General features: G+C 43.4%; 1 protein-coding gene across 1 annotated transcript; it reads left to right on the top strand.

Moving 5' to 3' along the window:
- Positions 1-5,901: 5,901 nt before the first annotated feature.
- HAO1 (hydroxyacid oxidase 1) lies at positions 5,902-34,349 on the top strand (the record flags this gene model as incomplete). Its single annotated transcript, XM_082481036.1, has 8 exons — positions 5,902-6,038; positions 14,417-14,568; positions 23,389-23,644; positions 27,151-27,326; positions 28,992-29,083; positions 31,824-31,982; positions 32,252-32,321; positions 32,713-34,349. 8 exons carry the CDS (start codon positions 5,902-5,904, stop codon positions 32,781-32,783), a joined length of 1,113 nt encoding a protein of 370 aa, XP_082337162.1. The 3' UTR covers positions 32,784-34,349.
- Positions 34,350-61,355: the final 27,006 nt, after the last annotated feature.

Genomic DNA, 61,355 nt, shown 5'->3' with positions numbered 1-61,355 from the left:
TTAAGGATAGGGCTGTAAGGCTCATAAACAAGAGCTGTATGTCAAAAATGATTTAAGATTTTTGAGAACCAATTTAAATTTCAAGCAGGATGTGTGCCGCTCCGAAAACCAGTCCCTTATGGATCTGAATGTGAATGCTTAAAAGCAAGTAATTAAAAAATAAAAAAATCCAGTGGGTTACTTTTTAAAGAGGCTAGAAATACATACAGCCTTTCAAAGCTCCTGGCCTGGAGATTTGCGTGACCCTTGTATGAGAGTCTTGGAATACTCTGTATATACTGCACTGGTGCTGGGCAATGCTTGTGATGTGGGCTTTCTTTGTGGAAATGTTGTGCAGGATTGTCTTCTATATGAAAGTTTGCAAATTTACACTATGGGTATTTTTACTGAAACTCCATATAAATTTTGTATTTATCATCTTCTTGTAGTTAGTTTTCATTTTCTCAGTGTGTAGATGGCTCATCTGTGTAATTAACAAAAGGCTGGGTTTTTTTTATTACTGGTCTTCCAATTGATAATACAGGTTGTGACTTGTGAAGATTCCTCTTTAAAACAAACCTGTACACTAACGAATTGCTTCTTTGCTACGTGAGTAAAAAAAATGCTTGGAAGCACACCTACACTGAGGTTTTCATTGTAGTAACTGTGGGCTGAGCAGTACACTCTCGAAGGTATAAAACGCAACTGGGACGCAAATGGAGGCTGCTGGGCAAAATGGTGCAACTCTGAGCTTCTGTGTTAGGTCAGTTTTTCCCCCTTTTGAGAAATCCACTGTCCGACTCTGCAAATGGTGTGCTAACTTGCTAGGATTTGGAGGACAGCAGTATGTTTCTCCCTACCGACATGGTTGGGAAGCGTGCAGATGTAAATGGTACATCTTCTGAGTGTAGTTTACAGCATGCAGTCATTGCCAAAGAAACGGGCCTTAAGGCCAGGCGTGCTGGAGGGAGAAGTGACCGCCAGGAACATATTTGGAAGTGAACAACCACTGGATCCAGTACACAGATTCATTCTCTCCAGGTGAGTTTCCTGACCTGCCTTTCTCGGAACAGAGCTGCTGCACGGGTTGGGTGATTTCCCATTCACTTCTGTTTTCTGCTCTTCCACTGCACTGATTTCCTGATGTAAAGTTGAAGGGGGAACGCTATCAAGTGAAGCCCTCGTGAGCACTTTGTTGTTTGACTGTTTAGTCGGCTGCTTCTTTTTCTGTCTCATGATGTGAGAATATGAAATTTTCCCCATGAAAACGGGCAAGCAGAGTACTACAGGCAAAATCCAATCAGGTTTGGGAAGTTAATTTAAGTAATCAGACAAACATAAGCTCTGTTTTTATAGAGGAAATATGAAGAGAACTCTCTGATGGCTGTACTGGAGTGGTTGAAAAGCTTGAGTTTCCACCTTGGAATTTTGAACTGGACCAGTGGTAACTCCCAGCTCTGGCAACAGGGCTGCCGAGTAGTGTGTGCCGCCTCCCCAGGGCTGATCACGCACTGAAAATGTAAAGCCGCATGGCTACTGTGGGCATCTTTGTAGGAGGTCTTTTAGCTGCAGTATGGGGGGAGGGGGGGGAAATGGATCCTGTCTCCCTTTTCTGAGTGTTAGCCCCCCCTCCCCCCCACCATGCGCACACAGAGAAGACACCGAGATGCTTGGCTGTGAAGGGCTGCCTGGGAGGAAACGGTGTGTGTCCCTTGTGATGCTTTTGCGGCTCTTCCTAGGAGCTGGCTGCCTTTTCCCCAATTTTCTGCTTATCTTTCCGCTCCTGGACCGCCACGTACCAGCGGTTCATTTGTAAGCTGGTTTGCCGGTGAGCCCAGTCTGCTCATACCTTGCTTTCATTCCCTTCCCTACAGGGGAACAGAAAGTGTTGTGGTTTACTTTAATGAAGACTGTAGTGACGACTTCTTTTAACCAAACATCTTCGTTTCTTTCCCAGTAGAAAAACACTGTAAAAGCTCCGTGGGCTTTACTTTCACTTCGTCTTTCCTGAGGAGAAAGGAAGGCTCCGTATTTAAGCATACAGGGAACAAACGGGGATTTAGTAATCAAATATTGTTACTTGAATTTCCATTTTATATGGAGAAGCCATTTTTCTTGGCTCGTTAGAATTTCACAGAGCCTTTTAGTACTTTATACTTTTACATGTGTTAATCTGAATTCCAGCAGGATGTGAGAGCTGAACATAGACACTGCTGATTGTCTCGGCACAGGCTGTGCTGGTAGCTCTCAGGCTTGCAGAAGATGCAGAAATGATGGTGGTCATTCAAAGTGTTTGACCTTCAGTCTCACATCAGGCGTGTGAAAGATCATGCTTGATAAGGGCGGGGTTTTTTTGGTCTGGTTATCACTGTGCAGCTGGGGGGCTCTTTGTAGTTCTCCCCTGGATTGTTTTCCTTCTACTCAAAGCCATCCAGATCCTCCCAGGAGAGCTGGTCCTCTGTTCAATGCTCAGGTCTCCCTCCACCCCAGCAGCACCCAGACTTCCCAACTGACTTGACAAAACAGACGCTTGTTAGGGCCACGTGCTCACTGTCCGTGCTGAATGTTCAAGAAACTGTCCCCATCCCTGCAACAGGTCCATCGTTTTTGACTCAATCTCATGCTGAAGATACAGATATTTTCTGCTGATTCCTCTGACTTGGAGGGGCTGAAGTAAATTGGCTCAGCTGTGATTGATGTGAGCTACTCACTGAAAAAAAACTTCACCTTATAGTGTTCGCAGTCTGTAAATAGGTATTTTCTGACTTTATTTGGAGAAATTAACGAATGCTCATGGGGAATTTGGAAGTCAAAACTGCCACTTAGGTAAGGAAACATACTTGATAAAAGAGCTTTGCACAACAGTCTTGAGAAATAGGTAATCGCTGGGGCACTGAAATATTTTAATTATATACTGCAGTTAACTTTTCCAGTTAATCTTTACTGCAGTTAACTGAAGTGAGAAAAACCCCAGCTGACTCATCCTTCACCTGTGGAGGTTTTTGCGTGTTGGCAGGAGACCATCAACATTGTCTCTCTGATCCTGCAGTAGGACACAGCGGTTTGCATTAAAATGCTGTGTAGCGAACTCCCTCTCCATCAAATAACATACGTAAGAACAAGCATGTCGTGATATTTCTTAGACCACGTTTTTGGCTTTTGATTGGAGTGCTTCCTAAGCCAGAAGTTGTATGTCTGCATTTTATAGCACTCTGTGGGGTTTTTCTTCTGGAATTTGCAATACCCCATTTTGAACTAAAGTGCAAAGTTTCCTTTGCAGAGCCTGGTTCAGCCCAGCTCCAGTTATGTGATACCGTTCTCTGTTGGTAATTCCCCAGTGACCTGCCAAAGGAACAAGTGAGAAGCCGTAGATACGGGAGAGGATGTTAATGCTACCCTGATTGCGTTCTGGGTTTCTTGTGTGTTTTTTTTTCCCTCTGCCCTAATCGCATCTGAACATTTCGATTGAATCTTGCACTGACTTTTATCAGCGAGGCTTGCTGCGGCTGCTCGGGCAAACTCTTTGCTGTTGAGTCCGATGCTGTTCTTTTGCTTCAAGGTTAAAGTTCAGACAGCTGATGTTTCATTAAGCAGCTGGAGGAAACCTCTTACCCAGAGAGATTCGTTAAAGTGAGGAGCCAATTACTTGTCAGAGCCGGTCTGTGTGTCGGTGTCAGATGTGCTGGGGAGATGTTTGCTGCGCTCTCCTGGGGCTCACACCTGTAAGAGGTCAAGTAGTCCCAGTTCAGCAGCAGATTAAACTTCTTGTTTTGCTTCCTTTGTGCCGGTATTGGCACCTTCCACCACACCCCAGCTCATAAACTGACCAGCAGCGGTGGGGGGGGATGTACTGCTGCAGCAGAGGAGTCCCCAGCTCCTGGTGGACTCCTGAGGTCTGTGGAGCTTCCATGGACACGTGAGCTGGGTGGCAGCAAGAAGTCAGTGACCCCAGTTGGGCTTTGGTGTGTGGTTGGCACATCGGTGGGGGGGATTCTGCAAAGGGTGGCGTGTGAGCAACTTTGTGATAGGGGAGGGAAGAGGAACTTCAGCCTGAGTGGCACTTCTTTGTAAGCGAATATAGATATAGAAGTGGGGGGGGGGGGAGATCAGTAATGAAACAGAATCATTACCTTCGGCAATTTTTGTGCAACTTTCCAACACTGAAAGCTTTTGAATTCATTAAGGTTGAATTCAGCTGCACAAATTAAAATGTTTAGCTATGGTGCAATGCTTACTGTCTCGTGCTCTAGAATAAATACCTGTTTTTAGCACAGGCAATGCAAACTTTAATTGAATGAAAGCAGATGTGTCCCCAGTTTTGTGCTGGGAGCATAGAGAAATGTCAATGTTAAGCCAGTTTGCGTTTAAATTGTATCTGACTGATGTGTGATAAATGCCTCATGGTGTAATTGTATGTATGTTGATATTCATTGCCAGTAATTCCTCCCATGAATATTCTGACCCCCTACGCACCCCGTACAACTTAATCTGAGATGTCCTCATCTGGGAAAGCAGTTGGAGAAATAGCTGCAAATCTCAGTGCCGCCGTTCTCTTTAAAAGGTGCCTGAGCGTACAGCTGGCACCATCCTCCCTGCCTCAGCTCCTGAGAGATTCATCCAAAGATGTTTGACAATCTCCATTGAATCTTAAGCATTTTTTCTCGCTTTTTGCAGAATATTGTGTTCCTAGTTGTTATTCATAAACCAGCAGCAAGGAAGACGGCCGCGGTTTTCACAGATATATATGTTTTACTTGCTGTTATCCAAATTCTTCACCCTTGCTGAAGAATGAAAAAATCGAGTCACTTAAAGCCCCAAATTACTGGAGGGAGTGAGGCACAGCCATGTTTCTGTTGCGTTGTATTTCTTCCCCTCGGTGCGCTACAAATAACAAAGAGTGAGCAAAACACGGGCTCTCTGGTTTGCTTGCACCGGAGAGGTGTGCGGTGAGCGCGGTGCGTGCCGCTCTGCTGCTGTGCGTGCTACAAAGTCTGCTGCGTCTAGCGCTACGCTTTGGGAGATTTGTTTCCAGTTAAGGTATTGATTTCTCCCTTCTTCCCCAAATCTGGTTTTAATAAAATGTCATTAATGATTGAAATGTGCACAGCCAGAAAATCGAATTATATACACACATGATATACTTGTAAGTTTTCCCTGTCAAACAAATACCGTATACCTGTTGCAAACAATGTATATTGGTTAATTTTTAGATCAAGATTCAAACAAGAAATCTTAACCGAGTCTGTTCTGCTTTGGATGAGCATCGTGTCTTTGGTAAGCTAATTTTATTTCCAACTGGTGATTGCATCTGACTTTGTAACATGTTAAGAACAAGTAGCTCGCAGTGGGTTGTGGAGGTGGTATTATCTTAAAAAAGCAGGAGCGGTTTGCCTTAGGATGTATGAGATGCCCGAGCTGCCTGGCAGCTGGGCCACTGCAACTTGAATCGGTATCTAGGATTTTAACGGAAATAACTGGAAACCCCCTTGTGTTCGGTACAGTCCAAGCTGGGACCTGCTTTTATAAATCATCTAAATCAGGATTTTGGTTTTGGGGTATAAACAGCATCTTTCTTGTTTCAGTCTCCTGGATGGTTTGGATGATAAAGGCATACAGGGGGGAGGGTATGTTCCTGTTATTGCAGATTTAAGCCATGCGTGGTGCACCTATCTCTTTCTTTCCTTGCTGATTCATTTTCTTTCTTTTTGCCATGTTTTATTCCATTATGTTCTAGGTTGGCCTTGACCACACGAAATAGTGTGGTGCTGAAGTCCAGTATGACACAAGAAGCTGGTGTATTTTTTTTGGTACGTAGACTAAGTCGAATCCTGTTGAGGTCCTGTATTAATGATTTACAGACAAAAATACAGAGCTTAAAAGAGAGAGAAGTAGGAATAAACTAACCCTGTGAGATCTGCAAACATGTCTGGAAAACCAGTTTGCATTGCTGATTTTGAAGAGTATGCTAAAAAATTTCTCCCCAAATCAGTGTATGATTATTACCGATCCGGAGCAGATGACCAGGAAACACTAGCAGATAACGTAGCAGCATTTTCAAGGTAGGAGAAGGATTTAAGGCTGGGGCAGGAGGTGGGGGGTGTGAATTCTGCTTTATCAGTAGATGTGGTGCAATATTAGATTTCTCTGTGTGAACAAAATTCTTTTTTTCTGAAACTCTTTTGGTTTGTTTTTTTTTTTTACCAAAATGACTCTCAAGTAATTCGTTTTCAGAACAACTGTCTCTCCCCTTTCACTCCACCTAACGCTGTCAAAAAGCAGTCCCTAAAATCCATTAGCATCTTTCTAGCTTTACCTGCATTTTATTTCTTTTGTTAACATAAATTGTCTAAAGAGTCCTCCAGCTCCAATATTTAGTCAGCTGATGAAACTGTAATTTCTATGTGTTGGGCTATAATGCAGGCAAGGGATTCTTGCGGTGGGGTTGGACCTTTTAGCTCCTGAATCTGTTTTGCCATTTGCCTCTTCCTCCCAAACCGCATTATTTAGGCAGCCTGCCCTGCTGAGTGCTTGTGCAGCATCGCTCGATGAGAGCTGCGTAGCCCAGCAAAAAGGAGTTGTGTACCCTCGCGTCAGCGAGCCGTGAAAGCCAAGCCGCGCTCGAGGGGTCTCCAGCAGAAGTTCAGCACTGCCCTGGGAAATATTGTAAATGATGGGAACTATTATAAGCCAGTTTTGACTTAGGCTGGCTCCCTGAATTGTTGTCAAAACTTGAAATCGGGACACCCTGCCGTACAAGGTCAACACAATGTAAGGCAGCGTTTGCTGTCAGATTCAGTGGAAGAGCGTCAAAACTTATGTCAAATCAGTCGGTTCCTCGTGCCCTGAATCTCCGCTGCCGCTCTGCCCCCGGAGCGTCAGCCCAAGCGCTGCAGAGGAAGAGCGGTAGCCGGAGGCTGATGGCCTCAGCCCGGCTGAGCCCAGTGGAACTGCTCAAACAGCTGTTCGCTTCTCTTCCCTTCGGGTGCTGTGTTGCTGCAGACATTTAACCCCTCTGCACTTGTCTTTGCTAATCTCTGGAGGCTTTGTCTTAAATCCCTCTTAGTCTAACAGCCCAAAACAAGATTTTTTTTTCCTATTTGTCTTTTGCCTTTCTCCCTCCCCGCTTTGCTTTTCTGCTGTAGAGCAGCAACCCTACTTACTGCTCCAGTTGCCTTTCTGGAGGCTAAGAGCAATTCAGCTGGAAATCCCTTGCGGCTTTAGTAAGGCTCTAGGAAACTCAGTAGTAATTTATTTAACGGGATCTCAGTGACCAGATCTCAGAAGTCAAGTCAGAACCCCAATTTTAGGGACAGATATAGGAAAACTTTATAACGTCAGGAGAAGAAGAAAACTAACTTCCCCTGTGACCACTTATTCCAGACCTCTTAGTTCTGTGCAGAATTTGATATCACAGACTGGAAATCCCCTTATGCTTGGTGCTGTTCAAACACAAGCGAAAGGACTGTTCCAGCTCCAAGCAGTAAATCGGAGCAGTAGGGGATGGAGTAGTGCTCACCGGGGTTTGTGTGTTTGGTTTGGTTTTTGGTTTTTTTTTTTGGTAATGCTTCCAGATGCTCCAATGTTATTTGCTCTCATAAAACCAAAATGAGATGTTAAGGAAAGGACACGCAAAGGAAGCGCTCAGAGGCAATGAACTGTAGAAGTAGTGAACTTTTTACTACTAGCTGCTAGAGCTCATCATGATTAAGCAAAGGTTGGATCTAATCTGCCCAGAGACAGGCTAACAGAAAGCTGGGTATCTCCCCCTGCTGTTTTGGTATTAGCGGAGTGAGCTGTGAGTGGTGAGAGAAGAGCAGCTCTGCTCTGGAGTCGTCTCCCACCACAGGGGCAGATTCCTCTGATGATAAGACCTCCTCGCATCGGGCTGGTCATCTGTAGGGTTCGGGCTCACCTCCTCTTTCCTGGCATCTTCTATCATCTCTTCGATAACAGCCTCCAGTTTCAGGCATTTAAACTGCAGAGCTTGCAGGCAGCCTGGAACTGAAGATATTAATTAGTAGTGCATTAAACAGCCTGAGACATTTAAAAAACAAAAAAGAAAAAGTAAATGAAATTTGCCAGGCCCTGGTGTGGTTAAAAGGCCCTCGATGCTGGGTTCCTGCTCCTCAGCAGTGAAGGTATGAAGGGGATGGAAGCTGTGTTTCTGTCTTTGCTCCCTCTCCCTTCGTATATTTGTCTTAAAGAAAACAAGATTTAATTTCCGCAGTAGCTTTAGGCCATTTAAACATCTTCCAAAAGGGCAGTAAATAAAATCTAAAAGACCTGACAAATGGAGTTTATTAAATCATCAAACAAAAAAGAACTTGACAGCCAGAGAGAGAGGTCACGGGGCAGAAATGCTGAAGTCAAAGCTTTGCTTGTTACGTTTCCGTCACTCTGCATCTACATCTCTCTCTGGGTGACCCGCAAAGCACTGAAAAGGGCGGTGATGTGCTGATGGTCACCCGGCAGATCAGCGAGAGAGCTGGAGTTGGAGCCTGAAACCCTCCTTCCCCGCTGAGACATGCGGTCCCCTCTGTTCTGGTCACTGCAGTGCCAGCACAGCTCGTCCTGCAAGGGTGGATGTCACAGCTGATGCTGTCTGCTGGGGCTTACCACCTTCACCTGTATGAAGTGGAAAGGATTCAAGGCTGGAGCATGGACAGAGTGATTTACCGCTTTGTGGACAAATGTGCTCTTTTATCTGTCCATAACAAGAGGCAGATAATAGTAAAGGTGGTCAGAGTTAAAAATAGCCCTTATGTAGCACTGAAAAACCAAAGAGGGCAGGTTTAGATTAAATATTAGGAAGAAATTTTTCACTCTGAGGGTGGTAAGGCACTGGAACAGGTTGCCCAGAGAGGCTGTTGAGGCCCCATCCCTGGAGGTGTTCAAGGCCAGGCTGGAGGTGGCCTTGGGCAACCTGGGCTGGTGGGAGGTGTCCCTGCCTGTGGCGGGGGGGTTGGAACTCCATGACCTTCAAGGTCCTTTCCAACCTCAACCATTCTATGAAAGTTAAATCATTCTTAACGTTTCCAGTGCCTTCCTGTACCTGTCTATTTGTGAACTGAAATATTTCAATTAAGCAGTGTGTGCTTGCTGCCTGCAGCCAGATGGACCTTCCTCTCAGCGAAGGTGACCCCCTTTAATGGGCTGTTGAAGCTTTGTGGGGGCACATTGAGCATGGGGCTCCATCTCAATAGCTACAGTAGGTCCCACTTGTTGCTGCTGAGGGACAACACGTGGTGGCGGATTCCTATTTTCTTAGCACACGGGATGCTGCCATTAACAGTTGGTTAGGCCGCGTTTGCAATGGCTTCCTGGCAACGCATCTAGAAACAGTAGAAACCTGCTACAAAGACTTCACAGTATTTTTGGTTTATAAGAACTGTTTGACACAAGCAACAAAAAAAAAAAAAGAAAATTTTTTTCTTTTTTAAATTTTTCTTTGCCGTTGGGAGAAGGATGGCCTAATTGCAAAAGGCGCAGGACTGCTCCTCGCCCTGACTCTCACGCACTCCTTGTGCGTCTCTGAGCGTGTCACTGGTTTTTATCCCTGTTCCTAAGCACAGCTGGTGGGTAAATGTAAAGTTAGATGGACTTTACACCCCCAAGCCAGAAAGATCACAAAGTCGTGTGATTTTGTGAGAGAAACGAGTACGTTCAGCTTCATTTCCCACAGCCAGAGAATTCCTATTGGGTTCTGCTGTCCAAAGCTTCGCTGTGTGCTGTTTCCGGACACAGGATTCAGCCTGACTAAAAACCTTTATAGTTTATTTAAATATTTATAGGTAGATGTATAAATGTTTATGTTTAAATGGAAAAAGAGAAAGCACGGAACTGAACCAGAAGCATGAATTGTTAGCCCATACCTTTGTGGTGCAAGATTATTGGGGTGAGGGAGACTGCTAGGATGGTTTGTATCTGGAGAAAAATCAGTGTTGGGCTCGTTTGTGAACTCTTTAATTTTTTTGGCAGCTGAATGGTTGCATTTATGGAGAAATAAATAGATTATTATTTAGAACTGACCTAGCAAATGAATGGTATTTTCGATAGAAACTGGAATACCTTCGGAATGACCCGTGCAATTTTTGGAGCAGTGCAATCCGTACCCGTTAGATCATAAACTGAATGTCCTGGCCTTCTGATGGCACAGAAGCTTGAATCAGATACCAGAATATCAAATATCTCCAAAAGGCCAGTGTTTAGGATGAGGTTAACACCGGGTACGTACAGTAAGTTTCTTCCAGTTTCCAGTTCTTCTGGGATTGAGGGAAGAACCGGAGCTCACACATCAACATCAATGTGTTCCTGCTAAGGCCAGATAACTATTTTTTATTCATAGTGTTCAAATGGCATGGAGGCTGGCATCAAGCCAAAGAAGATGATTTGGGATGTCAGAGCATACGTTACTCCCTATGGCGTCTGACTGCGCTCACCTTGCATTTGCTCTGCATCCCGAAATGCTGCGTGTCCTTCCAGCACTGGGCCGTCTCCCGACTAAATTCACTCCGAAGTTGTCAGGGAACCAAGGGGCCTGAATGGAGAAATAGATTTTATGACAAGGTCAGGACGCCTTTAGCGTGATGGCATTTGAGAAATCAATCTGAAATCTCCCTTTTTGGCATTTTAATGAAGGAGGACGTGTGTAGGAACACGTTTCTGCTAAGCTGTGGTGACACATTCTGCCACGGGCTCCCGATGGCCTCCACAGAAGATGCGTTTTGTTTTGTCATGTACGAGGAACAGCAGTCGCTTGTTTATCAGTGACAGCATCGATGCGTATTTTTCTGCAGATGTATCGTTGTCTTGTAGCTAGGTATTAAGGGCGTTAAAATGACCGGGCGCATAAATAATTTAAATATTGGTTAAAAAAAGCAAGGCTGAGAATGTGATTGGGGTCAAACAAGCATGTGAAGTTGTAGGAGGGAGAAAAGGAAAGGAATGCTTGCAATAATAAGTTGGTTATGTTTCTGCGATGTCTTTCACCTCGGACTCGCAGAGTGCTGCGAAAAGAGTCGCTGTGTGGATGGCATGACACCCTGGGAGAGAAAATCAATTTTCCTCAAGCGAAAGCAGCTGTTGCTTAGCCTCGCACAGCACCAGCACCTGCCCCTTGGGATGGGAAGCGGAGCGGTAGGGGAGATTAAAGCAACAAAGTGGGTTGGGGTTGGGATGGAGACTGCCTGGACGGTGTGTCCTTGCCCAAGCGCGCTGCTTGCGATGCAGCACAGGGGGTTTATTTAGCCTGAACTTGGAAGGGAAACAAGAAGAGCTGCTTCAAAATGTGTCGCAGTTTGAAAATTTCAGCGTTTCTCACAGCGAAAAATAAGTGGGGAAAGCAGCGAGTGCTTCCCTTCTACCCAACTGCAAGATAATTGACATTCTGAAATTTTTTAACATAGAGGGAAAAGGGAAAAAAAAAAAATGGCGCTAATCCTCCCCCACCCCCCCTTTCCTTTCATGCTTCTTTCAAAACAGCATTTAGCTGAAGTTGCCTAAATGGGGAGTGCTCGCTGCCTGCCCCGCTGCTGCATCTCCGCATCTCCCTGCTTCCAGCTGGGAAGAAAGGTGCACTCACTTGCAATTGCTGATTGCAGCATGCCAGTGTGGCCTTGCCTGGAAAAAAATGTGGGTGATGAGGAGATGATGAATGAAGAAAAAAAAAAAAAAACCAAACCCAAACAAAAACAAATACAAGGTTTTCATAAAACACTCAGGAAATCTTTTCACTCAAAGTCTTGGAGGAAGCAGGTGGTGTGCGGCAGCTTAATGAACGCACACTCTGGTTAGAGGGAAATCTGCTCTTGGGTTTTGCTTGTTGTTGTTAAGGGTTTGTCCAGAAAAATACCTCACTTCAAGCATCTGGCAAACTCACAGCTGAAATCACCCGTGTTGCCAAAGCAAGATCAGGTTTTACTTAGAGAGTACAATAATAAGGTAGTGATCCCTTCTGGTGGTTTTTGTGGCACCCAGTAAATAGTCAGTTCTAAGTATTGACTTGATGTTAGTCTAGAGGGTGCAACCTGATAAGGTGTGAGGGGAAGAGAAGCCACTGGAAGAGACATTTACATTTCAAGTCTAATGAGCCCCAAAAAGCTCATAGATGGAGTAATTTGGTGGCACATAAAGGTGAGTGGGAAGGAGGCTCTTTGAAACAGCATCTTTGTTCTTGCATACGCTGTTGGGAGGATTTTAGCTGTTTCTGTTTCTCTTCCCAGCTAAAAGCACTACAGAAATGTCGGTACTTCTGGACTGAGCCTCCCGCATGTGCTTTGAGATGGCAGTGGTTTGCACCAGGTAAAAATCTGACAGGTCCGGGACAGCAGAGAAACTGGTAGGCTGGGAAAGAGGGAGATACTTCACATCCTTACGCTTTTGAGTATGACCGTAAAAATGAGCAAGGTTATTAGAGGATTTTTGTTTTCTTTGTATTTGCTGGGAAAAGATGTCTCAGAGCTGGGAGAAAGCCTTTGGAATGAGGATTAGGAAGAAAGGGGGAAAAAAAAGTCATGTTTTCTTTGTTCCACCCTCAGCCCATCCTCCCCTGAAAAATAACAAACCGATACAATAGCCTGAAAACAAGTCTGAGAAGACATACTTGCAGTGTGTGTCTTGGCATCGAACAATACAGCTGACTCCCACAACTACATGTCTCTTTCCAAGCATCATAACCATCCTTCTCCTCCCTGGGGAGTGCTTCCTGGAGAGCTGGCACAGCCCCGTGCTCCCCCATGCTCTCAGGCTTCAGAAATTTGGGTGTTATCCTGGCTCTATCCCAGGCTTCTTATGGAAATGTCTCTTGATCTTTCTACAAAATGAAGAGATCATGTCTTGTCTTTTTGTTTTGTTTTGTTTTCCCTAACTTGTCAGATTAGTTTGCAAGCTCAAGCTGACCACTACTCGCTGTTGGAGCATAGTCTGAGGGTAACAGTGGTTCTGGTTGCCATCTCCATGCCAGCAATAATAGTACCAGTCTCAGGCTTTCTAGTACTGAGCGGGTAGTCAAGTTCAGCAGTACTAGAGCTTAAGCTTTTAATTATTTTCTGTAATTAAAAGTCAATAGCCATAATTTAAAAGTGCAGGGTACTTTCAGAGGTAGGGTTGCTTTAGTGAGAGGTGGATGCTGGTACTGCCTGGCCCAGCGCACATCTGTGTGGAGAGGAAGCCCCTGCTATCGCACACCCTCTTGTGGCTTGTCCTAACAGTGGCTGTGCTGCAACATCCCCTGGATGGTGCAAAAGAGTCCAATTTCACAGGTACCCCCAGGAATGCAACCCTACTAAGATAAGTTTGGATACTGTGGGGTTGTCTGGTTGACCCCATCATAAAGAGGGATTGCGATACTATTGTGCTGCTTTTGGGGGGGAGATAAATTTCTACGTGTGCAAGCATGTGACGTTCAGCCTGACTGCAATAAATTGTTATTTCACATTAAGTGTGTTTTAGTTTGCTCTGTTTTGGAGCCAGCTTCCATTTGTACCTAAGCTGAAGACTCCAGTGGAGAACAAAGCCCAGCTCTGGGTTGATGTGGTTTCTGGCAGACACATTTAAGGCAAAGCAAGGTCGGGAATGGTTGAGCAGATGCTGGACCACATCATTCAAGGACTAGATCATAATTTGCCTTGTTGGGAAAGCGGCTCTGCTACTCAGTCTTTTCCTGCACCAAATTACAGTGGCTGCGTTTGGTCTTTTCCTGGAAGTCTGGGGTCCCTGCGGCACAGTGGGCTGTCCCTGCGGCTGCGGTCCCTGGGACTACGTGTTGCACATCAGCTGGTGACTGCCAGGGATGGGACCTCTCCAAGCAAAGCGACTCAGTCTCTGTGCCAGCAGAGATGCAGAGTAATGGATTCCCACCGTCCCTGAGCTGAGGAAAGCCCGGGCAGCCATCCTGCCCACCCACTTCCCACGGGAAGAAATGTGGCGGCTCGTTTCTGTGCAGCCTCATTTCAGAGACGTATAGCGTGGGGACGGGGAGGGCTGAGCATGTCGGTCAGGCTAGTCTTATCCCCTTTGGCTCCCTAGTCCATAGGAGAAATAAGTAAGGGGTGGGCTGATAGCTTCTGCTGTTCCTACACACCCTCTGTCATCCAGTTCTGCCCCAATGCTTTTGGAGAGGCTGAGACTCACCACAAACCTTATTATTTTGCGGCTCCCATCTTTTCTTTCAAATGATACCAGCCAATAACGTTCAAAGGCCCTTTGCCTCTTTCACCATCCATGGACTTCGGTCCCTCCTTGCCTGCTCCCTCCCGGCTCTGTGCGTTTCACGGGTCCTGCTGCAGCTCTGGGTCACGCAATGAGGTTTTGCTCCAGCCCCAACGCAGCTTTCACCATGTTTCTCCTGACAGCAGGAAAATATGCTCTTGCCCCTTAGGAACTGCAAATAACGCCGATGATGCAGGCTTTTTATTCTCTTTATTTGTCTGCATGTCAGATGGAAGCTGTACCCCCGGGTGCTCAGGGACGTGTCAGTGATGGACCTGTCAACTTCAGTCTTGGGGCAGAAAATCAGCATGCCGGTCTGTGTTGGAGCGACCGCTATGCAGCGCATGGCTCATGCTGATGGAGAGACGGCTACTGCTAAAGGTAAACCGCACAAAGTTCCCCCCGCAATGAGTTAGAGAGGAACAGAGTAACACTGTGCCTGCTAGTCGTGAAGCCCGGCTTGCTCTCTTGCTCCAGATGCTGTGGCTGGGAAGGGTTTGGGTTGCTGCTCAGAGTAATCGGGTTTATTTTTCGGTGGTTTTTTTTTTTTTTTTTTTTTTTTTTTAACGGTTTGCCTTTGCCTGTTTTGTATGGGGGTTCTCCCTTGCCATGAAATGCCGTATGTCAGAGGGGAATCGTTTGTAACGAATACAAAATTGAAAACTGCGTCTAACTATACATCTTTCTATATGCTCTATAAATATAACTATATAGATATTGTCATGGCAACATTCTTCCTGTGACAGAACTGTTTCTAGAAATTCAGAAGCTTTTGCTTGTCTGTGAAAAATACTTTGAAGAGAGCTCCTTGAGAGCATCCAAGGGAGCCAGCGAGATAAGGGTACCTCTGGGATAGATGCCGCACGAAGACGTTGCCAGCATGGAGGCTGCAGCCTAAAAGGCTGCAAGAAATGAGACGTTAGCCACAATTCAGATGTGAAATGGTTTCTTACTACTTTAACCTCAGCTGCAGGATGACACAAAATCAGAGAAAGGTGCCTGTTGCATACAAACAGCATTGTGCTGCGTGTTTCAGTGCTTTAGCACTAAATGAAAAAGGACGCGAAACCTAAATTGGCAATATTTTAAAATAAAATAAGATCCTGTGCATGACTGAGCTATTCATCTATCAGTGTTTCTATGACCAAGGCAGCAAATGCTAGAGTGAAGCGAGTCTAATTATTTGCCCTGCAGTGGGAGCTGGTCGCAAGTCTCATTAAAAAGCCACGTCACCGGGATGCGCACCGTGATGGGCTGCAGCACGACTCCAGCAGCAATTTCTTGTAAAAGCAGCTTTCTCCACTTTTATAGTATGTTTGAGGATTTTTCTCCTTCCCAAGACATTCATCAGGAAGCCAAAGATTTTATGCCTATTGTATGTGCCGGCGCGTTCCACACGATGGAGCTCGAATACCTTGAATTGGATTGCGAAGCGGCATCCCGTGGGATGCCTTGGTACGGTCCTGTCCTTTGGCAGCTCGTGAGGATTGTTTCTGGCCCAGGTTATGCTGGGAGGAAACTCTGGAGCATTATACTGTTAAGTTCAAACATATTAATGCAATGTTAAGAAACATGCAAAATTCAGGAGGTTTCTTCACAAAAATTCCCACCGATACTATGGCCTGGCACGTTTTAAGGCATACATCTCTTAACGGCATGTAGAGTTGAGTGGTGCAATCAGGCTGACTACCAGGGCTGAGTTATGGTTGTGGTAGATAACTTTTAATTTTGGAATTTCCTAAATTTTTTTTTTTTTTGCGCTTACATTTTCAAACTTTAACATACGATTATTGCAGTTAATGTTCTTAGGTTTCCAAGCTAGGAGAGCTTGGTGTACTGGTGATGGTTTCAATGTGCGGTCAAATAAACATATCTGTGGGAGTTGGTAAACTTTTCATCGCTTTCAAAGGAGAGCACAATTAAAATCACAGCCTCTGTATTGCATTAATGTTTCTTGTAGAAAAAAAAAAAAAAAAATGGCTTTGGTTTTGTGCTCTGTTAGAGGTGGAGTGGGACGTTCAGTGCCAAGCTTTTCCTTTGACCTTATAAGATGGCAGGGATTAGCTGTAAAGTACATGTTTGGCTTAAAGGTTCCCTTAAACTTGGGACATTCGGCATCAGGGGGTTTTGCTACATCCTGCTTCTTTTTAAATTCTGCAGCATCTCTGAAATACAAAAGAACAGATCGTTGGTTGCTTTAAATCGGCTTTTGCTTCATCCGCACCAGTTTACGCAAGCCAAGAAAGGCTGATCCGTAGCTTTGTGGCTGTTGCAAAGCCTGGCATACTTGGCAAGCTTCACTTTTGGCTCAGGTGTGTAGGAAGCGATGTACCTGGCGGTGTTTCGCTGTTGTGACAGCCTTTGAAAAGCGTGGCGTGGTCTGAATCAGCCAGGGAAGCTGGCATGGGGTGCCCCGGCTCGTGTCGGGGGCCGTGGCAGCCCCCCAAGGGGGCACCCACAGCGCCTGTGCTCAGCAGGTGCCTCAAGCAACACATCTGCCTGGTTGGGATTAAACCCTGAGAGACGATCTTGGGTCCGCACCGTCCTTCCCTGCGGAGCAGGGTGCTGCAGGCAGCAACAACCGCTCCTTCCCCTGCCTCTTTGTGTTTTGAGAACAATGGCCGATCCTCCCAGGGTCTTCCCTTACGCGGCAGCATTTTGCTCCACTCTTCCAGTGGGTTTGCCCGCAGGTTGCAGCGTAGGTGTCCTCTCTAGGGACAAGGACATGTCGCGGTGTGTCTGGTTAGGCAAAACTCCCTGCCCTCACAACCCCTCGCTTTGGGGATTGTCAGGGTCTTGGGAGCTGCTGCTCCTCAAGGGATGGATGCTCTCCTGCAGTGACCAAGCTGGTGGGAGAGGAGCGTGCATCTTACCCAAGATAAGGCAAAGTCTGTCCAGCTTGCCTTAAAGACACCTTCGTTGACAATTCTGTTTCATTAGTAAAGGACCTTTTAAGGGCAAAACATTCAGTTGTGATTTTAAAAGTTCCTGGTGACCTGCAATCCAACACAAGTTATTCCAAAGGTTAACTAATTCCACTCTGAGCAGTGTAAACTGTGATCGTGATCAAAACTTGCACAATTTCAAATCCAGATGTTGCGTTTCGCTATACTTTATCAGCTAGGCTTTAAAAAAAAAAAAAAAAAAAATATTGTCCATGTAGACTGTAATAAGGTTAGTCCTCGGTTTTCTTTGACATGTCTAAATGGACCTGGAGTCCTTCCTTCTAGAGAATGCTCTCTTGTCCTTGAAACGATTTCAGGCAGTTGTTCCAGTTTTTCCAGGCCTTTCTTCAAGTATATTCCCTAGCATTTTAGTTGTAGTTCATCAGTGTATGTGGCAATTTTCCAAATAATGGATTTTCTGTTCAGTAGAAACTGAAAAATTGGGAGGAAAATTGTTTTGGATTAACTGAAATGTTTAATTTGATCCAAACCGCAATGTTTTATTTCATTTTCCTACTAGCTAATGCTTTTAGCCATAGTTCTGTTTTGAAACAAAAGTGTTAGCTCAGAAAAAAAACATTTCCATTTTGAAAATATCAACACATGACATTTTGACTTCGGTGAATTTGTCTTGTCCTTCCCGCTCCAATTTCAACCTCTTTAACTAAAAATATTTGCCAAATTTGATGAATAATCTTAGCTACCATTAAAGAGCAAAGGGCTATTTTCAAAACATTTTTCAACAGGATTTTTCTGATTCTACGTGATGTTTCTTTACTTGTCCATCAGAAGATTCGCTGTTCCCCTATACGAAGACATTTGTTTGCAGTCCTGACTTCATGCTGTGCTTGCAAACCAACGTAATCCCAGTATCATCCCCCCCCCCCCCCCGTAAGTGTCGGAATACTCATGCTCTTGTAAATAGAACCCACCTTCAAGCATACCAAAACAAAATCTTGTGCACCATCCAGCTGCTGAGCAAGAAATAGCAACTTTTTCAAACCTTAATTGATTGTAAACAGATACGCAGCATTATTTTATTGAGATTTCTATTCTGTTTAGATTGCTGCTAATTACATAATGCTCTCTTACTGACCTTATACTCTTGTGTTTTAGCCCAGAAAGGGGTATTGCAATACCTGACTTCTCTCAGACTTGCTGAAAATCAGGCTGAACAGCCTGACCATTTCCTTGGCCAGATCTTTTGATAACTTTGAATCCTAGTTGCTCAGGTCTGACGATTTTATGTTTACCCTCTGCAGTTGCTCTCAAACAACTTTCTGAGTTACTGCTGACGCAAGAAGGGTTTCACCACCACCTGTGATGTGACTGCACCCTTCGCTTTGCCAAATAGAGAATAGGAATATTGACTGAAAATCTACTCCCCCCCGTCCCCCCTCCTTTTTTAGTTAAGTTGCTGGCAGCTCTGTCATTTCCACTAGAAAGGGAGCGACACCTTTGTTCCTTCAGCTCTTAACAGACTTCTACTGTACTTCTTGTTTGCTTTGATGCTGCTGAGCATCTGAATTCACGTTCCTTGTGCTCATCGGACGTGCCCATGGCTCTGAAGGAGGGATTTTGCAATCTGTTGCTTTTTGTGCTCAGCCACAGTGAAAATAGCAGAACTTTCTACCCATCTTTCACCTATTGCCGATGTGGCGTTCAAGAAAAAAAAAAAGTTAATTTTGAGGTATGGCTGCTCCACAGTCATTGAGAGGACAATATTCATATGGGGCAACATATCCTCGACTGACCTAGCCCTGACTCCCCCTGGAGACCAGCATGGCCGGGGGACTTTCTGGTGCAAGTGTACGCAGGCAGTCTGGCATGACAGCCCTCCTAGACCAGCTAGATCCATTTTGGCCACGTGTATTATTTTTCCCTGCTGCCTCCAGCCTTCCTGCACAGCTGACAAAACGCGTTGTGTCAACAAAATGATCGTAGGCACAACTCGCACGCAGTGTTTTGTAAGGGGTAAGTGAGGTAAGGCTGGGCAGGGGATTTCTCAGCCAAGTGTGTTTCGTCAAGAGAGTAATTTTAAGTACTTTAAACAACGCTGTTTCTTAGGAGATGCAGCTCCAAGAAACACAGCTACTTCGCTTGAGAAATACCACCGTGACAAAAGGATATCACGTTGATCCCACGTAATGTCCTCTGTCCTCCTAACTTGGGGACGGTGGATTCACTGGTGGATTCGGGGAAGAATGACCACAGCGGGGCAGTTTGGCTGCCATGCTTTGGAGATGCCCCTAAAAGGGAAACGATGGAGATCTGCACAGCTAGAGAAAAACAGCAAGTTCCCATTCCCGTACAAGGTAGCCCTGAAAAATATGCAAGCTTAAACTGGGCTCTTCTCCAGTGTCCTCCCCTGGAGTATGTTGCCTTTGGGTTGCCCAGTGGGACAAACTCCATACCCTTCCCAAACCGCTTAATGAAGTGATGTCCCGTTGCAGGGGGGAAGGAAACTCTGAGGTTTCAGGTTGAAAAAAGGGCTAAAAAAAGTTATCAGTTTATTCTCCTGCAGACTTCCCAAGTGGGTCCCGTTCCATGGTCAGCCTTGATTTGTTGCTATGTGGAATACTTCAGCTGAGTTCCCCAAGAATGAGGAAAGCCCCATTTTATTGAGGTGTTTGTTCCCTGGTGAGAAGGTACGTCCTTGCTCGTGGCTCCCCTGGGCTCAGAACAGGCGGGGAGCAGCGGGGCTGCGAAACCTGCGCCCGCTCGAGGCAGCTGTGGAGCAAAGGCTGGGAAGCCCCCCTTTCCCAAGCACCCCACCAATTCTGGCTGCGTTTGGCCCTGAAACAAGGTGGAGTACAAATAACTCGAAGCTTTATGGGCCCGATATCGAAAACTTCCCCAGCCTCCCGTGCGTGGCTAACGCCGTGCTCTCTGTGCTGTCATTGACCTCAACGGGAGCCTGCGGTGCGTACAAAGGTAAACGGATGCTTTGGGCAGCGCTTGGGGTTAAAAAGAAGACCTGGGGGTGGGGGAAGCCTAAAAGCAATGTGAAATGGCATGAGGAAAGGGTGGTTTACAAAAATCTGATTTTTAAACTCTGGCAAATGTCATGTATTGCTGCAAGAGCATCCCGTGGGAATATGGATCCAGTAGTACTGATTTGTAATAATAAGTAGAGGTTTGCAGCACCCCCAAATTGAAGTGTAAAATATAGTTGTTGGATGAAATTAATTGCTTCTGTTTTCTTCAACTGCAGCAAAATGTTCAAGAAGTGGGAGTAAATTTTTAGCAAGACCTGATTTGAGATAGGAAAAAAAATAATAAAGAACCTGGCAACGCTTCAGGACTATGTATCATATGCTTTTGAAAGTCTAGACAATTGTCAAAATAAGCTTTAAAATGATAAAGATAAAGCACAGATCAACCAAAACTGGAACTTGGAATCTCTAAAACTTTGATAAATTTTGTGCATGTGAACTTTGAATTTAACTGTGCAGATCCAAAATACGTGTGTTGAGCTGGTGCTTTACCAGAGAGTCGTTAACTTTACAGGACAGACAAAAGGAATTTTGTGTGTATGCTTCCATGAAAATGTCATAACTCCATTTGGCATAGTAGAAGTCTGATTGAACCAAACTGCTTAAATCTAATCCTAAATAAGATAAAAGCATTATTTTCTCTATTGCTACATATGCAGATAAGTTGGAAGGATATTGTGGTATTTTGTTTTTTAAGCCTTCTATTCACCAAATATATTTTATTGTGCAATTTCTATTTTATTTTTTGCTTTTGCAACTATTCTTGTGTCCATAGGGCTGTAGAGATAGACTTGAGACTAAAAGTAAGAACGGAAACAAATGGAGACCTAAAGGCAGATCGAACCATAACATTTACATTTTTCCCTTATCTGATCTGAGGGTTTTGCAGTTGCAGGGTTAGCAACCCACCCTCTCATTCGTGAATTCATATTTGACAGAGCAACAGGAACGCAGATCCCTCATTTCTCAGCACCGCTTAACGGACTTGGTTTGGCAAATCACTTAGTATGGGATTTGCGATAACCCACCACAGGTGATTTTAACGGGAATTCAGGCATTCAGTATGCATGGGTTCTTCAGAAGAAACTCATTTCTACGTACTTAAGCTGCGAGAGGGAACTATTGTCAGTAATTTTAAGGGGAGGAATGAAGTGGCTACGATGTAGAGAGTTTGGGGTCATTGCTACTGTATTTCCAGTGATTGCAAGCTGCCTGGTGGCCCTGGGAAGGTGTAACCAATTTGTTTGAATAAGCTGTTCGTAAGTTTCCACTCTGAGACTTGTAATCCCGATTTAATAAAATGTTGTCATAAAGACCAATTTTTAATTCCTCGATGGGCAGGAGGTGACGTTTTGAAACAGAGGTGCATTTACATTAAAAATACGCATACTGCAGGAGACCAAGAAAAATAAGGCTTTATATAATATTTTTGAGTTTTGCAGTGTGTTTTCCTTTATTTTGCATTAAGTGACAGATTACCCCTAACAGAGTAAGTGATAGATTTATAAAAATATAATTGTATGTGGTTAGCTGGTTTGTAGTGCAGCCTGGATTGGAATGCCAGCACAAACCCTCCAGCTGCTTCATCCCGTCTGGGATTGTTTGATGACATTTAACCTCGGGGCTACCCACACCTCGGGAGTGATTTCACTCCACAGCTTTTTGAAGGTAGAGGAGGAGAGGCCAAAACACATTGGGCATGAGCACCCGTGCTTTTGGCCTCAGCGAAGACTTTGGAGACCACTTGTCTGTTGTACCAGCTCATCTTTGACAGCAGCCCTAAGGAGAAGGACTTGGGGGTGTTGGTGGATGAGAAGCTCAACACGAGCCGGCAATGTGCGATTGCAGCCCAGAAAGCCAACCACAGTCTGGCCGCATCAAAAGCAGCGTGGCCAGCAGGTCAAGGGAGGGGATTCTGCCCCTCTACTCCGCTCTCATGAGACCCCACCTTGAGTACTGTGTCCAGCTCTGGGGCCCTCAACATAAAAAAGATACGGACCTGTTGGAGAGAGTCCAGAGGAGGGCCATGAAGATGATCAGAGGGCTGGAGCACCTCTCCTATGAAGACAAGCTGAGAGAGTTGGGGTTGTTCAGCCTGGAGAAGAGAAGGCTCCAGGGAGAACTTATAGCAGCCTTTCAGGACCTAAAGGGGGCCTACAGGAAAGATGGGGAGGGACTCTTTATAGGGATTGTAGCAATAGGATGATGGGTAACTGTTTTAAATTAAGAGAAGATTTAGATTAGCTATTAGGAAGAAACTCTTTACTGTGAGGGTGGTGAGATGCCAGAACAGGTTGCCCAGAGAAGCTGTGGATGCCCCATCCCTGGAAATGTTCAAGGCCAGGTTGGATGGGGCTTGGAGCAACCTGGTCTGGTGGGAGGTGTCCCTGCTTATTGCAGGGAGCTTGGAACTAGATAATCTTTAAGGTCCCTTCCAACTCTAACCGTTCTATGATTCTACGATCTTTGTATTTTCTTTTGAGGTATTCTGGGTGGGGACTGCTGCTTGGGATGTGCTTTTCCCACTCTCGGTGAGATCGGAACTACTTTTTATTGGCAGTAGTGCCAAGCTTTATGTGTGGAATCACAGAATGGATGTGGGGTTCCTCTCCTTTCAGGCCACAAGACAGGCAGCCAAAGTGTTGAAGCAAAGAACAGTGGAGCTTCCCCTGTGAGTCTTTAAATGAGGTTGTCTGCTGGACTGTGTCCTTCTGTTTTATTATGCCTCTCAATACTGTGTAGGGATGACAACAGGCATTTGCTAGAAGACCACTTCAAGAAACATAGATTTAATGCTAGTGAACATCTTAGGGGTGGGAGAAAGGCAAAATGCCACGATCGAAATGCTCAAGGGAGAGTGTGTGGCAGTGGTGAGGAGGACTGATGAGCAGTGTTGGGAATGACAGACCCAAAACACCAATCTGCAGCAATGTGGCAGTGTACAAAAAGTAGGAAGCCTCAAATGAATTTTTTTTTTTTTGATCATTTAAAACTGTGCACGTGTGTATGTCCTTAAACATATATGCCAAAATTTCTGATGAGTGGTAGCCAAAGAATAAGCCAGAGAGCTCTCACAGCAGCCCACCGCTGTTAGTAACTGCTATTAATGTCACGTTCCCTGGAAGGCTGAAAATGTGTTAACGCTGAGGAAAGGCAGTGTGAAATTATGTGCAACGACACACTCTCATGAGCCAAGTCCTTCTGTTTAGAGGACCCTCTGTATTTTGGATAGTCTTGAATATAACTTTGTGTTTCTCCAGCCTGCCATGCAATGGGGACAGGGATGATGCTGAGCTCCTGGGCCACTTCTTCCATCGAAGAGGTGGCTGAAGCTGCTCCAGCTGGCCTTCGCTGGCTGCAGCTTTATGTGTACAAGGACCGGGAGGTTACCAAGTCCCTCGTGAAGCGTGCGGAGAGAGCAGGCTACAAAGGAATCTTCGTGACGGTGGACACGCCGTTCCTTGGTAGGCGCATTGACGATGTGCGCAACAAGTTCCAGCTTCCTCCCCACCTCAGGTAGGTGCCCGCTGGTGGGATGTGGGATGGGCGCACGGCAGTGCCACGGTCACTATGAGCTGCTGTGGGGAAAATTTGTCTCTGGCATAAGGAATTTCTTCCAGGTGCCACCTGCCACACTGGGCAAAAACCCTGGGGAACCGAGCACATGTCCCTCGCTGTGCTTGGCCAATGATCTGCTTTGGGTCAAAACTAAGCTTGCGGTTTGCAGACTGTAAAAGACGCTGTGCGCCAGGCAACACGAGGCTGCAGACTGATGAAGTTAGAGTGATGGGGCCCTTCTTTGTGCATCCGTCAAGACATTCTTGGATGTCTTCAAACCTCAGCTTGATGCAGCCCTGCGCAGCCTGCTCTGACTTTCAACTTGGATCCAGCTACAGAGTTGGCTGGGCTCTGGGCTCTGAACGGGGGCCTGGACTAAGTGGACCAAAGGTCCCTTCCAACTGATGTTCTGGTCCCTTCTAACTTCTAACTGTTATCCTATGACACTGCACTGGGTCCAGGGCCGTGTTGCTACCGGCCGCAGAGCCCCTTTCCCAGCAACTTCAATTCTTCTTTTAGTCAAATACAGAAAAACATGGGCATCAGCCTTTCTAAATTCTCCATGAGGACAATTTCTTCCCCCATGTGTGTTTTGGGACATTTGCTGTATCTCAGAAGAATTTGCGGCCTCATGATTGACTTCAGCACTAATCCGAGTTCCTCTCTCCTGCAGGGTCTGTAATTTTAACAGAGTTACCCAGCAGTGTTGCAAGGGCACTGATCTCAGTAGCCTCTTGTAAATATAAATTAGTAGACTGTAGAGACCACCCTGATAAACATACGCTGAAGTGCTGGCACAGTGTTAGCAACATATTTAGTGGATGGGATATCCAGGACTTGGTTTTGCAAAATGGTGCTAAAAATCTTGTGAGAAACTTGCAAGTAGGTCTTGGCAGTGACCGCAGTCTGCCACGGCATGTGTGAAGACTACTGTTTACTCTTATTCAGAGCCTGCAAATGAACACAAAAATGGAAAGAAAAAGAAAATAAGGATAACTGAATGTATTTAGAAGCAGATTAACTGTGATTTGAGTTCTGGGTGAAAGCTCATTTGGAATATTATCAACGGATATGAAGTGTTCTTCCTATGTCTCCTAAGGCTGTTGTGTTATGCTGTGCTATGTACGTACTATATGTAACTTGTACATAGCGAGAAATATAATATCACATCCTGAGGTCTGTCGTCTTTTTCATAATATTCAAATTGAAAGTAAGCCATGGGACTCCGCAATGAATCTGATCCTTCACCTCACAGATAAAAAAATTTCCAGAGCTCGGGGTGTTGGATCTCCCCCAGACGCTTGTACTTGAAGTTAATAGATGATACGATGAAGGTTGACACAGCAACCTTAACTCTGCCTATGATTTCTGTATTAAAGTACAATCTTATGAGGAAAGCATCAGAAAACAGAAACCCTAACAAATCTAACATTAGAGTATGCTCTGTATAGTAATCCTCCTATAGATTTGTGATTGACAAAACATTAATGAAACCACTGTCATTTTGGCTTAAAAAAAAAGAAAAAATTCTTTAAATAGCTTTTGGGGGGAGGGCAGTATCATTTTAAGGCCTGGGGTTAAAGAGTTTTTGAATGTGAGTCAAACAACCCCAAAATATTTGAGGAAAGCAATACAGCGTTTCAGAAACACTTTGACCCCACCTGACTGAACCGTAACCAGGTTTCGTTTGAGCGAACCATGTGAAATAATATGAAGTAGGAGTAATCTTTAAAGGTTCAAATTAATCACTTCAGATTTCGGAACGACTCTCGGACAGTGTTTTGTTGCAGAGTCTGCGGTGAAACTCCCCTAGCGCAGGGCTCTGCTCAGTTATGGGATAACTTTTTCTTGGCTTCAGTTTTTCAACAAAGTTTCAAAGCAACAACAAGGTGCCATTGTGCTCAGAAACGTATGTAAGGCAACATTCATTCAAGTGTTGATCTGCATTCCGCAGGCCAAGAAAAACAACCGTTATTTATATAATCTTATCCATGGTTCTGTTTTTCTCTGGGTACCCCACCCTCCACAAACCAACAGCTGGAAAGCTGGATCTTGCTGAGAGCCCACTCCTTTCTCATTTTCTTCGGGGCCTGGAGCTCAACAGAAAAGCCATGTGAAATGCTACTTGTCGCAGGCATGAAATCAGCAGTGAAACTAGCCAGTTTCCATACAAAAACACTGTGCATTTCCCAAAATGTGGAATATTAGTATAAAATAGGGCAATGTGGAATGAGAGACCGTTTCTGAAGAACGGAACGATCAGCCTCATGTGGGACATGGGTTTCCTTGCTCATACTGGTGTTGCCGACGGTGGTTTAATGCCTGTGAGCGCTCAGGGGCTGCTTCAGTTTTCTAATGCAAGCACAGCCTGAATTTCTCTATTTGCCCTCCTTTCCTCTTCTCCTGCTTTGTCTAGTACGGTTGTGTACACTTTGGTGCAGGCACTGTTGTTTATCATTGAGTTTCTAGAACTGGTGAGATTGATTTGGTGCTAATGAGCAAATAATAGCTGTTGTTTTCATATGAACTTGATTCCCCCCCCCCCCCCCCTACAATTTACAAGGAAACATACAAAAAAGGCATAAGGTGAACTGGTTGGTGTTGGTCTTGTTGGACAGATGAAAATTCTTAATTCAGGTTGAATGCTGCAAGGCTTTGTGCAGATCCATCTGACTCATGGACCTTAACAATTTCCCTGCCGCCTTCTCCCCTCCCAGCTACTCAATCCCCTATTCCCTCCACTAGCTGAATTCCCTGGATTTTGGAAAAAAAAACCCAACAAACAAACAAAACCAAAACAAACAAACAAAAACACACAAAAAAACCCCACCCCAAAAACTAAAACCAAATTTGTTGTGTGAAAGCTAAGGGTCTTTTTTGCTGGTACGTAGAGGTGCACCTCTTGACTTCAGTGGGTCCTGGGTTGCATCAAGCAAGATTGAAGTTCTCTTCTCACATCCAGCCTGTACCGCTCTAGGGTCTTAACGTCCCACAGCCTCTGATGCATTTACCCACACAGTGCTCCTGGCAGATACTGTCGTTCCTATTTTATGGTGGGAAACTGAGGCAAAAAGAGCGGCTAAGTGTCATGCCCAAAGTCACATAGGAGGTCAATGGGAGGACACATGCTGGAGCCCAAATTAGTGCTCTCAGCGCTGGGTTCTCGTGATTATGGATTTGATGCTGGACCTTTAGATTTTGGACTTTATCCTATTCCTTTTGAAAGCACTAGGATTGTTGCCTTGGGGCAGAGAAACTTGCACCACCGTTATCAAATGCTTTGCCAGCCAAAGGTTTTGGCTTACTAAGGGCTGTGATCCGACATGCTGGGATAGGCTTTTTTTGCTCCTGCTCTGCAGTACGGCAAAGGTTTAACACGGGTATATTGAATGCTGGCATTAGGGACTGATTCGTGCCTACAGTGAAACCTTCTCAGACTATTTTTCTGTCTTTTGTTGTTTTAGATTAAAAAACTTTTCAAGCAACGACCTGGCGTTCTCCTCAGGGAAAGACTTTGGAGAAAACAGTGGACTGGCTGCGTACGTAGCTGAGGCGATTGATGAAAGCGTCAACTGGGAGGATATCAAATGGCTTCGAGGGCTGACCTCGCTGCCCATCGTCGCGAAAGGAATCCTCAGGGGTGTGTAGCTCTGTCGCTTCCCATAGGGGAGGCGAAGCATCCCTGCTCACAGAGGCACCAGGGAAGGAAAAGTGCTCATGCCAGGAGAAATTTCTATAGAATTGCATTACTTTTTAACGGCAAGCATCTGCTCTGTCGATATTGAATATGGTGGGGTGCACATTCGTATTTCTGTGCTGTGCCAAAACAGAGCCAAAAACAAGCAAAGGGGAAAAATCCTTCGTGTCCTCATGTGTGGTTGGGAACCCAGCAACCAAGATACTCACAGAAGCAGCAGCTTAAATAAGTACTTGGAGCTGTCAGATGGTTTGTGTGTCTGTGCTACAGGGTTTACCTTGATGCTCAGCATGCAGGGACTGGAGCCGCTGGTCACTAAACTAGCCAGCTGGTCGGCTGGCATGGCATCAGTTATAGCTGAAATCAGATGCGGCCAGGAACATTAAACTTGCTCGGTACATTGCGCCTGTAAACTCTAACTCTGATCCAAGTTGTATACTTAAAGGAAAGCTGGATTTCCATTCTGTCAAAAGAGCACTGAGCACAGTGAAGTGGTTTCATTAAGTATAGATGGCGTGGTTTAGGCCAAATCAGCTACTGGGGACCTGAGGGACCCCAGATGGGACCGACAGATGCTCCCCTCTACCCCTCTTCAAAGAGAGAGGCAGAGGAGGGAAAAGAGACTTAGGAGTTTAGAAGGAACTAAACTACTCTAATGAAATATTAATAATAAAATAAAAATAAATAATGAAATATATACAGAACCGTATCAAGCTCCCGAGATGACAATCACGTCACTGGCTGGCACTGGGGCAGTCCCAGGCTGGACTCAGTGATGGACAGGAACTGGATTCCGGATCTGGATTCAGGATCGGGATCGCAGGCAGACGAACAGAGTCTTCCTCAGATGTCGGCCATTGAAGGAAGAGCCCTGACCCTTTGATCCCTCAGCTTTTATACTGAGCATGAGGCAGATGGGATGGAATACCCTGTTGGTTAGTTTTGGGTCACCTGTCCTGTCCGCTCCTCCCTGCAGGTGGAACCCCACTATGCTTTTCCACTTCCGACCGTCCAACCGGGCAAATAACAAAGTTGGTTGGCCGTGGGGGTTATAGCGATAAGTATAAGCAGGAGCCTCTCTGCATCCCGTGCCTGGGCATCAGCTGTAAACATTGGTCTTATCGCTCTGAGAGGGTGAACACTGTCTGCACAATATGCAGTTAATTTCAGTAGTTTGCAGAGGCCCAGCTAAAAAGCGAAGTTACTGAACAAAATTGGTTCTGTTTTACCTCAAACCAGGACAATAGATTATTGCTATAATGTCGATAATTTTGGCTTGGATAAAATAATTTAGCAAAATAATTTCTTAGTGGTGAGTTGTGGGACATAGTAGAGAAAATAAAGGCTAGCAACCAAAGTGGCTGCTAATCCAAAGGGGTAAAATGTTCTGCTCCAACATTTCAAATTACTTTTCTGGTCTTAGTGCTTAAAGATAAACCTGTTTTCTGTGTTGAGATGGTGCTTTGGCAGGATGAAGCCCTAAGGTGGCTTTGCATTAATTGGCAATGTTTTTTTTTAGTGATGCCAAAATTTTTCTCATTATGGTGTCAATAAGCTCCTAGTTAAGGAAGGGCATATCTTATTTGTTTGGCTTTTTTTTAAATCTAGCCGATGATGCTAAAGAAGCTGTAAAGATTGGGGTAAATGGTATCCTGGTGTCAAATCATGGAGCTCGACAGCTTGATGGTGTCCCTGCAACTGTAAGTACTGGTGCCATTATGCAGCCGTAGTGGCTGGTTCTCTCCACCTTTTGGCTTCGTTTGCTTTCTCTGAATGCACGGCAGCTGGAGGAAAAAACTGTAAATACGTTTGTTCTATGCCTTAACCCATGAACAGTAATCTCTCTCCACTTTTCTATGTATGTCACATCATGCTCTGAGTTCGACACAGCCTCCCCTTGGTCAGATCAAACGAAAAAAAACAAAACACAGGAGGGTTTTCACGTGGCTGTTTCTTCAAGCTACCTGGGCACCCTGTCCTTGACTGCAGCGCTCTGCATGGAAATCCGGAAGAGCAATTTCAGATAGGGTATTATTGTCAGTTAAATTTTCAGAAATTGGAAAGTCTTTAAGAATTTTTTTCCAGTCTCCTCTTTTACTTCTCCTTTCTCATCCTTTTTTGAAAACCCCCTGTTGCCTTTTGCAGTTCACTGAAGGTTTTACTAGAGTTGTTTTTCCCTTTTAATATTCTTCAGAGACTTCTGAAAAATTACAGAGTTACAGAACAGCTAAAGGCAGAATGAAACTCTCCCTTTTTTTCCTTTCAAACATTTTCACTTTTGGAAAAGGTACAGAGTGGTTAAATAGCAGGTTTTTTTGCCTTTTTCCTTTTCCTTGTCATGCTACCCTGTGCCTTTTCCAAAGGTGAAAAGGGATTTGAGAAATTCTCAACTAGCAAAAAAGAAAGAAGTAAAGGAAAATGAAAAAGTATGTGTTCAGGCTGAAGGAAAACCCCCAAAATTCCAGTCATCACTCATCTTGCTTCATTTGGTGTGGGAAAGCTGTGCAACTAAAAAGAGAACGAAAGGGAGGAGAATCAAAGCCCAGTTGTGACTGTTTCAATAATCCTAATGTGTCCTTGATGAAAAACCTCCTGTTTTCCATGATTTTCTGAAGGGAGAGGGGGACAGGTAAGCCCTTTTTCACTGTGGACTGTTTTGCACGTGAAGTCTTATCTGCTTGGCTGTCCCCGTCCCCTGGAGCACCTCTGCTCTCTGCTCCTCCTCAGGATTTCCCCAGCTGATTTCCTTCACCTGCTGATTTTCAAAAGTATTCACGTGGACCCATTGATCTCCTGGTTGTGTTGGCTGGTTCTTCATCAGCCAAAATGGCATTGGGGAGCCAAACGCCAGCACAAATGGCTTTCTAAATGGTTAATGAAGTTGAGGCATTGTCCTCCGAGATGCTCTTGCCTGTCTCCAGGTACTCATTTTGAGAAATGAGAAGGCTGAAGAAATAAGAATTAATTTTTTGCCAACTGCCATAGAAAAGAAATTAAACTTGCAAACTTCTTGTGATGAGTTATTCGTTTGCAACACCACAGTGCAGAGGAGAGGCACTATTAAAGCTGATGTGTTCACTGGATTTCATTGTACAATGAATGTATTTCACAATGCAGTTTTCATAATGTTAAATATCTGTATCAGATCATGCTAAATCTCTGTTTTAGAACCATAATAATTTGCTTTAATTTCATGGGTTTCAGAACGTGATCTGAACCCAAGCTGGTTAATATTTCTAGTGTCTAGTTACACATTGAGGAAATCTATGTTTTAATTATGGTTTGCATCATACTTTAGTTATTATAGCACTTTAGTGTTGGTACAGTTTCTCAGGATGTAGAAAGCGGTCTCTGTGTATGGAAAAAGATCCAAAATATGTTTGGCAAGAGAGCAAAACCAAAGGGAGGGGAAAAAAAATCACAGCAAGTGCCAAACTTCAAGAAAATTTTGATCCAAATCTAAAAACAAACTGCACTTTCAAGTTTCCCCCCCCATCTCCTAGTCATTTTTTATCCATTAGAAAGGAAATGAATTACATCCGTATTTGAAAGACATGAATTTGTGTGCCTTTTGTCTTACTACCACACACTGTTTCCAGTCTCCTTAGTACTTGGCTTCTAGTTTTGTGTCTTTCCTGATTTTCATGAATAGGAACTATTTAGGTGTTACAGGAATGGTTGCTGTGTAATTAATGCTTGAGGCTTGAATTCAGGAGGCTCATCTCTTCATCGGGACCTCTTGCATGGTATGGACACGTTACTTAAACTCCCTGTTTACTCACTTGCAACTTGGAAACAGTAAAAATCCTTTCCCCCCCTTATCTTCATCCCTGGTATAGGGGATAAGGAGAGCTTAATGAAAGTAACATACATGTGCATTAAAAGAAAGCATTTCCCACCCTGCTCAAAGCTCAGAGGAAAGCTAATTTATTTTTTTTATGTGAAGAAGTTTACAAATATTCCTGTAATCAAGATGCATTTTCAAAAGGAAAAAATATATTCATTAAAATTTTTCAGCCAACTCTAGTGATGGTGATTCAATTTCATCCCCAAACTAGTGAACACTGTAAAATCACTTGAACACTAGTGATCAAAGAAAGGCCTCCTCTGGGTTTGCTGTTTCTTATATTCTTCCAAAGTATCTGATACTGGCTTGTCTTGGATACATGTCGTGGGACCAGATGGCCATTTTGTGTGACCCTGCTGATTCTCATTCTATTTATGTGACTCTCCAAATAAATTTGACCTTTGTATATATCTGTTAACATGCTAAGTCACTGCTGTTGTTCAATGCAAAGCTGTGTTATTTGTGCCTACAGTTAGGCATGCAATTGCTCATTTAGCGTCTTTAAAGCTTGGATCCTGTATATAGGAAATCATTCAAAAAATAAATAGGCTTACGGAAGCGGACAAGCTGTATTCCTGGTTTCACTCTTTTAGATTGATGTCTTGCCTGAAATCGTTGAGGCTGTGGAGGGGAAGGTGGAGGTGTTCCTAGATGGTGGTGTAAGAAAAGGCACAGACGTTCTCAAAGCACTAGCTCTTGGTGCCAAAGCCGTATTCATCGGAAGACCTCTCATCTGGGGCTTGGTTTATCAAGTAAGTTAGAAAAAGCTCAACTTTGGTTTTAGATACCTAGACTCACTGTTTAGGCTTAATGTATGCGTGTGTGTATATGTGTACACACAGGGGTACCTGTGTGATGGTGTCTGTGTGTATCCAGACCAGCTAATCTAAAATTTGCTATGACAAGTACTCCAGAGTTTTGGTTGTGCCTAAAACTTTGTTGGCACATGTATACATGTCTGTATCTACACACATGAGCTATATGTACACGTAACAGTACATATTTTTTCCTAATCTCCAAGGGTGAAGAAGGAGCAAAAGAAGTCCTCCAGATGCTGAAGGAAGAGTTCCGCTTAGCAATGGCACTGACAGGTGAGACATCAACATTTCCTCTCGGTAATAACCACCTCTGTCTCGTGTTTCCTCATAGCTGTCATTTGCCCTGAGCAAGGTGCTGTAGTAACCTACAGAAGGGAGATGAAAATGTTTGCAGTATAAACAGATTGGGCTACGGAGAGATGGGAAAAGGACTTGTCGTTATCCCTGTCTTCTAGATGAGGAACTGAGTAGATTAAGTAAAACCAAGTAAAAATGCTTTTCACAAGGAGAGCAATAAATCCGTAGAAAAGCAGTGGCAAATCCCGAGTCACTAAGGGGTGGATTTCATCTGACAGGATGTAGATTTCTATGGGATAGAAAAAGAAAAGGCTTAGAGTGGGATAGAAAAGCAGGGCTTTCAACTGATATGTAACTTCTCCTCCAGGGTGCCACAGAGTAGAAGAAATTGGCAGGACACTAATACGAAGACACCAAGTACTGTTTTCCAAGATTTAGGTCTGAAGACTATTGCCTCATGTGTTGTCCATTGTACAGAAAGTGTGCTACCAGACAAAAAGCATCTGCATTCACTTTTTGGGCCTCATCCTGCAATCCTGACCGAGAAGGGGTGGTCTGTAGGAGATCACTTGTTGAAGAAAGTACTTGAAGCAAATTTTACAGGTGTTCCCATATTCTCCTGGGCTCTTAAGGAAAGCTGCTCTATGGGGAGATGTGATTAAAGATGGACCTTTACACAAGACCAGCATAGAAACTTCGAGGTGTTTTGCAACAAATGCTAATATTAATTCACATGCCTGGAAGTAACTTAGCTGTTAAAATGAAACCATAAACAGAAATGTTTTGATAGCAAACAGCCATTAAAATGCAGAAATGTAAAATGTAAAAGATACTTCTTGCTCACTGTTTAGAGAAACTACACTGTAGATCGTAGAGATCAAATCTTGCTTTCTTACGAACGTAGTATCATTTCGCTAGCGCCTGTGCTATTACTTTATAAGCATGTGGGCTTGTAGCACGCAGGCTGTAGGCGCTCAGAGGACTCTTAGTTGTAAAGAACTGAACAGCAAAGCGAAATGGGGGAAATTCTGCTGTTTAAGTGACACAAACCCCCTTCCAATCATACAACCGCTATGTATGTGCGTCACGTATAGGTCAGATTCTTGGCTGGTGCAAATCCTTACAGGCCTAATGCCTTCACCAAACTGTGCCGACTGCACCCAGCTGGAGCCCCGAGTCACGTTTTTCACCTGGATTCACTTGCTGACAGTGGCAAGTGAAGGCTGATGCTACCTGGGAGAGTTTGTAGGATTTGCAGCCATGTGCAAAAGAGAAACTTGAATAGTTGAGGTATTAACCCACGACTTGGGAAGATCCTAGTGGCTCTATTCAGTTTCCATGAGCACCCTTCAGACAGATAAATCCTAGTGTTATTCACTCTGCTTATGATGAGGATACAGAGACATGCAAGATCTGCTCCTCTATTCTCTAAACAATCCAAATACACACTGAATTCAGGAGAATTTTGCAACTGTAAAGAACATAGGAATAGCTTCGTACTGCCAAGTGACCTTTCTCAAAGTGAGCAGGCAGAGGAGGTAAGGCTACTCATCTCATCTTGGGTAAAACTAAGAGTGGTTCTCCATCTATCTCACTTCTGTTGCAGGCACAGCGATGTTACTGGGAGCAGGGAGAGGCCACTGCAGAAAGGTTTTGAAAATCTTGTTGTGGAAATTTTGTAGTGTTCATTTTAAAGCAGGATTGAATAAAAAAAAAAAAAAAAAAAGCCTTGATTTCACTGTTCCACTGTCACTGACATCACTGGCTCCACCATTTGTTTCCCATCAGTGTCAGGAGGACTCGTGCATTCTGACTCTCCCTTTTTGCTCTATTTGAAATATCCCTTATTGGGTTTTAGAGACAGGTTTGTAATAAAATGATGGAATACTTCAATGTGAACTAAAGCTGGGGCTGGAACTCAAAATGGGGAGAAAACCCAAAAGGCCACATGCTTGCCCTTCGGTTGTAAAATTTGTACTCTTATTTACTGCAGAATGTAGTGTGTTGTGTGAGGGTTGCATAGCAACAAAATAAAGTTTATCTGTGTAAGGAAATATGAATGTTTCTCAGAGCATAGAGAAGCATAATTTCTGCTGTTTACTGCACTTATCATATCTGTTGCAATGTGGACTGTGTCAGATGTCAATTACAGACTAACTTCAGAAAGACTGTTTATTTTAGATAATATAAATGTTACTTAAAAGATAGGGGCATAATATCTTATGTTTACATGTTTAAGATCTATTTCTAAAGTTTAGAAGATGCAGTTTCCTGTCTTTGCCCCAACCAGATTCAAGGAAAGTTCTGTAACTCTGTGGTCCAGGATAAATTCTGATGGTGAGGAAACTGGTTTTGTTACTTGTGCGTAATTAACTATTTCTAGTTCCTCTGGGATAATGGGTTTACATTGTTTTTTCCTGCTTGTTATCTGAGAATTGTCTGACTGCTTTCCAGTTCAACCCTAGTAAGAATACACATGCATTAAAACCCAAAATTAGAGCCAAATACTGAAAGGCTGTGAGACAGCGTTAACAGAAACAAAATTAATTTGCCTGGTAGACTTCCGTTTATAAAATATTCCACAGTGAAGAGAATTTCCCTTGATTTTGAGACAACCAAATACAGCTGCTTCTGGAAATTAATAAAAAAAAGGTCGTAATTCAGTTCGGGTTTTGATTAGAAAGGAGGAAGACTGATTCCCCTTAACCATTTTAAAAGCTGAACAATGCCCAGGCTAAGAAAAAAACCCTACCTCACAGTTGCTTTACCTGGAGAAGCTGAGATGAAAACATAGCATGTGTAACAGGTGGTGGTCTTTTTGAGATATGTTAAGTAGAAAAATACAGTATTTGCCTCTAAAATAACAAGTGAACCCAACAAGCTCTTAGTCACAGACCTCAGATCAAGGCATAGAAGCAGGGGGGAACAGAAAGTGTATTTTACTTTTTCGATGCTTTATTATATCTGCCTATCTGTATGTCAAATAATGATCACAGTGTCTTGATGGTTTTAATTGTAAAATTATTTTCTGACTTTGCCTTGGCTCCATATTAAGCCATAGATACCAAGAAAAAACGTCCGCATAGAAAAAGTTCTAATAAGGATGAACAGTGAGTGATATTTATGTACCCAGAAAGACAGCACTCAACTGGTGTGCTGGCTGCCTAGCAAAAAACCAACCCATTTGGGAGGCTGGTGACTGAACAGTAACTGAATGGGATTGCCTAATCGCCTCTGAGGTAGACCAGGAACATTCCCTGGAAAAGGAGATGGCAACTCTTAATGAGAGAATACTTATAAGACCATTTTTGGAGAGAGGAGAGACCAAAAGCAAAACCTGAGAATATGAGAGAGTACTGTACTTTGGAGAAAGTGGTATCTCTCAAGAGGCTAAGATGTGAGGCAGGATTCTACATACTGATGTTTCATATTCAGCCTACAATGTTGATTTCTCTGGTGCTGTCAGTTTGGAAGATCCCATTTTTGGAAGCATCCCTACAAAGTTGTCTCCTTGGCCTCAGTGAGCCCATAAAGGATTAAACCCACTGAAGAGAACATGGAAGAATGTGGCACTCTACAGAGGATGTGTAGAAACCACTCAGGAGATTTGGAGAGGCTTCAGCCCTGGCTTGGAATCTCAACAAGTGGACTCGAGTCCCATTTCTAGGAAGAACTAGACAGTCTGTTTTAAAGTGACAGGGTCAGTGAAGGAGCCTGTGACGTTGTCTGGACATCTGATAGAGCACATCAAGGCTAGACATGCAGGGATCAGGGTCCCCCTAAAGAAAAACAATATGCTTCTGCAAAAGACCACTTTGAGCTGCAACACGTTGGCAGTCTGGGCCTGGAGGATAGGTTTGGCTGCATTGGGAATGCATCTGCCATGAGATCCTGGCAGTTAAATATGGCAGAGGAGAGTGCTGAAGCGCAGAGGTGCAGGACTGCGGGCAAGGCAATCTGGTGAGCAGAGGATGGCAGAAGTCAACCGAAGGTTGTGAGACCATCTGCCCTTTCAGATAAAAAGTGGAGGAGGAGATTGGTGTAGCGTTTACAGATTTTGCTCTCGCTTAGCCTGTCAGTCCTTTGAAGCAGAGACCTGCTGCTTTTTGAATGCTTGGAGCCTGCGCACAGGGTGGGGAATCCAGTAAGTAAATAATAGGAGTCATAATTCAGCGCATTGAAGCTGAAGAGCTGTGAAAGACATGATCTGTTTTCTTGTGACCTCCACCTCTTGCTGTGACTCTGGGACACGTTATTGTGTTTTATTTTTACTAGTGGCCAAGTCAAACAAATAGCTATGGAACTGGTAATAACTCCACCTCCATCCTCACTTTTTCAGGTTAAGCATGAAACTTGTCTGTCTTACTGGGAATTTCTGAACATAAATAAACAGACACTTAAAGTAACTCGTTTTGATAAATGGGCAGTGTAGGTCGGGGCCTGTTGGATATGCAGGCAACTCAAAAATGAAGCAGAGCCGGAGAAGTAGGCAGGAATGGCTCTGCTTTTCTTGGCTTCCCAAATGGTTTTCAGGCTGAAATCAAATACTGAGAGCACGAGGAACGCTGGCTTCTGAAGTCATGATTTTGCACTGAACCTCACTGTAAGGATATCTCTTATAAAGCTACTTTTGATGTGGAAATTTGGCTCCAAACCACACTGAAAGCCATTATAAATAACCACTTCATCACAGGACACACAGAAGTTGGCTTCCTTGAACACTCCTAGAAAGCAAGTCTGACCTTATTGAGCCATAACCTCAGCTAGCGTAAAATCAGAGAAGCTCCATTGACTTCATTAGTTTATACTGATTTACACCAGCTGTGACTGTGGCCCACAATATAGCAAGCTATGTCGGCTTTTAAATTCTGTCACTGAGTGTTGAACAAAACTGTTTTTAAAACAAGATTGGCAATCCCAAATTTAGATACTAATGAGACACAGCACTGTAATTGTTTCATGATGCCTATATGTTCCATTTTGTTTTCATTTTGCCTTGCTTCTGTTTTTCTTATCTCCTGCCAAACAGAGAGAGTACCACATATGTTACACTCATAACAAAGATGTTTTGCTGCTTTGAGAACGTGTCCTCCAGATGCAAAATGCCTTTGTGTTGTAGTTCAGCTTCTTCCTTTGCATAGGTACGTTGGTTATACGCCAATATAAGAACGGCCTTGAGGGCCAGTCCTATGTTTCTGCAGGCCCTGGAGCTCTCAAAGGGGCACCCAGAGGCTCTCCCAGCTGAACTTCAAAGATCTAATTTTCCCTTAGGGCTTTCCAGCTCCTAAGTCATCATTTCAGATGGGCCGGATGAATTGTGTCCAGGAGCACCCTCATAGGAATGCCCTGAGACCACCAACACATCTCCTCTGTCACAATCTACTCGTGTAGTTAACCGTCCTGAGTAATCAGTCGCACTGGTGCCACCTTCATGGTGTGGAAGACTGGTAGGTACATACAGATGGTTTGATCAGGTAAGAAGAAGACATTCCTATAACTAGACTGATAGTGATCAATATTGATTATTATTTTATGACAACAGCAGCTGTAAGTTCCAGTCAAGGTTAAGACAGCATTGTGCACTGCAAAGATGCTTTTCTGCAAGTAGCAGCCTCTACCCAACAGAGTCTGAAGTGTAAATTGACAGGCACAGGAAGAGAAAGTCTCTCTCTAAAATGAGGACAGAAACAGACTGATTTTCCCAGTTAAGTGGAATTTCTATTCCACTGCCTTAATTATAAAACATGCTGGTCTCCCTAAGGCAGACAACTCTGACGTAGATGTCACATAACACGAATACTCAACAACTGTGGGGAAGGTCCACAGATGAACTACAGAGCAGAGGTAGAGCTGGGCCACAGCTCTATATATACCTAGAAATACCTGTGTATTTTTCCTTGCAGAAGGTGGAGCTCCTTACACAACTGGGACTATATCTTACACTCTGCCAGTTTGCCAAGCAAAATCTGATTGTGTTGGCTTTGTAGTACAGGAATAGAAGACCTTCTTTCTTGCTGGTTGTCTATAATTCAGTAGCATAAGGTGATTTGACTTGGGTTCTCCCCAAGCCCCTCAGTATACTAGCCCCTTTAATTCTGTTTACTGTGTTTTATTAGATTTTCTTGTTAGGAGAACTGAAAGTAGTGGATTTAAAACGCTTAGTTGTCATTAAAAAGGTTCCTGCAAACCAGGTACTTATGGTTAGGTTCATTTCACATGAGGTTTGTCTGATTTTCAAGAGTGATCACAAAGACTTCAAAGGAAGGTGCAAAAATCCTACAATAAGGCAACGTGGTATAAATTTAGCTCTTACATGAATTCAGGGTGTGCATTGCACACTTTTCCACTTGCTATGGTTACATAATGAAGTTCAGCATGTATTGCTACGGGACCCAGAAATCTAGCATGGATGCGTGATAAACAATCTTCATAACAGATGAGACCTGAATGCTGATCAGAGACGGGAATTTGAAAAGCAGAATCATCTCACCTACCTAAGCTCTCCTCTGAGTCTGTATGCATGCTCTATCAAAGATAAGCTAGCCTGGTGTGTTGAAGAGTGTAGGTGGGATCTCTATTAAACTTTAATACAAGCTGTTGCTGACTCTAGAGTTACGTGTCTACAGCCTTCCCATCAGGTAGTTAAGAGCAGCAAAAAATATGGGATCTGATATAAGCAAATTCCCTTTGACAAGCCTACTTCTTTACACAGGAACCTAGAAAAACTAAAAAAGCACCCTTCATACGAGAAACTCCAGTGGCAAGCTCTTTGAAAGAGTTACAGAGAAATTTATATTAGGAAAAGAGAACTTGGTCACAGTCTTAGGAAATCAAAACAACAGAATATATCTGCATATAAAGAATAAGAGCTGGCAATAATCCACCTCATTTCCTTACTGCCTATTCGTGAGTTTGTTCCACAGCTCCTAATCCATGGCTGCAAGTCCAGGGGTGCCAGCATCCGTCTCCGCTTTGTTGTGGCATTGCATCCTGCCTACTGCTGCCCTGTCTGCACCAGCCTTTGCTGCTAAGTCCTTGGTTTTGATCTCGCAGGGAAGCTGGAAGAAGAGAGATGCCTGGGACCTTTGGGCAGAATCTTTGCTGTTTGGAAATACTTTGAAATGAGGTGTGGACAGGTGTGGGTGTTGACGAAGGGCCTTGGGACAGAAGGTAAGATCTATTTTTCAAGAGTCCCCTACCCAGCATTAAAAATGAAGTCTAGTTATAGGGGTTTGCTAGATGGGACAAGGGAACCTGCGTAGGTAGGAGTTTGGTGTAAGCCACAGGTGGCCTGTGGGGCTTCAGCAGCACTTTATGTCAGTAGAGAAAGCACCGCGTGCCTCCTCAAGGCAGAGGATCCCAGTCCCTGGTTCCCAGGCTATGCACTGCCGATATCCATGGTCAAGAAGTTAAAAAGGAGGCTAGCAATGACCTTAAACTGCTCTTGCCTACATCATGCTCAGTAATGTTGTCCTGGGGCCAGGGAGGTCAGGGCTTGCTGGTCGGGAACTTCTCCTGTAAGGATCATGCATTTGAGTAAATAAAGAAGCCCACCACCATTACAACATTCTTTCCACTTCATCTGTTTAGATGCTGATATGATCTTTGTCTAAAAAGTTTAGGGCCAAATCGTGAGCGAGCATGGCTCTGTTGCAATCTGTGGAGTTGTACTGATGTATGTCAGCTGAGAATCTGAATCTACAGGCTCCTCTCTCCCTACCCTCCCAAGAGGCACCAGTTTTCATTGGTTTCACCAAAAGTTTTGTGTGCGTCCCATCGGGCCCATAGTATTTGAATTTGTGGGACTTGCTGCTGTCACATGAGGCGCATGATTGTCACTTTTGTCAGGAATTTTGAGACAACAGCTGGAGGGAAAGCAGCAAGTTCTGTGGTGAGGCCAAAATGGTTCTTCTGAGTTAGGCAAGGCCTGTACAGTTACCTTCTCAGTGCTGCTGATATTTCCCAACCATAGCTGTCCCGTTACAGAGTTGATACTGAACATCAGACCATCTTGTGTGAATGGAAAAATGAACAGCCCTAGTGCATGACATACACACTTCAATATATAAATAAACAAGTAACTTACGACTTCCGTACTTTGCTCATCACGTTATCTAGCCGTAAACTATACCTTACCCGGATTCAGTCTTGCAACTTTGGCTTTTTTATGTGCTCACTGTTAACCTGGAAGACTGCCACAGCTGTACAGCAGGCCTGAAAGATGTCTCTGATAGTTCTAGTCCCCCATTATTTTCTGGTTATTCGGTGGTGCCAGAGAAACTCTGAAGACCTTGTGATGCATCATTAACAGTGTCTTCTCATGTTTGTCTATGGATAGCCACTTGCAAGCAGTTATGTGTATGTTCGTAACTGCTGCATAACAGACTACAAAACCACACATGACCTAAGTAATTTGCTGGCATGCTAATGAATAGTAAACCCAGACAGCTCAACCATCTGCATGCTCTGCTTTTTATCAGTTTTAAGTGTGTTGGGTTTGGGTGTATGTGTGTCCCCCCCAACATAAAAACATACTTTTGATCTATCACAGAAAGGCCCTTTTACCATAAAGATAAAAAGATAAAAAAGTATTCCTTTTGATTCCTTTTTCCATTATCGCTCTGATGGAAGTTGTATTGTCAGTTATTATAGAGGATGTAGAGTGCATTCAAAGAACAAGGAACTGTAGAGTACATCCAGCCCACAAGCTTGTTTATTAATTTGCGTTGCTGTTTACAGATGTGTTTGGAAATCTTCAGTACTATATGATGCGCAAAGATGTTGGCTGCAACGAAAAGCGTCTCTAAGCCAACACTGTGCTGCTGCCGTGGTCTCTAGAGCTGTGATTGCAGCCGTCATGGAAAAAGTTTCCATTCCGACTGAACCTACCCTGCAATGCACTGGATAATTTACCTTGGAGGATTTTTACTGCCTCTATCAGAAGCTTTTTGGTTATTAATACAGGAAAAGTAATATATATATATATTACTACAGATATTAATACATGGGAACCCAGGAGAGAATATCCTGAGCTTTGTTGCTTTTGATGGTTAGAAAAGTGCACTGACTGACTGACATTTTCCAAAGAGTTTGAAATCTTTATAGAAGCAAAGTGTCTGCGTGCCATACAACATGACACATCAAGGTAAAGATATCTTTGTACAGGAGACAGCCCTGTTAAGTAATATTTCTTTCTCCATAGCTAGCACCTTCCCACTCCTGAGAAAAAGGCTAAGGAGAAATTCCTCTAAGTTTCTCTTTCCTTTTCTACTTGGAATTGGTGCACTCTCCTTTCCCCACTGCCTCATTGGCTGTGGGAAGGTGTTGGCTGTGATTAATTTTTTTTTCCTTGTTTTTGCTTCTAGTGCTGGCAATAGTTAGACCATCCTGTGGTGCAGCGTCATCATGGTAAATGCCAGAACAGCCCATCTCTATATTATTATGTTCAGTGAAGTGTGTCAATTAATTACTGTTTCATTTACGCTGTCGCAAAGACAATTCCATTGCCCCAACAAGATGCTTTTAAGCAGCATGATGGTATGTAAACAGCTGATAAAAATGGGGTCATCAACCTAGTAAGAACTTTGGATTTTTGGGTGTAGTGTAACTTGCTGCAAGGAAACAGTCAGCATGTAACCTTATGAGGTGTTTAGCGTCAAAAGCAGCAATTCCTGATACGTTATTTTCTCTTTTAAATCTTCCAAGTTAAGTGATCTCAAGTCTATTCCAGCAGGTGATTTAGGTCTGCAAAACAGAACTTCATAAATATGTCTGGCTAAGGGGCTGCCTTTTGATCTTACATCAATAAATACATCCCAGAAGTGCACGCACAAAGTGCTTACTTGTATTTGGAAGCAGAGGAGCCATGCTAAGGTATATATTTAACATCAGCCTTGTAAGTTTTCCTGCCCTGGTCATGACTTTTTAGAATCCAATTGTATCCATAGCTGAGTGGCTCTAAAGAATAAAGTTCTGGCCAATGTGAAGCTCGCTGAGCTTATTGGTTTTACTGTTCTTGAGATACATTAGCTAAAGGCTGCCTGAGGTCCTCACTGAATGTGCTGGTGAACTTGGGTCTGATTTCACAGAGATGAAGCCTGCTTATGGCCTGTAGGTAGAAGCCGTGCAGGACCTAATACCTTTGCAGGCTTTGTGTCAGTGCAAATATACTGAGAAATGTACGTAGCTGATTATTAAGAAGGTGGAGAGAGTGCCTGACCTTGGTTTGGAGATACTGGCGAGAAGATTTTGGGGCTCCGTCATCTCAAAAGAAGACATAACAGGATCCAGCGGCTGGAAGCTGAAGGTATTAAAAACATAGTGTGGGGTGGTTTTTTTAGCAGCATGGGTTATTAGTGTGGGAATATTCCCAAGGGATGTGGGAAAATGTCCTTTGTAGTATTCAAATGAAAAATAGATGTTTTTTGAGAAGACATGCTCTATTTTGGTCACAAAATATTGGACACTTGTTGGGTGAAATGTTCTGGGTTTTTCATGGTGAAAATCAAATTAGATGATTGCAAGATCCCTGAAACGTACTAAGCCTATCACTTTCCTTTTGATGTTTTTGGTGTTTGTTTTTTCATTTGTGGCTGAATCTATGTGAATCGGGCAAGATAGGATATTTGTATATATAGTTTGTATGATGGATTTGTGCGACCCAAGCTACGAAGAGGAGCGCCTGTTCCCTGATTCTGAATGGTGCTGAGCCTCTTTGTCCAAACTTCCCTAATGACATTTAGGACGTTTAAGCCTCTGAGATCCAGTGACGCATTGGCTTAAGGTCTCCATCTGTGTCAATCAGTACAGCTATTTTGGCTGGATTGGTACCTTGCTGAATTAGACTCATTAAGGCTCTGGGCTGCCATCTTGTCTCTCTGACATCTCTTCTTTTGACTTTGCTAGTGTGGATACATCAGATGCTTTGCCGTCTTGCTGACCCACAGTAGGTTTGAGAGCATAATTCCAGGCTTTGTAAGAAGGGAACATTTGTAAAGCAGCAGCCCCTCACTAATCTGCAGAGGGAAAGCATGTATAACAGGCAGTGGGGATTCCATTTTTCAGGATCCAGACTTTAAGACAGGATTAAAGGAGTCTTATTAAAAGTGTTTTCCAGTGCATGTGGCTCCTTCTGACAGCAACCAGGTGGTTAAGAAACCAGCATTAAGAATAAAAGCTGTTTCTCTTTTCTGCACAACAAATGGTTCAAGTGTCTGGTATTCAATTCAGAAAGGAAAACCTGCAGCAGTCATGTCCCCCGAAATAAACCAACCAACATTTTGAGCTGCCAACACTTCTGTCTATTACGTCAAGGCATTGCAAAGTTTAAAGCATAGCAAAGTAATATATATATATTTTTTTTTCAGTAATCCCAGGGTAAATATTAGGTAGACAGCATTTCTGCTTTGCGCATTAAAAACCCGACTGAATTTGAAAAGCCTGCAAGTGCACTTTGGGGATTTCAGAAAGTGTCGTTTGGCCATGAGCTAAGACCAGAAGCTGCCATTTTGCAGATGGGGCAGGAGGGAAAGGCTTTGGCCTCATTCATAACTTCACAGCTACTGCAAATATCAGCTGATGAATATTTATGTTATGACTGGCAGAGGCCCAAAAGGCAAGGGGGGGGGGGGGGAGGAAGAGAGGGGGAAGCTTAAGTTAGGAAAATGGTTGTCTGAACTCTGTGGGATTTCTTTACCAACACTTTCCATGCTTGAACAGTAGCTGCTGAATGAAATCATTATGTACTGAGCCCCTGTGCAGGAAAACAAGGTTTGTCAAGACTCTGTTCGTTAGCACCTTGTACTTTGTTTGAACCTTTACAGGGCTGGGCCCCGTAAAGGGAAACTTTTTTTTCTTCAGTTCAAACATGCTATAAAACTAGCCAGTTTTCTTTTGTTTAGTCATTGCTGCGATGGCATTAACTGTAAAACAGGATCTCATCGTTAGGAAAATAGGGCCCTGGGCAGGAATGTGAAGTGCTATATGGTGGCGTGGGTATTGAGGGGGTGCTGCTGCAAGGCAGGCTAAGATAGCAGATATGGAAAGGGTTAAATTAGAGGTGTCGCTATTTAACAGACCTGCAGTGCCTGACTGTGCCCAGCTGCACGGATGTCTGTAGTCTCATCCCCTGTGCCAGGAACATAGGTGAAACCAGACCTCTGTCCTGCAAGGTGCTGCACAGCTATTGATAAGCAGAGGAGATGAGGGGAAATGCAAATTGAATTATTTGGGCACAGAGCTATGAGAGCCTAAAAGCCAGCTACGCTTTCCTCTTTGCACAAATCCCTGGCACAAACACTGCGTTGCATATAACTGCTGCAAGCAATAAATGTTTGGTTAAAATGAAAGTTATGTTGTTTCTTGCAAGACAATAGTTCCCCAATAATTCTTTTGTGTATCAGCAGTCTCCAGTGTTACTGGTCTAGATAGTATTGCACTTGAATTTCAAGGAACCGAAAGAGGGGAGTGTCCTTCAGATAACATAATTTCAAAGTAACTTATTTCTTCATATTTGTATTATCTCAAGTCACTCATTGAGAGGGGGGGGAAAAATCCAAATCTCTTCCTTTCGCCTTCACCAGGCTGTAAATTAACAGCGAGGAACAACTTCCAATGAAGTTCACAAATGTAACTTTGCTGTGGGGACGAATGAAGCCCGGGAAGGAAACCGGCTGAAATAAGTAACCGCTGCAGGTCAGCCGGGGCTCGCTGAAGTGGCGGTGGGCTGCGGGGCTGAGCCCCCTTCACCGGGCCGCAGGGGCAGAACGCCGCAGCTCGGGACTTCAGGAAAGGCAAGTGCCTTTAAAGGCAGGCAACCTGGCTTAGGTATATAGAAAAAAAACAACAGAAGTGCCCAGAACCGGTCGGTCACTTCAGAAAATCATTCCCCAAGGGCTCTGCAAAATCTTCTGGGCTCTGCTTCAGAGGAGCAGGGGAAAAGCCCCGGTTTTGTCTGTTGCACTTCTTCAGTGAAATCCCTAAACTCGGCACCAATTTGTCTGTTGTTTCTCCAGGAGGCGGCTTTTCTCAGGCTGCTTATGTAGAAGTACCTTAATTCCTTTACAAGGAGGAAAACGTTCTGGAAGCGCCCATGCGCAAGAAACCACGGGGGGCCTTGCACCCCGCGAAAGCCGCTCGCAAAGCCCTTCTGCTCCTTCCCGCCCTGTGGGGAGATGCCCTTGCGTCCCGTTTACAGAAACCAGCAGATGGTGCTGCAATACATCAAGTTATTTATTTCCCCGGACGGGGAAAACTCGGGATAGACGTTCCCAGGGGCTGCCCCTGACCGCCCCCGGCCCCTGAGGCAAACCGCCCCCTCGCCCCCGCAGCCCGTGTGTCCTTGCGAAGGCAGACTCTGGGGTAGCTCTGTCTCCTGGCCCGGACGTCCCACTCTTTGCTCTGTGCAAACCTGCGAAGCAGTTTTTGGTGCCGAGGTGGGAGGGGGGCTGTCTTTTGGATTGATCTTTCCTCAGGCAGCAGCAAGACGCGGCGGCCATGAGGGCGCCGGTGGGCAGCTGGGTGAGGGGAAGGTGCGTGGCCTCGGGGGTGGTTGGTGAGGGGTGTGGGGACGGCGAGGTGGCCGTGATCCCCTGGCCCGTTGCCCAGCAGGGCTCTCCTCACGGTGAGGGGTCTGCCCGGTGGCGCGGGTTGCCATTTGGCGGGCGCCCCTCAAGGAGGGCGGCTGTGCCTCCCTCCCCCCCTCCCCGGCGCTTTTGGTGGTGCCGGCTTTGTGCCTGCAGCTTGGAGTGGAGGTGGTTGGGGCATAGGGAAGGGCCTATTTTCCCTCAAAACATTTAAAAAACACCCTAAAAAACAAGGGTGAATTTGTGCCCAGCTCTGCGGCCCTACTACCAGGCCAGCCCAGAGCCCCGTAACCTTGTGGTGCTTCCCCTCACAGGGCAGTGGGGGCCTCCGAGCTGCTGCCTCCACTGCTCGCTGGCAGCCGTTGCGGTGAAAATAGTGAGGAAAAATCACCCCAAAAAAGGCAGCAGAAGAACAGGGGGACTTCGTTGTGAGGCGCAGAAACAGACGCCATGCACCATGAGCAAGCAGGGGGTGAGTGTGTTGTGTAGGGTGGGCTCTGCAAAGCATGGCGGTGCAAACCAGGGCCGGTGGGGATGCCATGCGTTGGTTTTGCCCTCCCCCTGTGGGGAAAAAGGGAAATCCTCAAAATGTTTGCCGTTTATTTGTGAGATTGTCCTTGCCTGCCAGCCAGCACCTGGTGCCCGGTGAGCCGATGACATGCCACGAGGAGAAGTGGCTGAGGAGCTGCTAAGCGGCAGGCGGCAGCAGCAAGGACAGGCAGAAATATGCTCGGGGAGGGACCCGACAACGCCGCACAGCTGTTTTTGTTATACCACCGAGCTGTAAAGTTGAAAAATGATTTAAAAAGCAAGGGATGTGCCGGGAGTACTGGCGTGTCCTGCTTATGGGCGCTTGGGGCATTCTGTGTAAATTGAACTTTTTCCCCCCCCGTTCTTTTGGATGGCTTAATATCGCAGCAGTAGAAGGGAAGAGCAACAACACGCTTGGAGTGTAGAGCTTCTTCCCTGATCCCTCTGGCACTGAATTGCACCAGAGTGAGCTGAGGACAGAGGCAAAGCCTGGCTGCTCCCTGTCTTTTCATTGCTGTAATCCAAAACGTGGAGGTTATTTCAGTGTGGAACTTTCACGTGAGAAGGCCCTCAGTTTCTTTTCTTAAAAAAAAAAAAAAAAAAAAAAAAGTGAAAAAAAATCAACTGGGACAAGAAGGATTACTTGTGCATGATTTACCGAACAGCAGGGAAGCGGAGTGGAGGGACCATGGCATGGAGTGGAGGGGCCTTGCTGGAGATGGAGTGATTTGTGGCAGGGGAACGTCTGGCCTATCGGCTGTATCCAGCGGTTTGTACGCTGATGGTCTGCAGACTGGTGTCACAGCCCCTGGGAGTGAGACCGCCCGCATCCCTTTGACAAGTTAATAGCAATATGCGACTTTTCTTTTTTCTGCGAGATTATTTGATAATTGTGAGTCAGGTGTGTGTGTGTGGAGGTTTCTGGGCTTTTTTGGTCTGCTCGGGGAGCCTGTTTGGAAGGTGGCCCGTTCGTTTATGACCAAAAGCACCTAAGAGGAGTTATTCATCTCGGTGAGGTAAAAGGGGTGGAAAGACAATTACTGTGTCTTGTGACTAATGTGATATGTGACTCAAAACGTTAAGCAAGAGAGCTGACATGATAGCCTCTTCCCCACAACTTGAATTCAGTGTGAAGGGCATCAGGTTGAAATGTGAAGTAGTTCCTCTGAAGCCAGGTTGGTCTGGCTTTGCATCCAAACCACTGGAGTTGGAAGTTAGTCCATATCCTAGAGAAAATGGAACTGTTTAAAAGGCTTATTCCTATTACAAACACAAAATTTAGAGGTCTCTGCTGTAGTCTTTGTGTTTTGATGTAGCAGGTAGAAGGTGGATTTCATGCAAGAAAGCAAGAGGCTGCTGCGGAGGTGAAGCAGCCTCATGGTGTCAGCTGCGGAGGTGAAGCAGCCTCATAGTACTTTGAGGCTCCTGCTATAGCTCAGGCAAAACCTGGGAAGTAATCTCATCTTTTCCTCATCTCCAGACTCTCCTCTGTCACTCTTAGATTTGTTGTATGATGCAAATTTGGATTTCACCTGGGTGTGGGAATGGGTACTGGTGTTCCTTTTGGAGGATAAGATGGCTATGAGGTGTTTTTTCTGCCCTTTTATGATGTGCCTGTCCATGTCTCTACTCCGAGAGGTTTGAGGAGCTAGGAATCAGGCTGTGAACGGATGGTTCCTTGCAGGGGCTCCTCACTTGCAGGGTCTGGAGAAGCTGAGCTCTGTGCAAAGGACAAATACTTTGTTTAACTTGGCATTTTTAGATTTCAGAATATGGCTTCAGGCCGAGTCTGAGTGACAATGAAAGTAATTATTCTATGAGAATATTGGACAGTTATGGGAAATTCAGTAAGTCTCCTAGAAAACTGAAATTTATTTTGACAAAATAAAAAAAAAAAAGGTGGTGGGCTTTTTTAGCTTTATGTTGAAATTATTAAAAAAAAAAGAAATAAACAAAATAAAAAAGTTACTATGATGACTTACTCTTTGATGCGTTTTCCTATGGGAATTATCAATGTAGAGAATTTCTATGTTGTTAGGGGAATCTTATCTTCCTATTCTGCATATAAGCAAAGTCTTGATTAAGCTGACTTGTTCTGTTAGGATATTCTGCCAGTGGTATTTCTCCTGGAGAGCAATTGCCCGCTGTGGTTTGCTGGGTACTTCTTGAGTAACGTGATGCTATAGTCCCGCTGGGGCAGGGGCCTATTACTACTTAAGTATAGTGCTATCAATTGGAAAAGTATGTGTATTGAGGAAAGAAAATGCACTAATGCTGTTATTAATGTCTCAAGTCCGTATTCTTATTCAGGAGTTGTTTCCCTTGTTCTGGTCTGTACTGAGGCATCTCACTAAAGAATTATTAACAAATTTATTGGCGGTATATACTGAGGTGGTCTTGCTCTGGGAACTGTCTGCATGCACTTGGTTTCTCTCCCTTGTGAGCAATGATGCACTAATCTGGGGTGATGCTCCTGATACTTTATATATAAAAAGTGTAGCTGGTGCAAATACTTCCTGCAACACATAAGGTTTTTCAAAATTACGTGTTGCAAACATTAGTTTAAAAGACATAAGAAATTCAGATATAAAGGATGTGAGCTACAGAAATGTCCCTCCTTGTCATTGCTCTCTTCCCTAGCTTACCTCTTCCTTCCTTCCTTCCTTCAAACCATGCGTTTACGGTGTTGGTCTCTGAGATTTAGCACAGGTATTTCATTTCTGCAGGTAGCAGATACAGAAAGAAGTGAAGCTTTAGGTAGATAAACAGTCATTTTGTTGTGGAAACTGCCTTGTGGCAGCACGTTGCAGAAAGTGCCTTCGAGGGGTGTTGGCTAGGTCATCCTGCCTGTGGGAGATCTGCCAAGAGGCTGAGCTCCTCAGCGCGGGGGTTAAAGGCATTACGGTCTGACTCAGGACAAACCAAAGGTGAGCGAGCCCATCCGTGAACTGATGTCCCATAGAAAAGAGTGTGCATCCTCCTGCCCTCAAAATGTTTTGTGACTGTTTTCGTGCTTACTTCAGAGCCAGTCACAGGATGTAGCACATTCGTGTGACTTTCTGTTCCGTTGTACTGCCCTAGATGATGTTTTCTTTAATGAAGAATTGTTTCCCAAAATATGTTGTACTGTGTTTTGAAATAGGGTGGCAAATACTGCTTTGTTTGTCAACTATGGGATGTACTGTGAATGGCAAATGATTCATTGCCTAATAGGCAAGAGTTTAATTTGTAAGAAATGTCTGAAGTTTGTCTTTAAGACATCTGTATTTTTTGTACAGAAGTCTTGTGAGAATTATAAGAATTTTGATGAACTTTCACAAAGGTAGTTAGGTAAGTGGGAGATTAGGCATCTAAAACCTCAGCAGATTTGGCCATAATTTTGCCTTTTTTTTTTTTTTTAATGTAGCTGTGATTATATTTCTTACTTCAAGAAAATGTAATTTTATATCTTGCTTTGGGACATGACATGCACAGTTGTTATCCCTGAAACTGAACAAAAGCAAAGCAGATGGGTCTACTTTGGAAAGGATTTCAGTTTTCCTCTGGAAGTCTGTGAACTTTAGCAGATCACAATATACCTCCCATCCAGAAAAGTGTTGTGTGGTTTGAGGTTTTATTATAGACTTTTTCTACAGCTCCACTCAGGGTAGACTCATGCTTAAATGGAAGCCCAGCAAGGCAAAAGCCAGGTGTTTAGGATGTGGCATTGGTGACTCAGTAGGTGGTACACTTCCTTCTCCGTCAACATTAAACAAGTGCCCTTGTGTGGTAACAGGGATGGGTTATTTCTTGGCTGACATGAAAAAAACCAAGGTCACTACTAAGACTTCGGGACTTGTACAGGAAGGTCTTCTGTTCTCTGCAGTGAATGGGAAATTAGCCTTCGGATCACTTCAACTGAAAAAACAACGTCCTTTGAAAATGAAAGCTTTAAGTGTTATATTGCAAACCCCAGTCGATGTCAGCGTCCTATCGTGCCTCACGTAAACATAAGGATGGGTAAATGGGGAATGCTCCCTGCTCATGTTCAGACAGAAACACGGTTGAGTGAGCACCAGAGTTACCAGAAAGGACATGGGTGAACTTGGAGCTGGGATCTCAGTGGGGTGCATTAGCAGAGCTTTACCTTCCCTGTCTCTGACCAGGTATGTGAACACTATGGTCCATGCAGTTACCCATGGCTTACATGCTTGAACTTGAATTCATCAGCTTTGATGCTGCCCCTGCAACTTGCTATTTGCTACTGATTTGGGAACTGATTTGCGAAGGACAGACTCTTGTGGCTGTTCAGTTGTGATGTGGCTGGGCTTTGTGTCTCTGGGAAGTGAGAACTGGATTTAATTGTACCTCTTAGCTGTGCCTTTGGTCTGAAAAGGACCAGTCTTGATAGTGCTGCCATTTGAAGTCCCATGGTGCTCCAGTGCTTGGACCCTGTAGAGAGGCACAGGAGAGGTCCCTTCAGCTCTCAGAGGTCTCCCTGCAGCAAGCTTGCAGATGCAGGAATAAAACTCTATATTCCACTGTTTTGAACCTCTGTAAAACCTGCCAGGGCTGCTCACAAATGACCAAGGCATGTGTGGGTCTTTTTCTGCTTTAAAAAAAAAAAAAGCAAAAATGTAAAATCACATATCGGAGCAGTGAAAATGTTTTTTCACCTTAACGATTGTTATTTCAAAGGGTATTTTCTTAGTGACTGAAAAAGGAACTGGAAATCCCATATTATTTCTCCTTCCTTCCCTCAGCCAGGTCCTTTCTGTGCCCAGAATTTTATCTGGTGTGAGCAAAAGGCTCCCTGGATAGATTGTGTGATGTCTGAAGACAGAGCATTTAGGTGGTGGTTGCCACCTGGCCCAAGCATAGCTGGATGGCTGCTGAGACAGCATATCCATTGCAGATGGCACAATTAGGGGTTTTCTTTTCCAAATTCTGCTTTAAGGGACGAGGAGGGGGAGGGAGGGAGGAGTCTTACAGATTTTAATTGTAAAATGGAGAGAATGGTACTTCTGAAGTAAGCACATCAGATGCAGAAAAATACAGAGAGAGCTCACTGCTCTGTGCATGTTCCCACAGACAGAAAAATACACCGTTGTTTCTCTTTGGCTACAACTGGACCTAGAACATGGAATTAAACAGCAAAATTTGGTATCCTGACAAAATGAAAGACTTTTCTGAGCTCGGTTCACGTTTAAAATCTGCTTTATTGTAGCCACAGAAACCAAAAAACATTATAATAAACTCCAATTCTACAGCACAGTTTTACAGCAATTAGCACTTTCTTTATCTCCAGAGTTACAACTTACATGGGCTCTTATCTTTGTTAGAAAGATCACAGTACACCTTTTCAGTGTAAAGGTTTGAACACCACTGCCTGTCAAGATTACAGTAGATATGTGTAGATATGTATGTCTACATTATTTTTTTTTTTACTACATTAAATCATTACATGGGATTATGTAGCATTATATTAAGCAGTTTCAGGAAAAGGTATGTGTCTTTCTGAATGCTTTCACATCCTCACTCGTGTTTCAGTGGAAATCTAGATGTCCTAACTGTTTGTGTTGTCAAAGGGAGTTAGATCCTTAACCTCTGTAGGGACCTTTGGAAACCCCTATTAAATGCCTATCTGTGCTTAAAAAATTTTGAAAATCTGATCCTTATAATATCTCTCCACTTCATTTGCATTTTTGTGTAGTGACATAAAGAAATACCCTGGCTAATGTTGTTCTGTTCTTTCTTAGTTAGCTGTCTTCTTGACTTCCTTGAAATTGTCCACAGAGAAATATTTGCTATTAGTGGAAATAAACCTGGTACCTTCCGCCCTGTATTTTATAAACAAAATAAAATACAGTAGTTGTGCAGCATGAAAATACTTATAACAATGCATGAAATATTTTTTTTTTCTACTTTCAGGCAGCCAGATAAGAAGCAGTAGTATCAGTGAAACATTGCAGGTGAGTATCATGTAGCTCACTTTTAAGAAAGCTGAGTGGCAAATTACTAATCTTGGGAGTTTTGCCATCCCAGGTGGTGGGGTTTAAAAGGTGATACTCTGATTTACTGAGGCATAAAACCTGTGTTATGGTGCACACAGAAGTGAGGCTTGTTTGAAAGGCAGACCAGGAAAACAGGGCATGAAAGAAGGTAATACAGAATTAAGAAATGCTGGTTGTGATGATAACTTTTGTCAGTTGTTGGTTCATAGCTGAATGCAGCTCTTCTGTAAGCATTAAATAATAGATGCTAGCAAGCTGTTACATTCAGGATAGATAGGAAAGGAGCACGTGTATCTTTACTGGTAAGGGCAGTTGCTGGAGTAATATTTCTACTATAATGTAACTGTCTGTAGTGCCTGTGTTCTAAAAAGAGAGAGTAGGAAAAGTACCTTGAGTTATATCCTGATTAGTCATGCACAAAGGAACAAATGCTGAGGAAAGTTTTCACTGAACTATAGTGCTTACTCATGGTGGGTGTTATGTTATGATTTCTTAGCTGGAGGCTCAGCTGGGGATTAGTGCTACAGAGAGACACCCAGGGAATGACTACACAGGTAAACAGTGGCCCAATTAATCCTGGGCTTCCAGGCAGTTTGTACCTGTTACTGATGTTGGAAACATTTTATTTTTCTGGTGAACTTTTGTCTTTTTGAAAAGCTAAAAATCTTTTTGCTGGGTGGATTTTAGCTCTTCTGATGGAAAATTGCAGTTTTCTGTGGAAGGCTCAGAACAGGCAACTGTTCTGATGGACATACAGACGGCTTTAGATAGAAAAACTATCAGCTCCGCACATTCAAAAGAAACTGTTTCTGAATGAACTTCCCTAGTGACAGTGAAGCTATTCCAGTAAGTCTCACGCAGGCAGAATGTCCTGGGATTGGCACATGGCTATGTTCATTGCAAGTTGTCCAACTTCAGATTACTTTTAGGACAAGTAATTTTCTCTCCAAGACTCTTTCCATTGGGCAAGAGCAGCCACAAACCACCTTGTTTTCAGTAATAAATTCACTGTTATCTATAATAACTCCTGTAAAGTGAGGCATTATATTGAGCTATGTGATCTAACAGCTATGATTTCGAGGACCTGCAGTAAACCAAACACTAGTGGTTTTTTGCAAGGAATGAGACTGATTCATAGCAACGTTACGTGAGTTTCTGCATGCTCTATTGGTGATGATTTGAAGGTAGTTTGTGGGCTTTCACTCTCACTTAAATTTAAATGGTTCCCAAATTTCCTGCAGAATTATTTTTTACATTTGAGTACTGAAAAAGACATAGCTCTTTAATCATATAGAACGGCTAGAGTTGGAAAGGACCTTAAAGTTCTAACCCCCCTGCCTTGGGCAAGGACATCTTCCACCAGACCAGGTTGCTCAAAGCCCCATCCAACCTGGCTTTGAATACCTCCAGGGATGGGGCATCCACAGCTTCTCTGGGCAACCTGTTCCAGTTTCTCACCACCCTCACAGTAAAGAACTTCTTCCTAATATCTAATCTAAATCTCCTCTCTTTCAGTTTAAAACCATTACCCCTCATACTATCACTATGCTCCCTGATAAAGAGTCCCTCTCCACCTTTCCTGTAGTCCCCCTTTAGGTCCTGAAAGGCTGCTATAAGTTCTCCCTGGAGTCTTCTCTTTTCCAGGCTGAACAGCCCCAGCTCTCTCAGCTTGTCTTCATAGGAGAGGTGCTCCAGCCCTCTGATCATCTTTGTGGCCCTCCTCTGGACTTTAAAGCTGACAGGAGCTGAATAGCTTGATTGGCAGCTGAACCTCCCTTCAGCAGATAGAGGAAGGTAAACTAGTGAATGTGAAAGTAATGTGAGTAAGATACTAACAAGCAGCACGTGGCAGGAAAGTCACGAAAGTCATGAAAGATGTGAAGATCTTAAAAGGTCTGGATCTGCAAGCAAAGAAGGTTGGAAGGTGAGGGGCAGGGAAGAAGCCAGTCCATCGGGGAAGCCTGACTGCCATAATTATGGCTGTTTTCTCCTTATGCTCTTTCCTTGCCATCACTCAAAACACATATGTCTTTTTCTCCTTGCCTACTTGCTTTTTCTCCTGAAGCTGCTAGGGTCACAGCTAAAGTGCTCTTCCAGGCACGGCTATTACTCAGGATGTGCTATCTGTACTGGGCTCCAATCCCAGTCCCTACTGACGACAAAGGGCCTCATGGCAATCACAGTTATATTACCATCAACAGAGAGAGCAGAGGTCAAATGAATGCCTGGATTAACCCAAAAGAGCCTCGCAGGGAAGCAGCAAGAGTGGTGTCCTGGCATGTTATGAACTGTGATTTACCCTTAAATTTGTCGGTCCTGCATGAGCTTAGTATTGAGGCAGTGCTCGCCTTGCAGTGCAGGCTGAGTCCATCCATTGGAGGTGAGGAGCACTGGGGGGAGAAGGAGTGGGACCCCGTAGCTGACAGACCCTGCACAGCTGCAGGTTTTCATATCTTTGTCTCAGTCATGTATTTGTGGTATTGGTAATTCCCATGACCTTGGTATTTTGCTGTGAAAGGAAAGTTTTACAAATTACCATCATTTATTTATAATTATAAATAGTAATAAAAACAGAGACAGTTTCTGGGCTCAGTAAATTCCTCGCAGCAGGATTCCCCCTTGACACCGATCTCTGTTCCAGACTGCCCTCCATTCCCTTTCTGCACTAAACTTTCCCTCTGAACAGTAAGCCTGTGTTGCTCCCAGTAGCTCAGTTGGGCCATAGTGCATGGTGTCGGTCCCACTGTTTCTTCCACACCCCACCCCAAGGCCTCCTGCACTATTGCTGTGCTCTAATGGGGAAGGATTTTAAGCAAGAACAAGTCCATAATATTTAAATTAATCTATAAATTAGCTTCAGAGAAGTGATACCCAAGTATGCTATTTCTGCACGTTTCCAAACAAACCATGTATTTTCTTGGAGATTTTAAAGCAAGCTTTGTAAGCTGAGTGTGGCAAAAATCATTGGAATCAGCAAATACTGACCTTTATGATATATCAGAATATTAGGTTTAGTAATTGTGGCCCAGGTCAGGTGATCTAGATTTGGGAAGAAAATAAAGTTAATTTGCCTCTTAAAGTGATCTGATATTTCATAACATCTGATATCTAGGAATAAATGTCATGTCATAAACCCATAAAATTACGACCAGGAAAACGGCATGGAGGTTTTAAATAAAAAAAGGTGGTTTTTTTTTCTTTTTTTCACTTGGGCCAAAATCTTGTGATATTTTAAAAATAAAAGTATGTAGTAATGTGTGGATCTAATAACTACCTGGAATAAGGAATCAGATCTCAAATGCCTTACACCTGAGTTGTTATTTTAAAAAGCATGCAGTCAGTATATATGTTTGAGCTATACTGATTCACACCAGAAAAGAATCTGGCCATTTAGTGGCTTGGGGTTTTTGGCTGAGTTTTGTTACGAGTGTGAAAGTTAAATAGTAATATTGACTCAGTCAAGATGTTGTGTAAGCCTTTTTCACCTTCCCCTGGTCCCCAGATTTGTTCATATGTGTTAGTCTGGACTTTCTGGGAGGGGCTGAAATGTCTCTCTTTGATATTCATCTGGATTTAGATAGAACTAGATTATTTGAATTCAGGTAACTCATTTCTACCATAGAGAGAGAGTAGACCTGGAATTCTTACATCATTGTCATGAGAGGCCTTACCAGTGAAAGTCTGCCAGTAATCAGAGCAGGTTTGCCCAAGATAGAAAGGGTGAGGAGGGCTCTCCTCCCTGAAATGAATGTATCTTGAATTTTATCGGACTACATTTTTAATATTTGTTCTTTAAGCTGAACGCCCTCAATATTAATTGAAATTAACATCCTTTTAAACATCAGGCAGCTCTGTCAGCCAGACAAGAGTCTGCCTCTAGGTAGATTTTGGCCTCAAGCATGTCATCAAGTTGCCAGTCATCAGCTGAGCTGTAGCAACTGATCACACATGTTTTCTTAGACAAATGCTTACAATTAATATAAACGGGAACTGCATGTACAGCTTCCCTAGTGAGATTTGGACTTTTGTCCAATTTTAAAATATTTTTTATTTTGTTCATTTTACTCTAGAGACATCTGTTTGCTTTTATTCCAATGGAAATTAAAGAGCTAACCTCGGTCAAAGTTTAAATTTGTTATTAGTGTTACATTATATTTTCAGAAATTTAAGCAAGCCTAAGTTCACTCAAGGAAATCAGCTCCTCTTATTAGCTTAGCCTCCTTTTACTCTAAGCTCTTCATTGACAAGTTGTGTTGCATTTTAGTGGGCAGGATTAAAATTAACCTCCTACTCACCTGAATCCAAGACAATACTGAAGCTAATGCAACAAAACCTCATGCAGTCTTAGAATGGGCTTTGGGAACATAAATTTCTAAGCCATTTCATTTATTGCCTCTCAATATCTGTCAGCGATAGAAGCTTATGCTTATGTGTGATGTTCCAATTTTAAGAATGGGGAAATGTTTGATTGCATTGATTTTAATTCTCCTGAAATGCTTTGCCATTTTTTAAATTGTCAGCATCTGGATGTCTCTGTAATTGTCACTGGTGGAAAGAGAAGTTCTTTCTATGGCTGCACAGGAAGAATGATTTTGACAGAGGACTGTACTGAATTCATTACTTGAGTATTGTACATCCGGGGCCTTCCAGAAAGTCCGTTAAATTGTCTGGGCATATAGATGAGCTGAGCATTAAAACAACTTTCATGGAATAATAAATACTGCTTTTTGAAATTAAGGAAGGCAGTCAGTTGATGGAGCCCATGAAAGGAAGGGGAAGTCACTCTGCATAGCTGTGTAAACACAGATCCTGCTGCGTATAACTCAAAATAAGACTTTGCAGCTTAACATGTGCACTTCTGAATTCTTACATCATACATCTTCAGCGTTTCCTCTATAAAAGGCTCAGAAATTTCTGTTAGAGCTGTTTGCTTTGAAATAAGTTATTCAGTACTGCATCCATCTAATCCAAAGCTTTTCCATCAACACTAGACTGAAAGTTTCCTGTTCTTTGGTTTTCTGTGGTCTACCTTCTTACTCACCATAACCTCTTGACTGCCAGGTCATACATGACTTGTAAGTTCAGACTTGTGTTTCATTATATGAGCTCCAAAACCCCTTTATTTGGTTACTAATTCCATTGGGAAAGACTGAAATATGAGTTTGAAAACAAAATGTTATCTGTTAAAAAGCCTGTTTTACTAGTATGTAAAAACCATCCAGTTCCATCTAAAACCAGCTTTTTTTGTCTTAGGATATAACATTCTGGTGACATCAGAGACACAATTACTGTATTATTTTTGGCCCATTCACAACGGCTTTAACCGTCTTCCTGTCTTGGCCAAAACTGTGTCAAAAGGGGTCAAAAAGGAGGATGTAGTAGCCACACTAAGAAGGTATTTTTTGCTTAATATGTTGGGTGTGCTCACTTAAACCCTGGGGCTTAGTATCTAAAGAACATTTGATTAGCTTGGATCAAGTACAAGTGCTTCTATACTGGAAACTAATCCTGATAGATTTTACAGGATGTTTCAAGTTACTAAAACACAAAACTCTGGATGATGGCAAGTTAGAGGGAAGGAGGACCCTGCTGGGCTTGCCTCTGGAAGAAACGTCAGATGCATAACGACTCATTTGCTTTAAGGAGGATGAGTGAGAGGGCGTTGGGACACTGACTAAGGCTGACAGACCCTTGATGGCTGGGGATATGGGAGTTACACACCATTTCCATTATGTTAATGTCAACTTAAAAACATAAATGTCAATCTTTGTAACTCTCTCTGCTCCACATAGCCCTCTAACAGCTAAATAGAAATAACAGCCTAACTGTCGTGTTCCACCTCCCCAAACTCTGTGCGGCATTTTGCTTTTAGTTATGTCTTTTGAGGTGAGTCCACACCACTGGATGGTAGTGAACATTATGGGCACATATTCTTTATGCAAAATGATATGAAATCTTGGCAGAGGCTCCTACTGAGAGTTCTTGAGACTGGAAGTGATTGCTGCAGGGAAGATGTTAGGGAAAATGTGATAGACAAGGGAGAATCTTTGTGTTTATGAGAGGGGAAGGAGAACTGGCTGAAGTAGATGGTGTGAGAAAGAGAAGTGTAGACGACGAACCCGCTGCCAAGGTGCCTCTTGAACTGTATTTTCTTTATATGGTTCTTTTTTGGGAACCTGCATGTGCTTCTCTACCTCTGGGGATTTGAGAAGGCAGGAAAATGCAGCTATGCACCTGAAAGTCCATGCCTTTTGCTGGAAAATCAGTGAGTGGCAAAGATATCCCTTCTGGTTTTAAATATGATCAGTGATGATGTCCTGATATAAATAACCTATTGAATAATCCACTTCAGCCTTGTTTTAGATCTATTTTAAAATCTTTGAAAGTTCACTGGTGTATTTGAAATGTTCACTGGTATATTTCTACTAAAGTTTTTCCTTGGTCCTGACCTTTTTTGCTCTAGTATTTTCCCTATGTGTATATTGAAGAAATTATGCAATAGTTTCTTATGTATATAAGTATATAATGTATATACAGAAGTATATATGTATATAAGAAAATCTGTAATAATAAGGTTAGGACTCTTAACTATGAAAATTTGCTAGAATTTGAATTAAGCTAGAAAAGGATAAGCAATATGTTTCATTTTACTAGCTGCCTAGTATTTGCTTGTTCATCATCTGGGACTGTATTTAAATAAAATTTGGAATTAAGCTGGAATGCATGAAAAGACCACCAGAATGTTTTGTTAGTTGTTTAACATATCATAATGTTCCTGATTATATAGGAAAAAAATATTTCTAGGAAGATATTTTGCATGTAAAACTAACCTGTTAAACACAAAAGTAAAGAAATTAAAAGATCTGTTTCTGGTTATCATGTTCTGCAACATTTTAGAATTATTAGGCGTCATCCTTTCATAATTATCTTTTATTTATAGCTAAGAGGAAACCAAGCTTTCCTGTTCATGCATGGATTATAAGAGGAAAAGAGACTTTCCTTCTTGTTCAAATCCCAATCTCTTTACCAATTCTGAATGAACTCAGTCATTTTAGAGAACTGATTAAACGGACAAGAATTAAGACAATATTTCTTTTGTTTTTTTATAGAAGAGGTCCTCCTATCAGAAGTTAGCTATCAGTTCAACTGACAATAAATATCTGTATCTCTTAATACTATTTTTAAAAGGTAATTTAAAAATTTTTAATAGTTTTGGGGTTTAGACTTTATACAATAATGACAAATCCATGATAAATATTTCTTTTTAAGCAGGAAAAATATCTCACTGACATTTAAAATGTCTGAATTTCTCTTATTCTATTTTTGAATGGCTTTTGAGTCCTAAAGACAGAATGTAAACTAGACTTGGTGTTGATGTAGGCCACTTTATCATACTGGGGAGTCAGAGCTAAACTCGCAGGCTTTTCCTGCCAGTGTGAATGTCGAATGTAGCAGCCTGCAGTGATGTGATATTTGTGCAATGCCCTTCTCACCAGGGTTCCTCTGAATCTACTGCAGCATTCACAGCTATTGTCGTAAGCCTCAAGAGTCCTCCAATCTGTGTGTACTTTGGTGTGAGTGTGGAAGCCTGGGATGTTGTAGATTGACCTCTCAAAGTAGAAATTCAGATCTTGCTTCTAACAGTTTTTGGATGGCCCACCTAAGCAAGTAGGGAAGCTTTTGAAAAAATTGAGAAATGTATTCTTTTCTACTTAGCTTTTGTTATCAGTAAGGGGTGGTTTCAACACCATTTCAGTAATTTCATGAGCTCTCGTGTTACTGATGCTTTGTTTGCCAAATGGTCAGTTTTAGGTGCGATTTTATTTGTAATAATTCACCATTAAAAAAAAAATTCGCACATGGCCTCCAGATAGTGAACTAAATGCTTATTCAGAGACTTTTCTGCAAAGGTCCTTCTACTCCTGCTCTTTCTGTGCTGATGCCTCAGCTGAACAGATAGAAGCGGCATGATTTTTTAAAATTATTTATATTTCTGTTAGTCCTAGATCTGAAAAGAACAAAAACCTATCAGATCTTTAATTTGTGAAGTGGGAGTCAATGAAACTGAAATCTTGTGTAAAAGCTGATGTTCATATTATAGGCTTGGAAAAACCTTAACAACCTCCTCCCCTGAAAATGCTGATATGATTTCTGTTGTCTTTTTGCATTGAAACAGTTATGTCTAAGACCTTATATTGAATTCATTCAAGTTGGTTGCAAGTCATGCACTGATCTTAGTTGAAGAATCAGGCCACAGTGAAATTAACAACATAGACAATGTCTGTAGGAATAAATGCCAAGGAAACAGGAAAAGTGGCCTAAATTCCTACATCTTTGACTTGGGTCAGGAAGAAAGAAAACAACAGGGATAGCGTTCTTTCCACAGAGAAATGGTCAGGAAGCACAAAGTGTGAAATAAGTCAATTATTTATTTTCACTGCTGTTTATTGGAAAGCAGTGAGAACCTTTTTCCTGCCTACTGCCACCATGAGGAAGGAAAGGCTGAACTAAAAAAATCTTAGTTTTAACTTATAGCTTTTCTACTAACCTTTTACGTGACTCTGAGCAAGTGACTGATCATTTTTTTAGCTTTATTTGTTCTCATTTGCAAAATGGGCATAGGAAATCTATTTTTTTTGTTTGCCTTAAACATTTGATTTTTCATGTCTAGCACTAACCATCACTAAAACCCTAAAAAACTAAAGTAATTAATCTTTTTGTCTAAGTTACTCTCTTTCTAGAAAGCAAAGAGAGGTGAGCACCTACAGAGCCATCCCATCCCATCCCATGGATGGAGTGAGTTGTCACCTGAATGTGCCCATCTCCTTCGACTGTATGAGGAGACTTTATGAGCATTTTTTAGTTTTTACACAGAGGACTGTAAGCATGGACTTTGTACAACA

This window comes from Vanellus vanellus (assembly GCF_965231255.1).
Source record: "Vanellus vanellus genome assembly, chromosome: 3".
Classification (NCBI taxonomy): domain Eukaryota; kingdom Metazoa; phylum Chordata; class Aves; order Charadriiformes; family Charadriidae; genus Vanellus; species Vanellus vanellus.
Note: the sequence above shows the minus strand (reverse complement) of the source record. Positions and strands in the feature narration are given on the sequence as shown.